The sequence below is a fragment of the Pseudophryne corroboree genome (assembly GCF_028390025.1).
Source record: "Pseudophryne corroboree isolate aPseCor3 chromosome 3 unlocalized genomic scaffold, aPseCor3.hap2 SUPER_3_unloc_52, whole genome shotgun sequence".
Taxonomy (NCBI): domain Eukaryota; kingdom Metazoa; phylum Chordata; class Amphibia; order Anura; family Myobatrachidae; genus Pseudophryne; species Pseudophryne corroboree.
In genome coordinates, this window is record NW_026967544.1 from 328,508 (window position 1) to 400,596 (window position 72,089).

Genomic DNA, 72,089 nt, shown 5'->3' on the forward strand with positions numbered 1-72,089 from the left:
ATGCGCCAGTTGATGCAATCGGATTGCTTAACGTGATGGAGTACACAGAGATGAGGATGAGGATGAGCCAGCTTTCTGTGGAAGAACAAAACACATTAACACACTCAAGCTCCCTCGGATGAGAGCCGCACTGTTTACTCTCAGTACCAGCATACTCACCTGAGGCAAATTGAGGACTCCGGGGATGCCGAGAGGATCAAAGAAGGAGCCAGAATATGCCACTTTGGAGCCTGTGGTGTGGAGTGATGCGCCAGTTGATGCAGTGGATTGCTTAACGTGATGGAGTACACAGAGACGAGGACGAGGATGAGGATGAGCCAGCTTTCTGTGGAAGAACAAAACACTTTAACACACTCAAGCTCCCTCGGATGAGAGCTGCACTGTTTACTCTCAGTACCAGCATACTCACCTGAGGCAAATTGAGGACTCCGGTGAGCCGTGAGGATCAAAGAAGGAGCCAGAATATGCTGCTATGGAGCCTGTGGTGTGGAGTGATGCGCCAGTTGATGCAATCGGATTGCTTAACGTGATGGAGTACACAGAGACGAGGATGAGGATGAGGATGAGCCAGCTTTCTGTGGAAGAACAAAACACATTAACACACTCAAGCTCCCTCGGATGAGAGCTGCACTGTTTACTCTCAGTACCAGCATACTCACCTGAGGCAAATTGAGGACTCCGGTGAGCCGTGAGGATCAAAGAAGGAGCCAGAATATGCTGCTATGGAGCCTGTGGTGTGGAGTGCCAGGAGTCAGAGGTGCAGTGATGGATGTGACAGATAGTTGTGTCATGTGATTGAGTACATAGAGACGAGGATGAGGATGTGCCAGCTTTAGAAAAAAAAAAGAAAGTAATAAATGTGGACAGATTTTTCAATTAACTTATAGAATTTTAAGTGTTGCACCTTATGTCATGAGGATGCTGTATGATTTGGGGGCCCTTAATTATTATGGTCATCATTTATGATGACCATTCAATAATGGCCCCCAAGTCATAAAGTAAACTGGGGCAGATGTATTAAACTTGGAGAAGTGATTATAGTGCATTAGCCAGTCAGCTCCTGTCATGTAAAACCTGTAATGATTGGATGGTGCATTCATATTTAATGCACTATCACTACTCCAGGCTGTTCCTGATGGTTCTGAACATTCGGACAGGTTACTATTCCCACTTATAGTTCGCGTGGATAGATATTCATGAAAAATGTGAAAAAAATAAAAAATGTGAAAAGCACAGGAAGAATATACAAACTCCACACAATAGGACCAATAGTCCAACAGAGTGCAGTGGGACGGTCATGCAATGGTAGCTTTTTTAAAATATATATTTATTCTATTTTGTCCCCTAAATCTCTTCAACATACAACTTAATGAACTTATAAAATATAAAACCACTTGTGACAGTCTACTCACACCTTAAATGTGGCTGCACAGATTTGTTATATAAAAAGCAAGGTATTTCAGCTAATAAGAAGACTATATATATATATATAATGTTATTTGCATATTCCCTCACACCCCGGTCTGTATGTACCCTCCCCTCACACCCCGGTCTGTATGTACCCTTCCCTCACACCCCGGTCTGTATGTAACCCCCCCCCCCTCACACAAGGTCTATGTATCCCCCAGACCCTGGTCTTTGGGGGATACATAGACCTTGTGTGAGGGTGGGGGGGGTTACATACAGACCGGGGTGTGAGGGGAGGGTACATACAGACCGGGGTGTGAGGGGAGGGTACATACAGACCGGGGTGTGAGGGAATATGCAAATAACATTATATATATATAGTCTTCTTATTAGCTGAAATACCTTGCTTTTTATATAACAAATCTGTGCAGCCACATTTAAGGTGTGAGTAGACTGTCACAAGTGGTTTTTATATTTTATAAGTTCAAGTTGTATGTTGAAGAGATTTAGGGCTCAAAATAGAATAAATATATATTTGAAAAAGCTACCATTGCATGACCCACTGCACTCTGTTGGACTATTGGTCCTATTGTGTGGAGTTTGTATATTCTTCCTGTGCTTTTCAAATTTTTCAAGATTAACTATCCACGCGAACTATAAGTTATAGTTCGCGTGGATAGTTAATCTTGAAAAATGTGAAAAAAATAAAAAATGTGAAAAGCACAGGAAGAATATACAAACTCCACACAATAGGACCAATAGTCCAACAGAGTGCAGTGGGTCATGCAATGGTAGCTTTTTCAAATATATATTTATTCTATTTTGAGCCCTAAATCTCTTCAACATACAACTTGAACTTATAAAATATAAAAACCACTTGTGACAGTCTACTCACACCTTAAATGTGGCTGCACAGATTTGTTATATAAAAAGCAAGGTATTTCAGCTATATAAGAAGACTATATATATATATATATATATATATATATATATATATATATATATATATATAATGTATTCTTATTTGCATATTATGTACCCCCCTCACACCCCGGTCTGTATGTACCCTTCCCTCACACCCCGGTCTGTATGTACCCTCCCCTCACACCCCGGTCTGTATGTACCCTTCCCTCACACCCCGGTCTGTATGTAACCCCCCCCCTCACACAAGGTCTATGTATCCCCCAAAGACCAGGGTCTGGGGGATACATAGACCTTGTGTGAGGGGGGGGGGGGGGGGTTACATACAGACCGGGGTGTGAGGGAAGGGTACATGCAGACCGGGGTGTGAGGGGAGGATACATACAGACCGGGGTGTGAGGGAAGGGTACATACAGACCAGGGTGTGAGGGAACACTGGTACAAGGCACAACACTTATCCACAGCTATATATTGTACAAAGCATCTCTCTGAGATGGGAGTACCACTGTTTTATTCTGAAAGAACTGCACTATAAAACACAGATAGTATTGCACTGCAAGTTACCGTTACATTTCTGCTCTATTTCAGTTCGTCATTGTATGGGTTAGAGGGGGCTTCTCCACGTGAAACAAAGAATGATCTATGTACTACCGTACTGAGTACTTACATCACAGAGGGGGAGCGCTGATCACCCAGCCCCACTTGCGGAGCGGTATTAAAGATGGCGGCCGGGTGATCCTCCCTGGCGTCTCCTTTTAAACATTCATCCACACAGGTGGGCTGGGTTTGCCTCGGCGGGAGAGGCAAACCCAGCCCTCCTGTCTCACCAGACCCTGAGCAGACCTATAGAGGACGCTGACAGCTAATGACAGGGCGGGACAAGGCGGACGGGGAGGGGCGGGCCGCGGAGGTCTCCGTCTCGACACATGCACGGAGTCTCAGTGATAATAAAAATGCAGTGCAGTGTGCTTAGTGTGTTTGGCGGCGTGGCGGGGTCCAGCGGGCAGCAAAGTGCGGGGCGGGAGGGCGCAAACAAACGGGCAGGGCGGGATTCAGGGGTCTAAAAAAGGGGCAGGGCGCAGCGCCCTGTGAAAGACACCTAGAGTGAACACTATAGATAGCAACTCCCGAGTTCTGGCAATACCCGGGTGACCTGCCGACTTCTTGGCATGGAATTCCAGGAACACTCGCTGTCTTAACCTAGGAGGCACAAACAAAAGACCTACCGGAAGGTCTGGAGGAGCCTGCTCCTATGCTGTAAGGACTAATGATAAGAGGTCCTGGGCAATGCCCACTTTAATACATGATGGGGACACAATGGGCAATGGCTCCTCGTGGTCTCCTGGATTGGAGCAAAACTCTGCGAGAGCGCATCAGCCTTGATGTTTTTTGACCCAGGGCGATATGTTATCAAAAAATTAAAGCGAACAAAAAACAAAGCCCATCGTGCCTGCCTGGCATTGAGACGCTTCGCTGACTCTAAATATGCCAGATTCTTATGGTCGGTGAGAATTGAGACCACAAACTTAGCCCCCTCAAGCCAGTGTCTCCACTCCTCGAGTGCATCCTTAATAGCCAACAATTCCCGGTTACCCACGTCATAATTCATCTCGGCAGGCGAAAATTTACGGGAAAAGTAAGCACAGGGATGAAGGCAATTATCAGACACTCCCATCTGAGAAAGCACTGCCCCAATACCCATCTCAGAGGCATCTACCTCCACCACAAAAGGACGCTCTGGATCTGGGTGTCGCAGCACCTTGGCCGATACAAATGCCCTTTTGAGACGGGCAAAAGCCGCTTTAGCCTCACAAGACCAGTGAGCAACATCCGCCCCTTTCTTAGTGAGTGCCACCAAGGGCGCCACTATAGACGAAAATCCAGCGATAAATCGTCTATAAAAATTTGCAAAGCCCAGGAAACGCTGAAGCGCCTTCAAACTAGTGGGCTGCACCCAATCCAGGACTGCCTGTACCTTGGAACCCTCCATTTGGAAACCTTCTGGGGAGATAATATATCCTAGAAATGCGATTTGCTGAACTTCAAATTCGCACTTCTCCAGCTTCGCCCCAAGCCGGTGGTCTCTAAGTTTCTGGAGGACTAAGCGTACATGCTTCCGATGTTCCTCCAGGGAATGGGAGAAGATTAGGATGTCATCTAAGTATACAACTAAGAATCTATCCAAATATTCCCTGAGCACATCATTCATGAAATCCTGGAAGACTGCCGGGGCATTACAGAGCCCAAAAGGCATCACCAAATATTCATAATGCCCTGAGTGGGTATTAAAGGCAGTCTTCCATTCATCCCCCTCTCTTATTCGGATTAGATTGTACGCACCGCGTAGGTCAATCTTAGAAAAAATGGTGGCAGTACGAAGCTGGTCAAACAAGACCGAAATGAGAGGCAGTGGGTATGAGTTTTTAATCGTGATACGGTTCAATTCCCTGAAGTTGATGCAGGGTCGCAACGAACCGTCCTTTTTACCCACGAAGAAGAACCCCGACCCAACTGGAGACTGTGAAGGTCTGATAAATCCCTTAGCCAAGTTCTCCTGAATGTACTCTGCCATAGCCTGAGTCTCAGGACGTGACAGGGAGTACAACCTGCTCTTGGGAAGCTTAGCATTTGGCAACAAATCAATGGCACAGTCATAGGGGCGATGGGGAGGTAGTACCTCTGCAACTTTTTTGGAGAACACGTCCGCAAAATCTGCATAACACCCTGGCAATCCTGGCAAACTTAGCTGCGAGAGCCTGACTGGGAGGCTCAAGCAACTCCTGAAACAATCAGTACCCCAACTAAGAATCTCCCCAGAGACCCAGTCAAATTGAGGATTGTGGGCCCTTAACCAGGGTAACCCCAACACCAATGGGGCAAAAGTACAGACAGTCACATAAAAGGACAATTTTTCAGAGTGTGTGGCTCCAATAAACAAAGACATCTGGCTAGTGCAAGAGGTAATTTTACCTTGGGATAATGGTTCCCCGTTTAACCCACAAATCTCAATTTCCGATGCCAAGGGTACTAAGGGAACAGAGTGTTTCAGGGCGAATTGGCGGTCCATAAAAACTCCGTCGGCCCCACTGTCCACAAAGGCCTCAGTCTTGACAGTTTGACCGAGGATCTTCAAGGTCACCGGAATGATAAAAGTCTTCTTGGGAAATTCTGACTTCTGGCCTGACAGGATATTTCCCATCACCCTCAGGCCCTGAAGTTTTCCGGCTTTTCTGGGCATGATACTACCACATGACCTTTATTCCCACAGTACAAACACAACCCCTGCTGTCTCCTCCGCGTCTTCTCACGCGAGGAGAGGCGGGTAGCCCCAATCTGCATAGGCTCCTCAGAAAATTCCTCAGAGTCTGAGGTTCCCTTGGGAAAGAAAGAAACCTCAGTCTCCCTTTCAAGCCTACACTCTCTCAGCCGTCTATCCACCCGGATGGATAACTGCATGAGCTGATCCAAGCTATCAGGCAAGGGATATTGTACCAGTTGGTCCTTTATCTGGTTAGAAAGACCTCTTCGGTACTGGTGTCTCCGGGCTGGGTCATTCCACTGGGTATCATGAGCCAACCTCCGAAACTCCGTACAGTAAACCTCAACTGGCCTTCGCCCTTGCTTAAGGATCGAAATTTGAGCCTCGGCTGAGGCCGTCTTGTCAGGGTCATCATACAACATGCCCAGTGCCGTAAAAAAAGCATCAACACTTTTAAGCGACGGACAGTCAGGCTGCAACCCATATGCCCAGACCTGTGGGTCTCCTTGTAGCAAGGAAATCACTATGCCCACCCGCTGAATCTCCGACCCAGAAGACTGAGGCCTAAGCCGGAAGTATAGCTTGCAGCTCTCCTTGAAACAAAAGAACTGCGAGCGATCTCCAGAAAAACGATCCAGGAGTTTTACTTTCGGCTCCTTAACCCCTGAAGGTGCTGCTGCTGCTGCGGGAGCTCCGCCAGCGGCCTGGGAGGTGTGCATTTTAATGGACAAATCATTAAATTGTCGAGTCAGGACCTGCACCTGATCGACCACCTGTTGCAACGTATTTAGAGGGGTATGCTCCATATTCCCACAAAATTTCAACAGGAGTATTAGGCTGCTGAATATGTTATGCACACCAGTGCCTGCAGGAATGTACTGGTGTCAGAACTGTTATGCACTCCAGTGCCTGCAGGAATGTACTGGTGTTTGAACTGTTATGCACACCAGTGCCTGCAGGAATGTACTGGTGTCTGAACGGATAGGTATGCAAAACAAATGAACTCACAGACAGACTGGGACATATGACATTACGTACACAGAAGGTGATAGGGTAACAAAATACACACAAAGTGAACAGAGAAGCCCAGAGGCTAAGGAACTGGGTGTCTCCCTAGTATTAGTAATGCTCAGATGGGAAAAGCAAGATCTTGTGTTTTAATACGTAGAGAACCCGAAATGCTGTTGCTAAGGGCAACAGCAAAACCCTAAAGGGTTACCAAGTTCACAGAGTAGTAAAAGAACCCCAGCAAGCTAAACGACTGACTCCAGTCTTACTGCTAGGTCTGGATTGGCAGAGTGCAGTACCAAATCCCCAGGCCTATTTGCAGTAAGCAACAACAAATACAAAGCTACACAGTACTGGCTAACTTTCAGGAACTGACTAACCAACAAAGATTCAGCAGCATCTGCTTAACCTGAGAAGAGGCCTTATAAAGCAGTGCTGTCCACGCCCCACTCAGACCTCACAGACTGTAAGCACAAAATCCAGCACCGGATCCCCTGCCGTGCAAAGAGCCTGTAACCACTGCACAGCAAAAGACCCGAACCGGAGTATCAGCTGCGCTCAGGTTACTCCGCTAGCACTTGTCTCCCGGTTGCCATGACGACGTGGCAGCACAGGGCAGGAAACCCTAACAAGAATAAAGAAAAGAGAAGAAAGAAGAGAAAGAAGAACAGAGAAAATGAAAGATGGTAATGTAGCTAGCCAAGTTTTACGGGTAAAGATATGCGTGAGGTTGGCAATCCACGGTTACACAGATTTATTGGCAACAAAATGACCAAATTGTGACATAAATGAAATTCAAGAATCATATAAGAAACTGTGGGGTATATTTACTAAGGTCCCGATTTTGACCGAGATGGTGTTTTTTCTTCAAAGTGTCATCTCGGGAATATACTAAACTCAAATCACGGCAGTGATGAGGGCATTCGTATTTTTATTATGGCTGTGTAGTAAAAATACGAATGAATACACCATCGGTCAAATACGCCTGTTATTTGGTAGAACTCGGTAATTTACTAAAATTTGTATTTCACAAACACTGCCGGCAATAGCCAAACACTGCTGTGAAAAAATACCAATCTTAAAAAAAAAAGCAGTTTTAAAACAGACCTGCTTTTTTTTACCGTGTTCTGATAGTCATGCACGGATCCGTGATATCCATGCATGGTTATCAGTGGGAATGGGTGGGAAATGATGGAAAATTAGAAAACAAAAATGCGTGGGGTCCCCACTCCTAAGCAAAACCAGCCTCGGGCTCTTTGAGCCAATTCTGGTTGAAAAAATATGAGGAAAAAAATGACTGGGGTTCCCCCATATTTAATCAACCAGACCGGGCTCTGCGCCTGGTCCTGGTGCAAAAAATACGGGTGATAAAAAGTGTTGGGGTCCCCCGTATTTTTTGAACCAGCACCGGGCTACACTAGCCAGGTACATAATGCCAGAGCCAGGGGACACTTTTATTGTGGTCCTGGCGTCCCTGGCATTACATCCCCAACTAGTCACCCCTGGCCGGGGTACCCTGGAGGAGTGGGAACCCCTTAAATCAAGGGTTCCACTCCCTCCAGCCACCCAAGGGCCAGGGGTGAAGCCCGAGGCTGTCCCCCCCATCCAAGTGCGGCGGATGGGGGGCTGATAGCCAAGTGTAAAAATTCAGAATATTGTTTTTAGTAGCAGTACTACAAGTCCCTGCAAGCCTCACCCGCAAGCTGGTACTTGGAAAACCACAAGAACCAGCATGTGGTGTAAAACCCGGGCCCGCTGGTACCTGTAGTACTACTACTAAAAAAATACCCAACAAAAAACAGGACACACACACCGTGACAGTAAAAGTTTATTACATACATGCACACCTCCATACATACATACTTACCTATGTTCAGATGTCGACTCGGCCCACGTCTCGTCGTCGATTCCAGGGTACCTGAAAATAAAATTATACTCACCTAAATCCAGTGTGTCATGTCCTTTTGTAATAATCCACGTACTTGGCAAAAAAACAAACCGCATACCCGATCCACGCACTGAAAGGGGTCCCATGTTTACACATGGGACCCCTTTCCCCGACTGCCAGGACCCCCCCTGACTCCTGTTAAAGAGGGTCCCTTCAGCCAATCAGGGAGCGCCACGTCGTGGCACTCTCCTGATTGGCTGTGTGCTCCTGTAGTGTCAGTGAGGCTGTGCAAGGCAGAGATACAATGTAGCGCCTATGCGCTCCATTGTATCCAGTGGTGGGAACTTTGCGGTCAGTGTTGAGGTTACTCATATTTTCCTCATATTTTTTCAACCAGGACCGGTTCAAAGAGCCCGAGGCTGGTTTTGCTAAGGAGGGGGCACCCCACGCATATTTTTTTCCTACTTTAAACTATTTTTAATTTTTTTAAAGATGCACAATGAAACCCTGTACGGATCTCACAGATCCGTCCGAGTTTCATTGTGTTAATGTCGGCAGTGTTTTACTATTCACTCCCGTAAAACACTGCCAAAAAATACAAATGACATCGACATCGGAAAACACGAAAATGTAAAATACGACAGCTTAGTAAATTAGTCGGAAAAAATTCAAAAAGTTGCAGTTTCACACACTCAATGTAATTTGTGTTTGAACTTTAACCTCATTCTGAAAATAACGAATTTTAGTAAATATACCCCTGTATGTTGAAAATCTGCACCATGGATGCACCTGGTTGATAAATGAGACAGCTCCTATAATTGGGAGGCGATATATTTACTGAAAACAGAGGCTTATCCTGCCGCAGAGACATTCTGGTATATCACTCAAAAAACTAATCGTCCGAGTGCAGAAGAAGAAAACACTTATTTCTTACAGCTGAATTGCTGTTTACCAGCAAGGGTTAAGTGATAATAATAAGATTATAGGTGGACCTTTGTCCTGGAGTATGTGATGATCAGCTGTTGTATTACATGTCTGTTATACCAGAGAGTGAATGGTAACCTGTGAGATACTAATCATACCCAAATAGAAACATTCACATTGTACGACTTCTCAGTATCTACTAATTACTCAAATGTTAAATCAGCAACTTCGGAAATTACACTTAAAAGTAATCATATAGAGTACAATCAAAAAAGTCCAAATGGGCGCTTACTGGACCGGGGAACCCCTGGAGTGGGTATGGGCTGCGCAGTCCCAATACCCAAGTGGACCAAATGGACCGTTTCACCTCAAGTGGGCGTGTTCTTTTTTCTTTTTCCTTTTTGCTATGCATTTTACTGACTCTGGGAACACCACCGACATTTGAAATCAACACACCATGTGTAAATTGGTAATATAGTCGGTTAGGGACTAATATCCATCAAAGGTTATAGTCTTATGTTTCAACCTGTTGCAGAACTACCCACTTTGTAGTCACTGTGACACCCCCAGATCCCCTCACCTCCCCAGTCATGTCCCTGTATTAATACTATAGATATAAGTGATGTAACTGTGACACTCCCAGATCCCCTCACCTACCCAGTCATGTCCCTGTATTATTACTATAGATATAAGTGATGTCACTATGATGCTTCCAGATCCCCTCACCTCCACAGTCATGTCCCTGTATTATTACTATAGATATTAGTGATGTCACTGTGACACTCCCAGATCCCCTCACCTCCCCAGTCATGTCCCTTTATTATTACTATAGATACAAGTGACATCACAGTGATACTCCCAGATCCCCTCACCTCCCCAGTCATGTCACTGTAATGATACGATCATACTGTAAATCTTGCATGCTAATGTTTCAACAATAAATGGATACAAAGTATTTAGAAGAAACAATAATGGTGAATTTTATCAGTTAAAGAAAACAATTTAGTATTATCTTTTATTTATATGGTGCCATATGGGATCTGCAGCGCCCCTTACACAGTACATAAACAAATGAGCAGAAAACACAGTGTGAGACAATATGGGACAAATACAAGGTTTATACAGAAAACCAGGGGTTAGGTGCCATCAAAGGGAGTATGGAGTATAAGATAGTGTAAGTAATATTGTTCACTCTAGGATTTGTGCAGGGCGCCGGACTGTGAGAGGCAGAAGTGTGTGCGCTGAAAAAGGGGTGTGCCCATGCAAAATAAAGGGTGTGGTCATTTCACGTAATAAAAGTGGGCGGTTCAGCCCACAGACGTTAAAAAGGGGCGTAAGCGGCTGGCGGCATCACTGTTTGGGGCATGCCCAGCACCTATGGAGGTGCTGGGCTTTCCCCAAGCTCTCTTACAGCGCGAATGGATGCCGCGCGCATGCGCATGGCATCTTTACAAACTGGGAGGGCAGGAAGCGGGTGGCTGTTCTAGCAGGGCGCCGCAGAAATTGCAGGGCGGATTTTGCCCTTAAAAAAAATCGGGCAGGGCGCTGCACCCTGCTAAAACAGCCTAGCGTGAACACTAAGTAAGAGAAGGCAAGGCACATGATGGAGAAGGCCCTACTCTTGCAAGCTTACAATCTAAAAGGTGAAGGGCTAACAGACCATGGTGACATAGAAGGGGTAGACTGTGAGCGTGGACAAGAGGGTTAGGAGGATAGTTGGCTGGGTTGGTGAAGAAGTGGGTCTTGAGAGCTCAATTGAAGTTTTGTAGAGAGTCGGATGGGGAGAGGTAGGGAATTCCAGAGATAGGGAGCAGCACGTGAGAAATCTTGTAGGTAGGAGTGGGAGGAGGTAATCAGTTGGCAGGAGAGGCGGCGTGCATTAGCAGAGCGAAGAGGGCGGGTGGTGGTGTAAAGAGAGATAAGGTCAGAGATGTAAATGGGAGAGGAGTGGGTGAGTGCTTTGTAAGTGAGTGTGAGAAGTTTGAATTGGATTCTGAAGGGGAAGGAGAGTGTCGAAGTCGAATATATTACAGCCATACACATCACGTACAAACTTCACACAGATGGCCTTCGTGCGGGTACTTGTTCCACTGTGCGTGCGCATACTCGCAAGTTGCGTATGATCACTCCCGCGATCGTGCGTGTTAGCGCGTGGTATGAGTATTTATGGTAGCATATGCATTTGCATGGAAAAGCCTCAAAGACATATTCTATATTTAAGTCACATAGCACAGAATTTACACATAGCCTACATGCACCCCACCAGCGAGTTTCATTTATGTAAAAGGTAAAACAACAGAGGGATTTGACTTTAGAGGATATGAGGGGACAGAATTAGGTTAGGAGGTGGTGTTTGGTATCCATCTGTAAGGTATATTAAGAGCAATATTCCGATAGCAGTTTGCAGAAGGTAGCATGCTCCTGCGCATAATTATGCGCAGGAACAGAATATTAATATCTTACTGTACACATGATATTCGGCGGGAACCCACTGGAGAACAACTGTAACTGCACCCGGACCAGGCATCGCCCACCTATTCAAACCGACCTATGACCCCTCCTGTACTGTAAATGACCATCCCAGTGACCTATAGGTGAAGAGATTACAGTTTCCATTGTATCATGTTTTGGACAAATGTATAAAAACCCAGCTGCATGGCCGGCCACACACATTCTCTGAAGGTCATCTATCTTGATTGATTGAGGACCGGGTGGAGCTGGCGAACAAACGTATGTACCATTGATTGTAGCCTCTTCTCTTATTGTGTTTGTATTATTGTTGTAACCCCCTGCTAGTAAATAACCGTTGGTGGGTCGGACCCCAACATATTTTAAATACAATTGGTGTCGTGTTCCTTTCCTGCTAAAGGTTTAAAGTGTATCTCAGCCACTCGGGCTGCTGCATTGTGCTCACAGCATGTAGGCTTGTGTACACAAAGTGTGTACTTATTACGCCCGTTCGGCATGAGTACGCATAGTGCATACACGGTGCTAGCTTGTGTACGTAAGGTGCGTAAACAGTACAGAGGTTAAGGATTATATTCAGCGGCCGCAGCGGCTGGAACTTTATTGAAATCAGGTGTTGCTTTTTCGTCCTGTAAGTTAATCAGCTTTAACAGGAGCCAGTGAAGGGCTTGTAGGAGAGGGGAGGTGGACGTAGTACATTTGGTGAGGAAGATGAGCCAGGCAGCAGCATTGAGGGTAGATTGGAGTGGAGATATGTATGTGTTAGGGCTGCCAGTCAGGAGGAGAGTACAGGAGAGGGAGGAGGGAAGGATTACACCAAGACAGCGCACTTGGCGGCTAGAGAAGATAGTAGTGCCATCAGTAGATAATGACATTGTGGGAGGTAAGGTTATGCGGGAGGGAGGGAAGATGATCAGCTCGGTCTTAGACATGTTAGGTGTAATAAAGCGCTGGGACATCCAAACAGAGACAGCAGAGAGACAGTTGAATATACGAGTGAGGAGAGCAAGAGAGAGGTCCGGAGACAGGAAAGATAGATTTCAGTGTCATCAGCATAGAGATGATATTAGAAATCAAAATAATGAATGAGCTTACCTAGTGAGGACGTATAGAGAGAAAAGAAGAGGTCCAAGAACAGAACCTTGGGGGACATCTACAGTTAGTGGAAGTGGGGGGAGGTGGAGTCATGAGAGGAGACAGAGAAGTAACGGCCAGACAGATAGGAAGAGAGAGCAGTATCACGCAGACCAATGGAGTGAAGGATTTGCAGTAGGAGAGAGTGGTCCACAGTGTCAAAAGCAGCAGAGAGATCAAGAAGAATAAGTAGAGAGTAGGATTTAGCAGCATGGAGGTCATTGCAGACCTTTGTAAGGGCAGTTCACTGAAGTGGGGAGGACGGAAGCCAGACTGGAATGGGTCAAGCAGTGAGTGTGAGGAAAGAAAGGAATATTATAACACAGGCCGCTCCCCCTGTAGAGTAGGATGCCACAGGCTGCTCCTCCCGTCTATTATGACAACACAGTCCACTCCCCCTGTATGCTATGACAGCACAGGAAGCTACCCCTGTATATTATGACAACACAGTCCACTTCCCCTGTATATTATGACAACACAGTCCACTCCCCCTGTATATTATGACAACACAGTCCACTCCCCCTGTATACTATGACAACACAGGATGCTACCCCTGTATATTATGACAACACAGTCCACTTCCCCTGTATATTATGACAACACAGGATGCTACCCCTGTATATTATGACAACACAGTCCACTCCCCCTGTATACTATGACAACACAGGATGCTCCCCCTGTATATTATGACAACACAGGCCACTCCCCCTGTATATTATGACAACACAGGATGCTACCCCTGTATACTATGACAGCACAGGTCGCTCTCCCTGTATATTATGACAACACAGGCCACTCCCCCTGTATATTATGACAACACAGGCCACTCCCCCTGTATATTATGACAACACAGGCCGCTCCTCCTGTTTATTATGACAACACAGGCCGCTACCCCTGTATATTATGACAGCACAGGATGCTACCCCTGTATATTATGACAACACAGGATGCTACCCCTGTATATTATGACAACACAGGATGCTACCCCTGTATATTATGACAACACAGGATGCTACCCCTGTATATTATGACAACACAGGATGCTACCCCTGTATATTATGACAACACAGGATGCTACCCCTGTATATTATGACAGCACAGGATGCTACCCCTGTATATTATGACAGCACAGGATGCTACCCCTGTATATTATGACAACACAGGATGCTACCCCTGTATATTATGACAACACAGGATGCTACCCCTGTATATTATGACAACACAGGATGCTACCCCTGTATATTATGACAACACAGGATGCTACCCCTGTATATTATGACAACACAGCCGGCTCCCCCTGTATATTATGACAACACAGGATGCTACCCCTGTATATTATGACAACACAGGATGCTACCCCTGTATATTATGACAACACAGGATGCTACCCCTGTATATTATGACAACACAGGATGCTACCCCTGTATATTATGACAACACAGCCGGCTCCCCCTGTATACTATGACAACACAGGATGCTACCCCTGTATATTATGAAAACACAGGCCGCTCCCTCTGTATATTATGACAGCACAGGATGCTACCCCTGTATATTATGAAAACACAGGCCACTCCCCCTGTATATTATGACAACACAGGATGCTACCCCTGTATATTATGACAACACAGGATGCTCCCCCTGTATATTATGACAACACAGGATGCTCCCCCTGTATATTATGACAACACAGGATGCTCCCCCTGTATATTATGACAACACAGGATGCTACCCCTGTATATTATGACAACACAGGATGCTATCCCTGTATATTATGACAACACAGGCCGCTCCTTCTGTATATTATGACAGCACAGGCTGCTCCCCTTGTATACTATGACAACACAGGATGCTACCCCTGTATATTATGATCGCACAGGATGCTACCCCTGTATACTATGACAGCACAGGATGCTATCCCTGTATATTATAACAACACAGGCCGCTCCCTCTGTATATTATGACAACACAGGCTGCTCCCCTTGTATACTATGACAACACAGGATGCTACCCCTGTATATTATGATCGCACAGGATGCTACCCCTGTATACTATGACAACACAGGATGCTATCCCTGTATATTATAACAACACAGGCCGCTCCCTCTGTATATTATGACAACACAGGATGCTACCCCTGTATATTATGACAACACAGGTCGCTCCCCCTGTATATTATGACAGCACAGGATGCTACCCCTGTATATTATGACAACATAGGCCGCTCCTCCTGTATACTATGATAGCACAGGTCGCTCTCCCTGTATACTATGACAACATAGGCCGCTCCCCCTGTATACTATGACAACACAGGATGCTACCCCTGTATATTATGACAACGCAGGCCGCTCCTTCTGTATAGAAAGACATTACATGCCGCTCACCCTATATAATAATACTAACACGACACCACAGGCAGCTCCCCATGTATAGAAGGGCAACACAGTTCGCTCCCCCTGTAGAGTAGGACAACACATAGCGCTCCCCTGTATAGTACAATGCCATTATATGTATAGAATAACGGTAACGGCGGGGTCTGCACCACCTGTATTACGGTAACGGCGGGGTCTGCGCCACCTGTATTACGGTAAGGGTGGGGTATGCTCCACCGGTATTACGGTAACGGCGGGCTCTGCGCCACCTGTATTACGGTAACGGCGGGCTCTGCGCCACCTGTATTACGGTAACGGCGGGCTCTGCGCCACCGGTATTACGGTAACGGCGGAGTCTGCGCCACCTGTATTACGGTAACGGCGGGGTCTGCGCCACTTCTATTACGGTAACGGCGGGGTCTGCGCCACCTGTATTACGGTAACGGCGGGGTCTGCGCCACCTGTATTACGGTAACAGCAGGGTCTGCGTCACCTGTATTATGGTAACGGCGGGGTCTGCACCACCTGTATTAGGGTAACGGCGGGGTCTGCGCCACCTGTATTACGGTAATAGGACACTAGAGTGTCAGCCACCTGTACAGGGATAATGCAGCACCAGAGGCTGCTCCAGCTGCACTATAACAAGGCACCAGAGGCTGCTCCCCCTGTAGTACAGAACCTGACACCAGAGCTGCTCAGCCTATAGAATAATAATAATAATATCATTACCTGCTGCCAGACACAGCAATGGCTGCTCTCTGCTCCTGCTGCCTTGTGGGAATGATAGCAGGAAGGCGGAGCTCAGACCAGGGGAAAATGGCCGCCGCCCCTGACGTCACTACTCGGCCAGGGAACCTATTGCTGCTGCCAGACTGGTCTACAAGAAAATGGCCGCCGGCCTCCTGCACTGATGACATGTCCAGTAATAATCGTTACAGAGGGCGGGGCTGTAGGCGGGGTGAAGGAGGGGAGGGGCCAGCCACCAGTAAGCGGCCTGTGCCAATCATACCCTACTTCCTGTCTGTGCGGTCCACCTTACTTCCGTACTGTGCGTTCCACATACAGGAAGTGAGTTTTCGTCGACTGTTGCAGCCTCCCAGTGTCCGTGGAGATCAGGTAATGGCGTCTTACTATACAGGGGGAGCAGCCTGTGGTGTCCTGATATTATTATTATACAGTGTGAGCAGCCTTTGGTGTCCTGTTATTATTACTATACAGGGGGAGCAGCCTGTGATGTCCTGTCATTATTATTACTATACAGGGGGAGCAGTCTGTGGTGTCCTGTTGTTATTATTATACAGAGGGAGTGGCCTGTGGTGTCCTGTTATTATTATTATTATTATTATTATACAGAGGGAGCAGCCTGTGGTGTCCTGTTGTTATTATTTTTATACAGGGGGAGCGGCATGTGGTGTCCTGTTGTTGTTATTAGTATACAGAAGGAGCGGCCTGTGGTGTCCTGTTGCTATTACTGTTATACAGGGGGAGCAGGTTTTTGTGTACGGTTATTGTACAGGGACAGCGGCTTGTGGTGTCCTGGTATTATTATTATACATTGGGAGTGGTGGTGATGTCCTACAATACAGGAGGAATGGCCTGAGGTGTCCTCCTTTTAAAGACATCTGTTATTATTTTTATACTGGGGTGCAGCCTTTAGTGTCGTTATTATTATTAATTTTATTATATGTAATTTTGGGGATTGAAAATATTGCTTAGTATGAAGCAAATGTATATCACACACTTGGGAGTGTACAGGGACATCACTTATATCTATAGTAATGTAACCCCTTTTTTACCTGGGGGTAAAGTGTATATGTGCAATGTGCCTCCACCCAAGCTATTCAGAGCCCAATACTCTAATCGCTTAGGAAATAAACTACCCCTGTAGTGGTCGCCTATAACATTAGTATGTGATGTAACCAGATAGGACTATGCACATTTACCTATCTTACCTTTCCTTTGTGATTTCAGGCTCTTCCACAGATACGGAGACAGTTCCACCCGTAAGTATACTAGTTTTAATATGTAAGACGTTATAGGCCACCTTATACAGTTATATCATATAATACTCAAACCATGAACCGTTCTAATAATATACCCCACCTATACATAATAATATATCCCACCTATACATAATAATATACCCCACCTATACATAATAATATACCCCACCTATACATCAGTGATCGCAAAAACGCGCTATGGCGCGTATTTTACCCAATAATTGATTGAGGGGACTCAAAAATAAAAACACCCAGGGTCCCGCAGGACGCGCTCTGACCAGCAGCGCTGTCAGTCAGATTCCGTCTCCACGGCAGCAGAGGGAGGAACTTGGAAGGGGAGGAGACCCTGTGAGAGTGTGTCTGTGTGTTCTCCCGCCCCGCCTCTCCTCACCGTCTGCTCCGCGCGCGCCGCACATGACAGGAATCATCCTGCTGTGTGTGTGGGCCGTAGCTAGGGCTGTGACCTCCGCGGGCGGGCTGAGGAAATCCACGGTGCCCCTCCAGCGACCTACAGGAGTCAGACAGCGGAGGAAGCAGGAAGATGCCAGCGGTAAGTGGAGGGACAAGAGGCGGCTGCGGGTGCTACAGCATGAGGGTCATATGGGCTGGAGAGGAGTAGGGGGAAGCTCCTGCAGGACCAGACCCGCCCCATTCATTCCCTCTAACCTGCCGCTCTGTATTGTAATCTAAACCCTGTCACCCGCTCCCCTCTTCCACGATACTCTGTTGAAACACCACAGGGCACAGGAGCAGGGTAATACTGGAGGAATACAAGAACTGCCCCCCCTCCCCTTTTCCCCAGTGTGTATAATAACTGCCCCTTCCTCCCTTCTTCTGTGTGTATAACTGCCTCCCCCCCACCCCCTTCCCCTGTGTGTGTAATAACTCCCCCCCCCCTTCCCCTGTGTGTGTAATAACTCCCCCCCCCTTCCCCTGTGTGTGTAATAACTCCCCCCCTTCCCCTGTGTGTGTAATAACTCCCCCCCTTCCCCTGTGTGTGTAATAACTTCCCCCTTCCCCTGTGTGTGTAATAACTTCCCCCCTTCCCCTGTGTGTATAACTGCCTCCCCCCCACCCCTGTTCCCCTGTGTGTGTAATAACTTCCCCCCTTCCCCTGTGTGTATAACTCCCCCCCACCCCCCTTCCCCTGTGTGTGTAATAACTTTCCCCCTTCCCCTGTGTGTATAACTGCTTCCCCCCCACCCCCCTTCCCCTGTGTGTATAACTGCTTCCCCCCCACCCCCCTTCCCCTGTGTGTGTAATAACTTCCCCCCTTCCCCTGTGTGTGTAATAACTTCCCCCCTTCCCCTGTGTGTGTAATAACTTCCCCCCTTCCCCTGTGTGTGTAATAACTTCCCCCCTTCCCCTGTGCTCTGCCTGGTGGAATGTGTATAATGCAGTGATTGCAAAATAAGTGCTATGGCGCGTTTTTACGTGCTACAAGCAGAGGGGGACTGTTTTTTTTTAAATGAGCGGGTCCTGTAAGACGTGCTGTCTCTAACTGACCAGTGCGTCTCTGCCAATACCGTTCTTCAGTGCCTCTCTCGCCATTAAATCGCCGCCGGCAGTTTCTCCCTGTCCAATCGCGCTGTCCGCAGCTTCTCCCTGTGCAATCGCGCTGCCCGCAGCTTCTCCCCATCCAATCGCGCTGCCGGCAATGTCTCCCCATTCAAGTGCGGCTGAGATGTGATGTCCCTCCTCCCTGTCCGCCAGCGTACTCGCCGTTCTGCTCCAAACTACAGTAAGAAGCAGCTGCAAGCAGGCGCCGGGGCGGACTGTGTTATGACACACAGTGGCTGCTCACTAGCCAGCGCAGCGCAATCATTGAGGAAGCCTGTGTCTCTCTGGCTGCATACTTATAATCAACTAACAGGGAGCGTATGTGTGTGGGAGGGAAGAGAGTGTCGGCAGCTAATGATGCAGATATGGAGGATGGGGCAGTGCCCATCATACACTCTGCCCATACCTCCTCAGTGTCCATTATAAACACACCAAATTCTTCCACTGTGGGCAACATACACCCTCCCAACACATACCCACAGAGTGACCATCACATGCACACCCACAGTGGCAATTATATACTGCTCTACCTGGCGCAATGTGTATAATGTGCTCTACCTGGCGTAATGTATATAACGTTCTCTACCTGTCGCAATGTGTGTAACGTTCTCTACCTGTTGCAATGTGTATAACATGCTCTGCCTGGCGCAATGTGTATAACGTGCTCTGCCTGGCGCAATGTGTATAACGTGCTCTGCCTGGCGCAATGTGTATAACGTGCTCTGCCTGGCGCAATGTGTATAACGTGCTCTGCCTGGCGCAATGTGTATAACGTGCTCTGCCTGGCACAATGTATATAGGTGGTTCTACCTGATGCAATGAGTATAATGTGCTCTACCTGGCTCAGTGTGTATATAGGTGCTTCTACCTGGTGCAATGTGTATATATAATGTGCTTTGCCTGGCGCAAAGTGTATAATGTACTCTACCTGGTGCAATGTGTATAATGTGCTCTGCCTGGCTCAGTGTGTATAGGCGGTTCTACCTGGTGCAATGTGTATAATGTGCTCTAACTGGTGCAATGTGTATTAATATGCTCTACCTGGCGCAGTGTGTATAGGTGGTTCTACATGGTGTAATGTGTATAAGCGGCGCTACTCTGTGGTGTAATGTGAATTGGTACTATTATGTGGCCAAGCCCCTTCCCCACAAAGCCAGACCCTTAAATTTTTTAAGCGCGCCTTCGGCGCGCACTGACCATACTTTCCAATATGGGAGGGGGACCACCAATTCACTCTCTGCCAAAGGGCACCAAAATGTCTAGGTACAGCTCTGGAGCAGTGTTCTGTATACTACACAGCCCAGCAGAGCTGTCACCCCCTTCTTCCCCTTGCAACACTTTTGTAGTGTCCAAATCAAGTTGTGGGGTTTCATATTTGAATAATTAATAAGATTAATAACCTTCATTCCGATGGGACCCAGAATAGGACAGGTAGGACCCCAATTTTTAAAAGTGAAGGGTCCCTGGGACCCACTTTTTTTTAGGCTCAGCGCGATCACTGATACATAATAACATACCCCACCTATACATAATAATATACCCCACCTATACATAATAATATACCCCACCTATACATAATAATATACCCCACCTATACATAAGGTAATGCATGCAATACAAAAAATATGATTCCACAAGAAAGTTGTGGGGCTGCGTTTGAAAAACCACCCGGGTTCTCTTACTATAATCGTGCACGGTTGGGGCCCTTTCATGTCTGTGTATAAGAAGTACTCTGGGTTATATGGGTATCCACTTGGAGCAATTGTCCTCATGATTGTTGAGCAATCCCTACTTCACGGCAATGAATAGCATGGTTTCCATGGAAGATCTAATTGTAGCGCTCCTAGACAACCTGAAACAGGAAGGTAGTACGTAGAGCTCTCCACCCTGGAATCCATGACACCCGTGGTCTACTCGTTACATATAGTGGGGTGATGATCTGTGTTACCTGTCCCAGTATAAGCATAGCCCCACTGTAGATCCGTGGGGGTGGCTCCAGAACATACAGAAGTCACTGTTATTGGCACCTGTCTCTGATAGGTAAGGGGTGCTTAGTCTCCCCAGTGTATCATTTCCAAGTTTAGGTGACCCTGCGCCCTCTCCGAGCTGCTTTCATCATTATACACCACCGCACTCTATGACTGCTATCCTGCTGGTCATTATCTAATGCAGTGGTTCTTAAACTCGGTCCTCATGACCCCACACAGTGCATGTTTTGCAGGTAACCCAGCAAGTGCACAGGTGTATTAATTACTCACACATTTTAAAAGGTCGACAGGTGGAGCTAATTATTTCACTTTTGATTCTGTGAGGAGACCTGCAAAACATGCACTGTGTGGGGTCCTGAGGACCGAGTTTGAGAACCTGTGCTCTAATGGATATGGAGTCTCTAGAGGTGATATTTGTACTTCTCAGATCCACCGATGTTGCTGGTCCCTGTGTTACTGTGCTGGGGACTGGTACTTTAATAGTTAAAGGATGATAGGGGAGTATGCAGATTAGCAGGATTTATATGGGGGCATCCTGCACTTACAATGATAGTGTGCCCGGTCTGGACCTCCCCCCGACTCCACCTCCACCAACAACCGGGCTCTTCCTGCAGGTTGTATGGGATGAGGGACACAGCTCTGCCTCGGGGATAAACTGTCTGCTACTGCTGGACTCCTGGTAGCTGCTGCCCGCACTGCTGTCTCCTTCCATGTACTAGCCTGCCCCGCCAGCGCTCCGCCTCCCAGCACTCTCCATGACAACCAGCCACCGGGACGTCCCTGCTCGGCGTCCACCAGCGGAAATTAACACAGCGCTTCTCACCTGCAGCAGAAGACATCCAATTCCTTTCCCCCACAGGGGCTCTCTCACTCGCAGGGAACCACCTTCCTGTAAGCTCCCTCGTCTCAGCCGCCAGCCTTTTTCTCTCCCCTTAGTCAGCCCACCAACAAAACCGCCACTACACGCGCCCAGCCACCTCTCTCAGCACACGGGACCTCTGGAAGCTTCTCCATGATCTCCCCCGCACGCTGCACGCTTACCAGAGTCCCCTCACCTTCAGCAGGCACAGAATAATAACATGCATAAACACTATACATTATTGGATCACTAGAAAGATCCAAGTTATTATCACATATATGGTATACATCAGTTGGCAGCATCTCTATTACATTATAGATTTACACATTCATTAATTGAGTTGCCCCCTCATAGTGTCCCAAGGCCTTCAAATCACTAGAGTACTACAGTAATAATACAGGGACATGACTGGGGAGGTGAGGGGATCTGGAAGTGTCACAATAACGTCACTTATATCTATAGTAATAATACAGGGACATGACTGGGGTCTGAGGAGACTTGGAAGTACAGTAGCACCGGGGGGTGTGTCTGGTTGATGACTGGAGAGGTGACTGCTGGGAATGGGACATTATACAGTAGCACCGGGGGGTGTGTCTGGGTGATGACTGGAGAGGTGACTGCTGGGAATGGGACATTATACAGTAACACCGGGGGATGTGTCTGGGTGATGACTGGAGAGGTGACTGCTGGGAATGGGGCATTATACAGTAACACCAGGGGACGTGTCTGGGTGATGACTGTATCACTGTGTGTGTCTGGTGTCTATAAGGTCTCAGGATGTCACTGTCTATGTCTCCATGCAGGAGGGGGGAGTATATAGAGGAGCACAGGTGTCTGTACAAGGACGTGATGATGGAGAGTCACCGGCCCCTCATATCACTGGGTAAGAGGAGACTGTAATGTATTGTACAGGGGAGAGCAGGTATGGGGGCCCCCTATATACACACATCATCTGATAATCACATATATACACTGTACTCAGTCACTGTGTGTCTCCTACAGATGGACCCAGTAACAGAGATACCCCAGAGAGATGTCCCCGTCCTCTGTATTCCCAGGATTGTACAGAGGAGAATCACAGGATCCCACAGGAGGATCAGGTAGGTGGGATTTAGGGTATCATCCGATACACCAAAGTGACCATCACTATATGATCTGTAGAGAAGCTGTGTGTCTTATACACTGATATTATACTGTTTCACCTCACTTTAATCGAATAGTATGCAAATGCCATTGTATTTTTTGGGTTAATTAGGTAGAACGTCTTTCTCGTATAAAGGCAGAATGTACAGAGGGAGAAGAAGAGACGTATGTGACTGGTATAAAGGCAGAAGATATAGAGGGAGAAGAAGAGACGTATGTGACTGATATAAAGGCAGAAGATCTAGAGGAAGAAAAAGAAACGTATGTTACTGATATAAAGGCAGAAGATATAGAGGGAGATGTAGAGACGTATGTGACTGATATAAAGACAGAAGATATAGAGGGAGAAGAAGAGACGTATGTGACTGATACAAAGGCAGAAGATATAGAGGGAGAAGAAGAGACGTATGTGAGGGGTGATCAGCAGTGTAAGGAGGAGGAGATCACTACAGATATCAGCACAGGTGAGTAATAAACACTTATTACAGAAGTCACATATTCTCATTGCTCAGTCACTACAGCAATCTCTTATTCTACACCCTCCTCCGCCATCAGCCCTGTTCTCAGTTGGGCATTTATAACACAAGGCTATCCATGACAAACATCACATGAAGAGAGTTATTACACACATCACTATAGTGTTATTAAAAGTAACAAGCAGAAGTTTATTTTTAGGGATCATATATAAGTAGTATTGTGTTGTTGTTTTTTTGGAGCGTCTAATTTGTATGGGATCAAAATTTCTCAGTTTAGCAACCTTTTATTAAATAACCTTCATTTTGTTAGATGATGCAGGTATTAAATAACTCCTTGTATATAGTAGACCTATTTGGCCATTTGTGGTCAGGTTTATATCTTTACATTTAGCGAGGTGTAGTCGTGGTGTAAAGGACAGAGTTTGATTCCTGATTAGTTAAAAAAAACAAATACCAAATACTGAGCAACATCACCAAACAGGTAATTTCTCTGACGTCCTAGTGGATGCTGGGGACTCCGTCAGGACCATGGGGATTAGCGGCTCCGCAGGAGACAGGGCACAAAATTTTAAAGTTTGACCACTAGGTGGTGTGCACTGGCTCCTCCCCCTATGACCCTCCTCCAAGCCTCAGTTAGGTTTTTGTGCCCGTCCGAGCAGGGTGCAATCTAGGTGGCTCTCCTAAAGAGCTGCTTAGAAAAAGTTTTATTAGGTTTTTTATTTTCAGTGAGTCCTGCTGGCAACAGGCTCACTGCAACGAGGGACTTAGGGGAGAAGAAGTGAACTCACCTGCGTGCAGGATGGATTGGCTTCTTAGGCTACTGGACACTAGCTCCAGAGGGACGATCACAGGTACAGCCTGGATGGGTCACCGGAGCCGCGCCGCCGACCCCCTTGCAGATGCCGAAAAGAGAAGAGGTCCAGAAACCGGCGGCTGAAGACTTCTCAGTCTTCATGAGGTAGCGCACAGCACTGCAGCTGTGCGCCATTGCTCTCGGCACACTTCACACCAACGGTCACTGAGGGTGCAGGGCGCTGGGGGGGGCGCCCTGGGCAGCAATGAGAGATACCTATTCTGGCTAAAATACATCACATATAGCCACTGGGGCTATATGGATGTATTTAACCCCTGCCAGGTTTTCAGAAAAACCGGGAGAAGAAGCCCGCCGAAAAGGGGGCGGGGCCTATTCTCCTCAGCACACAGCGCCATTTTCCTACACAGCTCCGCTGCTAGGAAGGCTCCCAGGCTCTCCCCTGCACTGCACTACAGAAACAGGGTAAAAACAGAGAGGGGGGGCACTTATTTGGCGATATTAACAATATTTGAGCTGCTATAAGGGGAACACACTTATTTAAGGTTGTCCCTATATATTTATAGCGCTTGGGTGTGTGCTGGCAAACTCTCCCTCTGTCTCCCCAAAGGGCTAGTGGGGTCCTGTCTTCTATCAGAGCATTCCCTGTGTGTCTGCTGTGTGTCGGTACGCGTGTGTCGACATGTATGAGGACGATGTTGGTGTGGAGGCGGAGCAATTGCCTGTAATGGTGATGTCACCCCCTAGGGAGTCGACACCAGAATGGATGGCTTTATTTATGGAATTACGTGATACTGTCAGCACGCTGCAAAGGTCGGTGGACGACATGAGACGGCCGGCAAACCAGTTAGTACCTGTCCAGGCGTCTCAAACACCGTCAGGGGCTGTAAAACGCCCTTTACCTCAGTCGGTCGACACAGACCCAGACACGGACACCGAATCCAGTGTCGACGGTGAAGAAACAAACGCATTTTCCAGTAGGGCCACACGTTATATGATCACGGCAATGAAGGAGGTTTTGCATATCTCTGATACTGCAAGTACCACAAAAAGGGGTATTATGTGGGGTGTGAAAAAACTACCGGTAGTTTTTCCTGAATCAGAGGAATTGAATGAAGTGTGTGATGAAGCGTGGGTTACCCCCGATAGAAAACTGCTAATTTCAAAGAAGTTATTGGCATTATACCCTTTCCCGCCAGAGGTTAGGGCGCGCTGGGAAACACCCCCTAGGGTAGATAAGGCGCTCACACGCTTATCAAAGCAAGTGGCGTTACCGTCGCCAGAGACGGCCGCCCTCAAGGATCCAGCTGATAGGAGGCTGGAGAATACACTAAAAAGTATATACACACATACGGGTGTTATACTGCGACCAGCAATCGCCTCAGCCTGGATGTGCAGTGCTGGGGTGGTCTGGTCGGAGTCACTGACTGAAAATATTGATACCCTGGATAGGGACAGTATTTTACTGACTATAGAGCATTTAAAGGATGCATTTCTATATATGCGAGATGCACAGAGAGATATTTGCACTCTGGCATCAAGAGTAAGTGCGATGTCCATATCTGCCAGAAGAAGTTTATGGACGCGACAGTGGTCAGGTGATGCGGATTCCAAACGGCATATGGAAGTATTGCCGTATAAGGGGGAGAAATTATTTGGGGTCGGTCTATCGGATCTGGTGGCCACGGCAACAGCCGGGAAATCCACCTTTTTACCTCAGGTCACCTCCCAGCAGAAAAAGACGCAGTCTTTTCAGCCGCAGTCCTTTCGTTCCTATAAGAACAAGCGAGCAAAAGGACATTCATATTTGCCCCGAGGCAAAGGAAAGGGTAAGAGACTGCAGCAAGCAGCTCCTTCCCAGGAGCAGAAGTCCTCCCCGGCTTCTGCAAAGGCCTCAGCATGACGCTGGGACCTTACAAGCGGACTCAGGGGCGGTGGGGGGTCGCCTCAAGAATTTCAGCGCACAGTGGGCTCACTCTCAGGTGGACCCCTGGATCCTGCAGGTAGTATCTCAGGGTTACAGGTTGGAATTCGAGAAGTCTCCCCCTCGCCGGTTCCTAAAGTCTGCTTTGCCAACGTCACCCTCCGACAGGGCGACGGTATTGGAAGCCATTCACAAGCTGTATTCTCAGCAGGTGATAGTCAAGGTACCCCTTCTACAACAGGGAAAGGGGTATTACTCCACGCTATTTGTGGTACCGAAGCCGGACGGCTCGGTAAGACCTATTCTAAATCTGAAATCTCTGAACCTGTACATACAAAAATTTAAGTTCAAGATGGAGTCACTCAGAGCAGTGATAGCGAATCTGGAAGAAGGGGACTTTATGGTGTCCTTGGACATCAAGGATGCTTACCTTCATGTCCCAATTTGCCCTTCACACCAAGGGTACCTCAGGTTCGTGGTACAAAACTGTCATTATCAGTTTCAGACGCTGCCGTTTGCATTGTCCACGGCACCCCGGGTCTTTACCAAGGTAATGGCCGAAATGATGATCCTTCTTCGAAGAAAAGGCGTATTAATTATCCCTTACTTGGACGATCTCCTGATAAGGGCAAGATCCAGAGAACAGCTGGAGGTCGGAGTAGCACTAACCCAAGTAGTGCTCCAACAGCACGGGTGGATTCTGAATTTTCCAAAATCCCAACTGATCCCGACGACACGTCTGCTGTTCCTAGGGATGATTCTGGACACTGTTCAGAAAAAGGTATTTCTTCCGGAGGAGAAAGCCAGGGAGTTATCCGAACTCGTCAGGAACCTCCTAAAACCAGGGAGAGTGTCTGTGCATCAATGCACAAGAGTCCTGGGAAAAATGGTGGCTTCTTACGAAGCGATTCCATTCGGCAGATTCCATGCACGAATTTTTCAGTGGGATCTGCTGGACAAATGGTCCGGATCGCATCTGCAGATGCATCAGCGGATAAAATTGTCGACAAGGACAAGGGTGTCTCTGCTATGGTGGTTGCAGAGTGCTCATCTGTTAGAGGGCCGCAGATTCGGCATACAGAACTGGGTCCTAGTGACCACGGATGCCAGCCTGAGAGGCTGGGGAGCGGTCACACAGGGAAGAAACTTCCAGGGCGTGTGGTCAAGCCTGGAAACGTCTCTTCACATAAATATACTGGAACTAAGAGCAATCTACAATGCTCTAAGCCTGGCAAAACCTCTGCTTCAGGGTCAGCCGGTGTTGATCCAGTCGGACAACATCACGGCAGTCGCCCACGTAAACAGACAGGGCGGCACAAAAAGCAGGAGGGCAATGGCAGAAGCTGCAAGGATTCTTCGCTGGGCAGAAAATCATGTGATAGCACTGTCAGCAGTGTTCATCCCGGGAGTGGACAACTGGGAAGCAGACTTCCTCAGCAGACACGATCTTCACCCGGGAGAGTGGGGACTTCATCCAGAAGTCTTCCACATGATTGTGGTCCATTGGGAAAGACCAATGGTGGACATGATGGCGTCCCGCCTCAACAAAAAACTGGACAGGTATTGCGCAAGGTCAAGAGACCCTCGGGCAATAGCTGTGGACGCTCTGGTAACACCATGGGTGTACCAGTCAGTGTATGTGTTCCCTCCTCTGCCTCTCATACCCAAGGTACTGAAAATTATACGGCAAAGGGGAGTAAGAACGATACTAGTGGCTCCGGACTGGCCAAGAAGGACTTGGTACCCGGAACTTCAGGAGATGCTCACGGAAGATCCGTGGCCTCTACCTCTAAGAAGGGATCTGCTTCAGCAGGGACCGTGTCTATTCCAAGACTTACCGCGGCTGCGTTTGACGGCATGGCGGTTGAACGCCGGATCCTAAGGGAAAAAGGCATTCCGGAAGAGGTCATCCCTACCCTGGTCAAAGCCAGGAAGGAGGTGACTGCACAACATTATCACCGCATTTGGAGAAAATATGTTGCGTGGTGTGAGGCCAGGAGGGCCCCGACGGAGGAATTTCAACTGGGTCGATTCCTACATTTCCTGCAAACAGGATTGTCTATGGGCCTCAAATTAGGGTCCATTAAGGTTCAAATTTCGGCCCTGTCGATTTTCTTCCAAAAAGAATTGGCTTCAGTTCCTGAAGTCCAGACTTTTGTAAAAGGAGTACTACATATACAGCCCCCGGTTGTGCCCCCAGTGGCACCGTGGGATCTCAATGTAGTTTTGGATTTTCTCAAATCCCATTGGTTTGAGCCACTCAAATCGGTGGATTTGAAATATCTTACATGGAAAGTAACCATGCTACTGGCCCTGGCTTCAGCCAGGAGAGTGTCGGAATTGGCGGCTTTATCGTATAAAAGCCCATATCTGATTTTCCATTCGGACAGGGCAGAATTGAGGACGCGTCCTCATTTTCTTCCTAAGGTGGTATCAGCGTTTCACCTGAACCAGCCTATTGTGGTGCCTGCGGCTACTAGCGATTTGGAGGATTCCAAGTTGCTGGACGTTGTCAGAGCATTGAAAATATATATTTCAAGGACGGCTGGAGTCAGAAAATCTGACTCGCTGTTTATACTGTATGCACCCAACAAGCTGGGTGCTCCTGCTTCTAAGCAGACGATTGCTCGTTGGATTTGTAGCACAATTCAACTGGCACATTCTGTGGCAGGCCTGCCACAGCCTAAATCTGTCAATGCCCACTCCACAAGGAAGGTGGGCTCATCTTGGGCGGCTGCCCGAGGGGTCTCGGCATTACAACTCTGCCGAGCAGCTACGTGGTCAGGGGAGAACACGTTTGTAAAATTCTACAAATTTGATACCCTGGCTAAGGAGGACCTGGAGTTCTCTCATTCGGTGCTGCAGAGTCATCCGCACTCTCCCGCCCGTTTGGGAGCTTTGGTATAATCCCCATGGTCCTGACGGAGTCCCCAGCATCCACTAGGACGTCAGAGAAAATAAGAATTTACTCACCGGTAATTCTATTTCTCGTAGTCCGTAGTGGATGCTGGGCGCCCATCCCAAGTGCGGATTGTCTGCAATACTTGTACATAGTTATTGTTACAAAAAAATCGGGTTGTTTATTGTTGTGAGCCATCTTTTCAGAGGCTCCTACGTTTATCATACTGTTAACTGGGTTCAGATCACAAGTTGTACGGTGTGATTGGTGTGGCTGGTATGAGTCTTACCCGGGATTCAAAATCCTTCCTTATTGTGTACGCTCGTCCGGGCACAGTATCCTAACTGAGGCTTGGAGGAGGGTCATAGGGGGAGGAGCCAGTGCACACCACCTAGTGGTCAAACTTTTAAATTTTGTGCCCTGTCTCCTGCGGAGCCGCTAATCCCCATGGTCCTGACGGAGTCCCCAGCATCCACTACGGACTACGAGAAATAGAATTACCGGTGAGTAAATTCTTATTTTCAACTTTAAACGTGTAATTTATTTTGTACTGTCTGGACATGGCTTCTAATAACAGATGCACAGACATAATTCTTAAAGCTATGTGTGCAAATGCTAGGAGCTTAGGAGACAAAATGCCAGAGCTAATTGTGATAATGACAAGGGATAACCTGGGTATTGTGGCAATTACAGAGTTATGGTGCAATGAGAATTATGAGTGGGAGATAGCTATACCAGGATACAATTTATTTAGGAAGAATATAATGGTCAGTATAGGAGGAAGGGTAGCAATGTATGTGGGAAAAAAGCATAACTGCTACATCAATTAATACAAAATATTGAAGACATATCTGAGGCCCTTTATGTCACCACAGACACCGGGGAGAAGGACATTATTCGCATTGGGGTGATCTGTAGACCACCTGGCCAGGAGCAGGATTTGGACAGGAATCTATTGTTGGACATCACTAAAATGGCTTTAAATGGAGAAGTCATAATCATGAGAGACTTTAACTGATGCAAATTTGGAGGGGCCGTTTGCAAGTTCAGCTACAAGAGGCAAATTTCTATATTCCTTACAGGGAGCATCTCTCAATGAACAGCAGATATTTCCCTTCTGCATAGAAGAGCGGTCGGGAAAGAAAGAAGTAAACCTCCTTTCTCTTTCATCCACTAGGGGACACTGGGGTCTTATACAGTAGGGGTGTGAAGCTTGCAACAGGAGGTGTGGCACAATCTTCATGGATCCAGGAGGCAGTTTGACAGACTTCCTCCCGCGGACCACACACAACGCTGCTACCTTCTGGCTCTAAGCCCTGGGACTCAGCAGCGCAGCTTCCCCGCCGCCCCCCTCCTTCCGCTGGCGCTGGGACAGAACAAACGGTCTAAATCACTCCCTGGCCGGCTATACACTCCCGCTTCATGTCATCTCCCCCGCCCGCCCCTCCTTCCTCTACAGACGGAGGGCTGAGGGAGACACAGAGCGGATGTAAGCGGCAGCCGCAGCTTCCCCTGCACTCGCCGAGACCCGGGCTATATCCCCCGCACGCTTCCTCCTGTCGTCGGCGCTAGTACGAGGGCGCGGAGGGCTGGAAAAGATGACGTGGGGGACGAGCAGCAGCGGCTTCTCATACGCTGTTGCCTTATAACTTAAGCCCTGGTAGGCTAGCAGTGCAGCTCCTCCTCCGCTCCCCTTTTATAGAGAGTAGAGGCTATTCCATTTGGGGGTTAGATGATGTTTGATGAGTTAGACAAGTGGATTTCGCAGGCAACTGCAGTGACATCTACCTTTCTACCTACTTCTTACTCGAGCACCACTTCACACGTTAAAGGAGGTTGTTCGGGACCAGTGTTTAAATTAATTCGATCACTGTCGTACCGAGCCAGAAGAGGTTTTGGAGCAACAGACTCATGGAACCAGAGGTAGAGGTCGTTCACAGTCGACACCAGAAAAGCAGGACAGACCTGCTGACAAACCCGTGGCATGATGGTTTCCCTGCTCATCTGGGGTCCCCCTTGGGGGGCGCAGAGTTGGAAGGTTTTCGGGACGCCTGGGTCATAACATCACCAGACGTCTGGGTCAACAAGATATTTCCCAGGTTTACAGGATAGAGTTACAAGAGCGTCCACACAGTCCGTTTATTTGCAGCGCGAGGGCCTAGGTGCCCGTTGCGAGCAGGAGCGTTACAGGAGGCAAATTCAAAGACTCCTGCATACAAAGGGTTAAGTCACCATTCCCGGATCCTCAATGAGGAATGGGATTTTATTCAAAACTTTTGGTAGTGCAAAATACCTTCATATCCCGATTTGGACCCCTCACCAAGCTTACTTAAGATTTGCACCGGTGTGGGATCACTACCGAATCAGGGCCCTGCCATTCGGTCTATCATCAGCCCCAAGAATCTTTATAAAGATCATAGCAATAGTGGTGACAGGATTGAGACAGAGGTCACGATCATACCTTATCTAGACGATCTACTTATCAAGGCCTCATCTCAGAAACAGCTGATAAAGGATGCTCAGACATCTCATCAATTTCTCATTCAACATGGGTGGATTGTGCACCTCCAGAAATCCAACCACATGCCAACTCAACGGATTCAATTCCTCGGTCTCATCTTGGACACGATACAATTAAGAATATTCCTACCAGAGAACTAGATCCAGGACCCACATAGGTTAGTGGCTCAGGTACTAAGGACACAGATGGTTTCTCTACACCTCTGTGTGCTACTTTTCGAGAAGTGGGTGGCGTCATTCGCAGCTCTCCGTTACGGAGGACTTCATTCCTGACCATTCCAGATGAAAATCATTGCTCAGGGAGCAGGTACGCACTGGCTTCTACATCGAAGAATCCAGCTTCCACCGCGCATACGAACCTTCTTGATTTGGTGGTCGTTGCACAAGAATATCGCAGCAGTCAAAAGATTCGGCATTTGGGCTTGGAGGATCCTGACAATGGACGCCAGTCTCAGAGGTTGGGGGGCCTTCCTACTGGTACAAATTCAGTTTGCAGATTCAAGATGGAATAAATCCAGTCCGTTATTGTGGGTTTAGAACATGGAGGGGTCATGGTATCCATGGACATAAAGGATGGACGTTACAGGAGAGCAGCCTATCCATAAACATTCTCGAACTGAGAGCAGTTTATAATGCGCTTCTCTTAGCTGCAGACTTAGTCATGGGTCAACACTTAAAGATATAGTCGGACAATGTCACGATGACGGCTTACATAAACCATCAAGGAGGAACAAAGAGCAAGATGGCATTAAAGGAAGCCACAAAGATCTTGTGGGCAGAAAGGCGAAACATCATCCTCTCGGCAGTGTTCATTCCAGGTGTGGAAAACTGGGAAGCAGATTATCTCAGCCGCCAGGACATGCATCCGGGAGAGTAGTGCCTACATCCACGGATTTTTGACATGGTGGTGAGGAGATGGGGTCTACCTCAAGTCAATCTAATGGTGTCTCGGCAAAACCATCAGCTGCCCAGATATGTGTCCAGGCAAAAGATCCAGCAGCAGAAGGAGTGGACGCATTAACAGGAGAGTTTACATTTTTCCACCTTTCCCACTCATACCCAGGGTTCTGAAATGGTTGAAACGAGAACGAGTGTGGTCAATTCTAATTGCACCAGATTGGCTCCGCAAGAGTTGGTACTCAGACCTGCGAGGGTTACTAGTGGAAGATCCTTGGCGGTTACCTCAGAGGGAGGACCTGCTATCTCAGGGACTGTTCCAACACCCAGACCTGCACAGGCTGTGTTTAACGGCGTGGCTATTGAAACCCGAATCTTAAGAAACCAAGGGATACCAAGAACGGCCATTCCTACGATGTTTGCCGCTAGGAAGCCGGTCACAGCCATGCACTACTACAGGATTTACAAGAGGTGCATGGACTGGTGTTAAGAACGTGGGTGGAATTCGATGAACTTCCACTTATCCAGACTTCTACTCTTCCTTCAGGCCGGTATAGATGTAGGACTGAGGCTGGGCTCTCTGAAGGTTCAAATTTTGTCTCTCTCCATCCTATTTCAACAAGTGGTTAGCATTCTTGCCAGAGGTTCAAACATTTTTACAGGGGGTTCTGAGGATACAACCCCCTTTTCGTCCTACCACTGCACTATGGGACTTAAATTTGGTGTTGGAATTTTTGAGATCTCCAACTTTTGAGCCGTTAGCAAGAACAGACCTGAAATATCTCTTTTGGAAAGTCACATTATTGCTTGCCTTGGTTTCGGCCAGGCGGGTTTCTGAGTTGGGAGCCTTATCGTGTAAGAGTTCTTTGAATGTTTCATGAGGATAGGGCAGAACTCCGTACGAGAGCAGGTTTCCTTCCTAAGGTTGATTTTGGGGTTTCACGTAAACCAGCCAATTGTGGTCCCATCTTTTCAGGGTCTCGCAGATGGGGAAGTGTCCTTGGATGTTGTCCGAGCTTTACGGGTATGCGTACAAGTTACGTCGTCCTTTAGAAAGTTGGACCATTGTTTGTTCTTAAGAAGGGTTGGCCAGCATCTAAGCAGCCTTTGTCTAGATGGATTCAACTTGTCATTTGGCAAGCTTATATTTCCTGTAGCAAACAGGTTCCGGTTCAGACGGGTGCTCATACCACCAGATCAGTGGGTGCGTCATGGGCGGCTGCCAGAGGTGTTTCCACTACTCAACTTTGCAGAGCGGTGATGTGGTCCTCAGCCCACACGTTCGCAAAATTTTACAAGGTTGATAACTTTGCGTCCGGAGACTCTAAGTTTGGACGTTTTAGTTTTGCAGGCCACCGACAGCACTCCCTCCCTGGGGGATAACTTTAGGACGTCCCCTACTGTGTAGGACTCCAGTGTCCTCTAGTGGATGAAAGAGAAAAGAGGATTTTGGTACTTACCGATAAATCCATTTCTCTGAATCCTCTAGGGGACACTGGACACCCACCTCGGTGCTGTCAACCTGCTGTGTTCAAGGTTCTTGTTCAAACAGATCGTGCAAACAACGTTAGTTTTTCTGTTAAGAGTTTCTTGGATGCTGTTTGATATGTTGTACGGGTCGGTTCCTCGCCATGTGCTATAGTATCATGTCATGTTCTCTTGGTCAAATTTTCCAAACTGAGGGATGAGGGATGTGAAGGGGAGGAGCTGTCTGTGCAGACAATGCTAATTTTTAGATTGTGCCACACCTCCGGTTGCAAGCTTAACACCCCTACTGTATAAGACTCCAGTGTCCCCTAGAGGGTTCAGAGAAATGGATTTATTCGTAAGTACCAAAATCCTCTTTTTTGGGAGCACTCTTGTTAACTTACTTACCTACCATACATAGACAGGAAAACTATGTATATAGGAAACTATAGGTCAGTAAGACAATACAGAAGGAAACTATAGGTCAGTAAAACAATTCAGAAGAAACTATAGGTCAGTAAGACATTACAGAAGGAAACTAGGTCAGTAAGACAATACAGAAGGAAACTATAGGTCAGTAAGACAATACAGTAAGCCACGATACGTCAGCAAGACAATACAGTAAGAAACTATAGGTCAGCCAGACAATACAGAAGGAAACTATAGGTCAGTAAGACAATACAGAAGGAAACTATAGGTCAGTAAGACTACAGTAAGCCGCGATACGTCAGTAAGACAATACAGTAAGAAACTATAGGTCACTAATACAATGCAGTAGGAAACTATAGGTCAGTAAGACAATACAGTATGAAACTAGGTCAGTAAGATAATACAGTCGAAAACTATAGGTCAGTAAGACAACACAGAAGGAAACTATGGGTCAGTAAGACAATACAGTAGGAAACTATAGGTCAGTAAGACAATACAGTAGGAAACTATAGGTCAGTAAAACAATACAGAAGAAACTATAGGTCAGTAAGACAATACAGAAGGAAACTATAGGTCAGTAAGACAATGCAGTAAGAAACTAGTGCCCTCATTCCGAGTTGTTCGCTCGCTAGCTGCTTTTAGCAGCATTGCACACGCTAGGCCGCCGCCCTCTGGGAGTGTATCTTAGCTTAGCAGAATTGCGAACAAAAGATTAGCAGTTCTGCTATTAAGTATTTCCTTACAGTTTCTGAGTAGCTCCAGACCTACTCCTAGATTGCGATCACCTCAGTCCGTTTAGTTGCTGGTTTGACGTCACAAACACACCCAGCGTCCGGTTAGCCACTCCCCCGTTTCTCCAGCCACTCAGGCATTTTAGCACACTCCCGGAAAACGCTCAGTTTCCGCCCCGGAAACACCCACTTCCTGTCAATCACTCACCGATCAGCAGAGCGACTGAAAAGCGTTGCTCGGACCTGTGAAAAATTGCATAGTTTCGTGTGAAAATACTTAGCGCGTGCGCCCTGCGGCTCATACGCATGGCAGATTCGCCCATTTTTAGCCTGATCGCTATTTTGCTAAAAACGGCAGCGAGCGAACAACTCGGAATGACCACCAACAGGTCAGTAAGACAATACAGTAGGAAACTATTATTTTATTAATTAGCAGTTTCTTATATGGCGCAGCATATTCCGTTGCGATTTACAATTAGAACAAAACTGGGTAAAAACAGACAGACATAGAAGTAGGACGGCCCTGCTCACAAGCTTACAATCTATGGGGAAATAGGCATTGATACACAAGGATAGATGCTACCTGTTGCATAATGGTCCACCAGATTGCTAGGTTCTTAATGGGTTGTATGATAGGATCACCCAGCGATGTTGGCCAAGTGTCAGGAGGGTGTGAGAGTAAAGAAAGACAAGATATGTGATGTTATGTATACTGTACAGAGAGGATTTAATTAGATAGGGAAGCACTGAAGGTTATGTGGGTAGGTCTGGAATTTGATAGGCTTGTTTGAAGAGGTGAATTTTCAGGGAACATTTAAAGGTTAAATATATGTATTATATATATGTATAGTTCGGAGCAGAGAAGGGAAAGGGGGGACATGATAGAAACTTTCAAATATATCAAGGGTTTTAACAAAGTCCAGTAGGGAAACATTCTCCAAATGAAGAGAAGCAATAGGACACGGGGACATGCACTGAGACTGGGGGGGACGAGGTTCAGGGGAAATTTGCAGAAAAATTACTTCACAGAAAGGGTAGTGGACAATTGGAATAGCCACTCATCGGAGGTGGTAGAGGCTAAGACAGTAGAGCTATTTAAACATGCATGGGATAGACATAAGGATATCCTTACAAAGAAATAAGGATCAAATAAGGTTAGAGATAAAAATAATGTAATAAAAAATGGGACAGACTGATGGGCCAAGTGGTTCTTATCTGCCGACAAATTCTATGTTTAAAGTCTTTGACCCCTTATCTCAGGGAGTTCAAGTTCAAGATGGAGTCTCTGAGAGCTGTCATCTCAGGCTGACGGAGGGGAATTCCTGGTGTCCCTGGACATCAAGGATGCGTACCTCAACATTCCCATTTAGTCGCCGCATCAGGCTTATCTCAGGTTTGCACTGTTAAATGATCACTATCAGTTTCAACCGAGGGTCTTCACCAAGGTGATGGCAGAGATGATGGTTCTCCTCAGCAAGCAGGGGGTGAACATAATTCCGTATCTGGACGATCTCCTGATCAAGGTTTCGTCCAGGGAGAAGTTATTAAGATCCATTGTTCTCACAACACTCTGCTCAAGGAGCACGGTTGGATACTGAACCTTCCAAAGTCTCATCTGGAGCCAACAAGGAGCCTGTCTTTCCTGGGAATGATCCTCAACACGGAGGTGCAGAGGGTGTTTCTACCGGTGGAGAAAGCATTGGTGATTCAAACAATGGTCCGGGGTGTCTTGAAGCCTTCCCGGGTATCGGTTCATCAGTGCATCCGCCTTCTGGGGAAGATAGTTGCCTCCTACGAGGCTCTGCAGCATGGAAGGTTTCATGCTCGATCCTTTCAGACGGATCTCTTGGACCAGTGGTCGGGATTTCACCTACATATGCACCAGAGGATACGTCTGTCACCATGAGCCAGTATTTTTTTCGTCTGGTGGCTACAACTACCACACCTTCTGGAAGGCCGAAGGTTCGGGGTTCAGGACTGGATTTTTCTAACCACGGATGCAAGTCTAAGAGATTAGGGAGCGGTCGCTCAGGGAGAAACCTTCCAAGGAAGGTGTTCGTATCAAGAATCTCTTCTCCCAATAAACATCCTGGAGCTAAGGGCCGTGTACAATGGCCTTCTTCAAGCAGCACACCACCTACAGGATCAAGCTGTTCAGGTGCAGTCGGACAACGTGACAACAGTGGCCTACATAAACCAACAAGGTGGAACTAAGAGCAGGGCTGCAATGTCGGAGGTGTCAAGAATCCTCCTCTGGGCAGAAAGGCACGCAGTGGCGATGTCTGCAATCTTCATTCTGGGAGTAGACAACTGGGAAGCAGACTTCCTCAGCAGACACTATCTCTATCCAGGAGAGAGGGGCCTCCACCTTGAGGTGTTCGATGAGGTAACCCGATTGGTGGCGGTACCTCACATAGACATGATGGCCTCCCATCTCAACAAGAAGCTGCAGAGGTACTGTTCCAGGTCGAGAGACCCGCAGGCATTGGCGTTGGACGCACTGGTAACACCGTGGGTGTTCATGTCAGTGTATGTGTTCCCTCCACTTCCTCTGATTCCAAGAGTTCTTCAACTTGTAAGAAGAACAAAGTTTCTGGCAATCCTCATTGCTCGGGACAGGCCAAGGAGGGGTTGGTATGCGTATCTGCTGGATCTTCTGCTGGAAGATCCATGGCCCTTACTTCTTCGGGAGGATCGGTCCCGCGAGCTCTGATTGGCTCACGGGCAGCGCTGACTTGAACGAAGACACCCGTACCCGCCGGAGACTGATGGGAAGGAGAGGCGCAGGCTGCACTCTCCTCCCTTCACATCAGCGGCGGTGCGGGGATCAGCAGAGGCAGGGAGGGAAGAGAAGCGGCGGCCCGTCGGTGTGGGTACGGCGTACCCACGGCTAAATTCTTAAGGGTACGCCATACCTGCCCGTACCCGCATACTTGCACCGCTGCTCATAACTCACTGGTAACAGGGTATAAGTATAGGGTATAAGTATAGGGGGATGTATTTTGGGATGATGTTAATGTATTACTTAATTCAGTAGAAGGTTATAAAAAATCTTCTAGTAGCGCTGGTATGTGGCTGGTTCATACTTCTGTATTGATCTGATTATTCTCTGAGGTAAATGTTGCAGACCGTCTGGGTATGAGGGTGAAAGTTCACATTATCAGTCTAAAGAGTATATCAGAGGATGTGGACTGTATGAATTCCTGTCCTATTAATCTGATAAATCAGTATACAAACTGTGTATCTGTGTATGTGTAACATTACAGTATATCATGTCTATAAGGAAAATATATATATATACGTCAGTCAATGCAGAATGTAATTCAGCTATTGCTTCATGTCAGTAAGACAGGACGGTGTCATGTCTCCTGGTCCCCATGATGAGGATTTACAGAAGTTAAGTTTATAATTTCTCAGTTGAATGATATATTTATACAATCTGAAAACTTCTTCAGACCCCTCATGTCCCTCGAAGCGTGCTTTTACACGTATAATGCAAGTCGTCAGATGTCGACACGGGGACGTGAGAGGGGATCTGTAGACAGAATGCTATCCTAGCAAAGTGTATTCAAACTATGATGCAAACTTCGGGGAAGAGTTAGAAATCGCTGTTACACTCCTGTACAGGAGATGAGAGATTATTTTACTATAAATATGAAGCTTGTGATAACATCCCCTATTTCTGATGCTATGTTTGAACACACCTGGAAAATCCCAGGCACATAAGTCCTGATTCTTAAGGGTATTTTCACGGCTTAGCCGTGTCCTGAAAAGGATAAGACATATTGGGAGATTTCTCCCGTGGTGCACACCGCTGTGTCCAGATTATCAGATTACTATTACCTGACCCGTCCCCGGTTCAGCATCACTGAAAGAACAGGCTGGCCGCATACTTGAGCCTACACTCCCATTTATATACTCGGCCAGTAAAACTGTCTTCAGGCCACCTATTGTGGGTGCATGGGTTTCCAGTACTATTGGAAAGTATGCAGGACCTCTGTTAGAATTTTATATATGTATATAAACGTTCAATTGGTAGGGATGCGACGTGGCAGCACAGAGCAGGAGATCCTAACAGTACCCCCCCTCTGACGAGGGGTCAAAGAACCCCTACCACCGGGTTTATCGGGGAACTGCGAGAAGAAAGAGCGTATCAGTCTGGGGGCATGAAGATCACAACTGCGCACCCACGACCGCTCCTCCGGGCCATACCCCTTCCAGTGCACCAAAAATGACAGCCGACCCCGAACCATCTTGGAGTCAAGAACCCTTTCAACAACAAACTCCCTCTGACCCCGTATCCGAAGAGGAGAAGGTCTTCCACTGGAAGAAGGATTACTAACCGCCAGTTTTAAAAGGGAACAATGAAATGTTTTATTGATACCCAATGAACGGGGCAGATCTAACTGAAATGCCACCGGATTGATAACCCTGGTGATCTTATAAGGGCCGATGAACCGGGGGCCTAACTTATGAGATGGCTGTCTCAACTTCAAATTCTTGGTGGACAACCAGACGAAGTCTCCTAATTTGAAGCTGCAGGGTCTTCTCCGCTTATCAAAACCCCTTTTGGTCACTAATGACACAGACACAGGGGCTTTCTTCACTTTCCTCCAAATACCCCTAAGGGTCCAAACCACAGAGGAACCACCAGGCGTGGAATCCAGGGGGTCAAAAGAATTTGCCTTAGGATGATGCCCATACACACAAAGGAAGGGAGAGATCCCTGTAGCAGAGTGAGCCGCGTTGTTATAGGCAAACTCCGCCATGGACAGATGAGCAACCCAGTCAGTATGACACTTGGAGACATAACACCTGAGGAACTGCTCCAAGGACTGGTTCACCCTCTCAGTCTGCCCATTAGACTGTGGATGGTAGCCTGACGACAAGCTCACAGAAATCTGGAGATCAGAACAAAATGCTCTCCAGAATTTGGCCACAAACTGGGATCCACGGTCAGAGACCACATCAAGTGGCAACCCATGGAGGCGCACAACATGCCGCATAAATAACTCAGACAGGTGTCTGCCCGATGGCAACCCAACCAGTGGAACGAAATGCGCCATCTTCGAAAACCTGTCAACGACAACCCAAATGGCTGTCATCCCCGAGGATTTGGGCAAGTCCACCACAAAATCCATGGAAATGTGGGTCCATGGCTTAGATGGAATAGAGAGTGGATGTAATGGGCCGACAGGAACCCCTCTAGGAGTTCTATTTCGGGCACAAACGTCACATGCCCGAACCCACTGAGCCACATCCCTAGCCACCGAGGGCCACCACACCGCCCTAGACAGCAACTCCCGAGTTCTGGCAATACCCGGATGCCCTGCCGACCTCTTGGCATGGAATTCCAGGAACACTCGCTGTCTTAACCTAGGAGGCACAAACAAGAGACCTACTGGAAGGTCTGGAGGAGCCTGCTCCTGTGCTCTAAGGACTAATGACAAGAGGTCCTGGGTAATGCCCACTTTAATACATGATGGGGACACAATGGGCAATGGCTCCTCGGTGGTCTCTCGGACTGGAGCAAAACTCTGCAAGAGCGCATCAGCCTTGATGTTTTTTGACCCAGGGCGATATGTTATCAAAAAATTAAAGCGAGCAAAAAACAAAGCCCATCGTGCCTGCCTGGCATTGAGCCGCTTCGCTGACTCTAAATATGCCAGATTCTTATGGTCGGTGAGAATTGAGACCACAAACTTAGCCCCCTCAAGCCAGTGTCTCCACTCCCCGAGTGCATCCTTTATGGCCAACAATTCCCGGTTACCCACGTCATAATTCATCTCGGCAGACGAAAATTTACGGGAAAAGTAAGCACAAGGATGAAGGCGATTATCAGACACCCCCATCTGAGAGAGCACTGCCCCAATACCTATCTCAGAGGCATCCACCTCCACCACAAAAGGACGCTCTGGATCTGGGTGTCGCAGCACCTTGGCCGAGACAAATGCCCTTTTGAGACGGGCAAAGGCCGCTTTGGCCTCACAAGACCAGTGAGCAACATCCGCCCCTTTCTTAGTGAGTGCCACCAAGGGGGCCACTATAGACGAAAATCCAGCAATAAATCATCTATAAAAATTCGCAAAGCCCAGAAAACGCTGAAGCGCCTTCAAACTAGTGGGCTGCACCCAATCCAGGACTGCCTGTACCTTAGAACCCTCCATTTGGAAACCTTCTGAGGAGATAATATATCCTAGAAATGCGATTTGCTGGACTTCAAATTCGCACTTCTCCAGCTTCGCCTCAAGCTGGTGGTCTCTGAGTTTCTGGAGGACTAAGCGTACATGCTTACGATGTTCCTCCAGGGAATGGGAGAAGATTAGGATGTCATCAAGATAAACAACTAAGAATCTATCCAAATATTCCCTGAGCACATCGTTCATGAATTCCTGGAAGACTGCCGGGGCATTAGAGAGCCCAAAAGGCATCACCAAATATTCATAATGCCCTGAGTGGGTATTAAAGGCAGTCTTCCATTCATCCCCCTCTCTTATTCAGATTAGATTGTACGCACCGCGTAGGTCAATCTTAGAAAAAATGGTGGCAGTACGAAGCTGGTCAAACAAAACCGAAATGAGAGGCAGTGGGTACGAGTTTTTAATCGTGATACGGTTCAATTCCCTGAAGTCGATGCAGGGTCGCAACGAACCGTCCTTTTTACCCACGAAGAAGAACCCCGACCCAACTGGGGACTGTGAGGGTCTGATAAATCCCTTAGCCAAGTTCTCCTGAATGTACTCTGCCATAGCCTGAGTCTCAGGACGTGACAGGGAGTACAACCTGCTCTTGGGAAGCTTAGCATCCGGCAACAAATCAATGGCACAGTCATAGGGGCGATGGGGAGGTAGTACCTCCGCAACTTTTTTGGAGAACACATCCGCAAAATCTGCATAACATCCTGGCAATCCTGGCAAACTTAGCTGCGAGAGCCTGACTGGAAGGCTCAAGCAACTCCTGAAACAATCACTACCCCAACTAAGAATCTCCGCAGAGACCCAGTCAAATTGAGGGTTATGGGCCCTTAACCAGGGTAACCCCAAAACCAATGGGGCAAAAGAACAGACAGTCACGTAGAAAGACAATTTTTCAGAGTGTGTGGCTCCAATAAACAAAGGAATTTGGCTGGTGCGGGAGGTAATTTTACCCTGGGACAATGGTTGCCCGTTTAACCCACAGATCTCAAGCTCTGATGCCAAAGGTACTGAGGGAACAGAGTGTTCCAGGGCGAATTGACGGTCCATGAAAACCCCATCGGCCCCACTGTCAACAAAGGCCTCAGTCTTGACAGTTTGGCCGAGGATCTCCAAAGTCACTGGAATGAGAAAAGGCTTTTTGGGAAATTCTGACTTCTGGCCTGACAGGATATTTCCCATCACCCTCAGGCCCTGAAGTTTTCCGGCTTTTCTGGGCATGATACTACAACATGACCTTTATTCCCACAGTACAAACACAAACCCTGCTGTCTCCTCCGCGTCTTCTCACGCAAGGAGAGGCGGGTAGCCCCAATCTGCATAGGCTCCTCGGAATATTCCTCAGAGTCTGAGGTTCCCTTGGGAAAAAAGGAAACTGCGGTCTCCCTTTCAAGCCTACGCTCTCTCAGCCGTCTATCCACCCGGATGGATAACTGCATGAGCTGATCTAAGCTATCAGGCGAGAGATATTGTACCAGTTGGTCCTTTATCTGGTCAGAAAGGCCCCTTCGGTACTGGTTTCTCAGGGCTGGGTCATTCCACTGGGTATCATGAGCCAACCTCCGAAACTCCGTACTATAAACCTCAGCTGGCCGTCGCCCTTGCTTAAGGACCGTAATCTGAGCCTCGGCTGAAGCCATCTTGTCAGGGTCATCATACAAAATGCCCAGTGCCATAAAAAAAGCATCAACACTTTTAAGCGACGGACAGTCAGGCTGCAACCCATATGCCCAGACCTGTGGGTCTCCTTGTAGCAAGGAAATCACTATGCCCTCCCGCTGAATCTCCGACCCAGAAGACTGGGGCCCAATCCTGAAATATAGCTTACAGCTCTCCTTGAAACAAAAGAACTGCGAGCGATCTCCAGAAAAACGATCCGGGAGATTTACTTTCGGCTCCTTGACCCCTGAACTTGCCGCCGCTGCTGCGGGAGCTCTGCTAGCGGCCTGCGGGGTGTTCATTTTAATGGACATCTCATTAAATTGTCGAGTCAGGACCTGCACCTGATCGACCACCTGTTGCAAAGTATTTTGAGGGGTATGCTCCATATTCCCACAAAATTTCAACAGGAGTAGGGCTGCTGAATATGTTACGCACACCAGTGCTGACAGGAGTATACCGGTGTATGAACAGAGAGGGATGCAAAGCAAACGAACTCACAGACAGACTTGGGAGTATAACATAACATACACAGAAGGTGAAGGAATAACTAATAAACACAAAGTGAACAAAGAAGCCCGAAGGCTCAGGAATTGGGTGTCTCCCTAGTGTCAGGAATGCTCAGATGGAATAGAGCGGACAATGAGGCGAGATGTAGTGATTTAACATGTGGAGCACCCGAAATGATGTTGCTAAGAGCAACAGAAGGAACCCTAAAGGGTTACCAACGGGTGTGGAAATAAACTCCTTGGTCAGAGATAGAAATATAGACACAAGGAGAGTATCCACAATCCTAACCCCCACTTGCAGGGCACAGGTTCAGCTTACTGCCACTAAACTGACACCTGGACGCCCTGCACAGTGAGGGAGGATTAAGCAAGCAGGTCTGAGAGTATAGCCACAAACCTGCTGGGTTCACAGAATAGCAAAAGAACCCCAGCAGTTTAAACAACTGACTCCAGTCTTACTGCTAGGTCCGGATTGGCAGAATGAAGTACCGAATCCCAAGGCCTATTTTCAGTAAGCAACAAGTAAATACAAAGTAACACAGTACTAGCTAACTCTCTGGAACTGACTAACAAACAAAGATTCAGCAGCACCTGCCTAGCCTGAGAGGATGGTTTATATAGCAGGTGCTGTCCACGCCCCACTCAGACCTCACAGACTGTGAGCACAAAACCAGCGCCGGATTCCCTGCCGTGCACAGAGCCTGTAACCACTGCACAGTAAAAACCCGGACCGGAGTATCAGCTGCGCTCAGGTTACTTCGCTAACACTTGCCTCCCGGTTGCCATGGCGACGTGGCAGCACAGAGCAGGAGATCCTAACACAGGGGCATTTAGTCAGTGGAGGTGTTCCCTCCAGTTACACTTAATGGAACATAAAATCTGGCGTCCCTCATTGCCCTGGGACGGCCAAGGAGAGCTTGTTTTCAGGCTCTCAGGTTACTTCCAAAGGTTCGAAGGCTTCCGCATCGTCAAAAGGACCTGCGTCTGCAGGGGCCAGTTCTTAATAAACACTTACCGCATATCAGTTTGATGATATGGAAGTTGTGCGCCTGATATTATCTCGGAATGGTATTCCGAGCAAAGTCATCCCTATGCTATTCAGGCAGGGGATGGAGTCATGTCAAGACTTTACCATGGTTATTGGAGGAAAGATGTCTTGGTGTACGTCCAAGAAACTTCCTTTAGTGGGGTTCCACTTAGGTCTTTTCCTTCTATTTCCACAGTCCCGTGTGGTTGTGGGCCTACGATTAGGCTTGCTTAAGGTCCAGTTTTCGGCCTTGTTTGTTTTTTCTTCCGGAAACCATTGGCTGCGTTTCCTGCGGTGCAGACGTTCTTGAAAGGGGTTCTACGTATACAGCCTCTTTTTTTTTGTGCCTCCTACGGAGCCATAGGATGTTGCTGTTATGTTACAAGTCCTGCTTTCGGATTCATTGAACCTTTATGAGAGGCAGAATTTCAGTTTCTTACATGAAAGCTGATCACTTTGTTAGCATTGGCATCCGCAAGGCGGGTGTTGAAATGTGGGGCCTTATCTCACAAGAGCCCTCTTTGTTTTTTCATGAGTTTTGAGTTGCGCTAAGGACGCGTCAACAATTCCTTCCATGGGTTGTGTCGGTTTCTCATATCAACCAACCTGTTGTGGTGTCAGTGGCTACTGACATTTCTACTTCAGTAAGTCCTTGGACGTGGTCCGGGCTTTGAAAGTATACGTGAAGAGGACTGCTCCTCTTATAAAGTCGGAAGCATTGTTTGTACTTCATGATCCCGATTAAAATTGGGTGTGCTGCTTCTTAGCAGACTATTTCTCGCTGGATCGAATGTACTATTCAGCATGTTTTCTGCGGCAGGTTTGCCGGAACCTAAATCGGTAAAGCATCACTCTACTCGTATAGTGGGCTCTTCCTGGACATCTGCCCGAGGTGTCTCGGCACTTCAAATTTGCTGAGCAGTTGCGTGGGCAGGATCAAACGCATTTGCTAAGTTCTACAAGTTTGATACTTTGGCCTCTGACGACCTCCAGTTGGGTCACTTAGTTTGCATCAGCACTTTCCCTCCCCTAGTGGGAGCTTTGGTATAGGCCCCATGGTCTTTGATGCATCCCCAACATCCTCTAGGACATAAGAGAAAATAGGATTTTAATATACCTACCGGTAAATCCTTTTCTCGTAGTCCGTAGAGTATGTTGGGCGGCCGCCCAGTGCTGATGTTTTCCTGCATGGTTGTTACATGTTCAGTAATGGCAGCATTTGTTGCCACTCTTTGGTCATGTATACTGACATGTTTTCATTGAGTTACATGTGGTTGCATGTTATAAATTCAGTGTGATTTGGTGAAATCTCACCACAAAATTTTGTAGTATCCTCTCTCGAGGTTGTCCATCTCCTCGGGCACAGTTCCTAAAATGAGGTCTGCAGGAGTGGCATAGAGGGAGGAGCCAACCCACACTATTCAAATTTTATAGTGCCCAAGGCTCCACAGGACCCGTCTATACCCCATGGTCTTTGATGCATCCCCAACATCCTCTACGGACTACGAAAAAAAGATTTACCGGTAGGTATATTAAAATCCTATTCTTAGTGCGCAAACAGGACAGCACTTTCTCTTCTTTGCTGTTTTATTATTGCAAAGCCCATGTCACCTCTAGTAATCCCACATGAGCGTCCATGTAACCTCTAGTAATCCCACATGAGCGTCCATGTCACCTCTAGTAATCCCACATGAGCGTCCGTGTCATCTCTACTAATCTCACATGAGCGTCCGTGTCACCTCTAGTAATCCCACATGAGCGCCCGTGTCACCTCTAGTAATCCCACATGAGCGTCCATGTCACCTCTAGTAATCCCACATGAGCGTCCATGTCACCTCTAGTAATCCCACATGAGCGCCCATGTCACCTCTAGTAATCCCACATGAGCGCCCATGTCACCTCTAGTAAACCTATGAGCGCCCATGTCACCTCTAGTAATCCCACATGAGCATCCATGTCACCTCTAATCATCCCACATGAGCGCTCATGTCACCTCTAGTAATCCCACATGAGCATCCATGTCACCTCTAATCATCCCACATGAGCGCCCATGTCACCTCTAGTAATCGCACATGACTGTCCATGTCACCTCTAGTAATCCTTCATGAGCGCCCATGTCACCTCTAGTAATCCCACATGAGCGCCCATGTCACCTCTAGTAATCCCACATGAGCGCCCATGTCACCTCTAGTAATCCCACATGAGCGCCCATGTCACCTCTAGTAATCCCACATGAGCACCCATGTCACCTCTAGTAATCCCACATGAGCGCCCATGTCACCTCTAGTAATCCCACATGAGCGTCCATGTCACCTCTAGTAATCCCACATGAGCACCCATGTCAGCTCTAGTAATCCCACATGTGCACCCATGTCACCTCTAGTAAACCCACATGAGCACCCATGTCACCTCTAGTAATCCCACATGAGCACCCATGTCACCTCTAGTAATCGCACATGACTGTCCATGTCACCTCTAGTAATCCCACATGAGCGTCCATGTCACCTCTAGTAGTCCCACATGAGCGTCCATGTCATAGAAACATAGAATTTGACGGCAGATAAGAACCACTTGGCCCATCTAGTCTGCCCCCCTTTTTTTTTTTTTTTTTTACATTATTTTTATCTCTAACCTTATTTGATCCTAATTTCTTTGTAAGGATATCCTTATGTCTAACCCATGCATGTTTAAATTGTTCTACTGTCTTAGCCTTTACCACCTCCGATTGGAGGCTATTCCACTTGTCCACTACCCTTTTTGTGAAGTAATTTTTCCGCAAATTTTAAAACCCTTGATATATTTGAAAGTTTCTATCATGTCCCCCCTTTCCCTTCTCTGCTCCAAACTATACATATTGAGATTTCTTAGTCTTCCTGGGTATGTTTTGTGATGTAGGCCATGCACCATTTTAGTTGCCCTTCTTTGTACAGTTTCTAATGTATTAATATCCTTTTGAAGATATGGCCTCCAGAATTGAACACTGTATTCTAGATGAGGCCGTACCAATGACCTAATACAGTGGCATTATTACTTCTTTCTTTCTGCTGCTGATTCCTCTCCCAATGCAGCCAAGCATCTGACTAGCCTTCCTCATTGCTTTGTTACATTGCTTACCTGCCTTTAAGTCATCTGAAATAGTGACTCCTAGATCCCTTTCCTCCTAAGTAGTTTCCAGTATAGTGCCATTAATACTATATTTAGCCTTTGGATTTTTGAGACCCAAGTGCATGATTTTGCATTTGTCACCTCTAGTAATCCCACATGAGCGTTCAGTGTTGATCAAGCTCCAGTCTAAGCATCCTAGCTTTTTTTGTTTTTTAATAAACATAAAAGCAATGATTTCAGGTAAAAAATGTCAGTTATAGAATTATATATTGTGTCCTGTAACACCCTGGGTCTTGTCTACTCATTATATATATTAATGTATTTTATTTCCAGCAGATGGACACACAAGCAGGAACATCTCAGAAGGACATCTAATGTTATCCCTGGATTCTGAAATAACCGATAACGACAGTAGACAGGATTCTCCAGGAGCTAACACCATTACCCCAATTATACATCCAGCTCTATCAGCTGATCCCTCTGATACTGGGAAATGTTCTCCTGATAACTCTGATATTGGTGCATCTGTTAAAGCTCTGACAGTAGATACAGTGTTTCCCTGTTCTATAGATGCCAAATGTTTTACACAGAACACAAAGCGTATTACCAATCAGCCAGCTAAGGCAGGTGAGAGTCCATTTCCATGTTCTGAGTGTAAGAAATGTTTTACATATAAATCACATCTTGTTACACATCAGAGGAGTCACACAGGTGAGAAGCCATATTCCTGTTCTGAGTGTAGGAAATGTTTTACATCTAAATCACATCTTGTTACACATCAGAGAAGTCACACAGGTGAGAAGCCATATTCCTGTTCTGAGTGTGGGAAATGTTTTGCACAGACATCAGTTCTTGTTCAACATGAGAGAACTCATACAGGTGAGAAGCCATATTCCTGTTCTGAGTGTAGGAAATGTTTTGCAACAAAATCATTTCTTGTTACACATCAGAGAAGTCACACAGGTGAGAAGCCATTTTCCTGTTCTGAGTGTGGGAAATGTTTTGCACGGAAATCACATCTTGTTAATCATCAGAGAAGTCACACAGGTGAGAAGCCGTATTCCTGTTCTGAGTGTGGGAAATGTTTTGCACTGAAATCACATCTTGTCACACATCAGAGAAGTCACACAGGTGAGAAGCCGTATTCCTGTTCTGAGTGTGGGAAATGTTTTGTACGGAAATCAGATCTTGTCACACATCAGAGAAGTCACACAGGTGAGAAGCCATATTCCTGTTTTGAGTGTAGGAAATGTTTCACACAGAAATCAGCTCTTGTTACACATCAGAGAAGTCACACAGGTGAGAAGCCGTATTCCTGTTCTGCGTGTAAGAAATGTTTTGCACGGAAATCACATCTTGTTCCACATCAGAGAAGTCACACAGGTGAGAAGCCATATTCCTGTTCTGAGTGTGGGAAATGTTTTGCACAGAAATCAAATCTTGTAACACATCAGAGAAGTCATACAGGTGAGAAGCCATTTTCATGCTGTGAGAGAAATAAATCCGCTCTTGTTGAACACATTAGATATTACCCAAGTACGGAACCATTTAAATCTTCTGGAGTATAATTATCACTGTCGTCCAATGTTCCTCAAGGTTGAATCCTATCTCCTAGGATTTATAAAATATACATGCTACCACTGGGTGATATAATCAGACATCATGGCCTGGTCTACCACTGCTTTGCAGATGACCTGCTTTTTGCTCCATGTACTGAGAACCTAATACCAATCCTAAATGGTCTAGCTGAGCGCCAGGGGTGGATGATGCCAGTTGGCTGTGACTCAGTCTTTGTGAAACATAATAGAAGCTCACCAACAAAGGACAAGACTACAGCTTTACCAACCATCTGGATTTATGCTTTTGTGTTCAGAATTACAAAATACTGAACATGTGCTGAATCTTTGTGTTGTCCTGGTATGTGGCTGACACAGACATCAGGTATCTGCCACATACTAATCCTCATTCTTCCATCTGTGGACCGTAGCCAGAATCAAGCTCTTGATTCCCTCAGAAGTTCATAGACTACTGCAATGCCATCTACCTGGGTCACCCAGCAAAAGAATTACAGAGCTTGCAGCTAGTACAGAATGCAGCAGCCAAGCTGTTACTTAACCCGTTCCTGCCGCATAACACCCATTCTCTACTCCCTTCACTGGCTGCCTGTAAGATGACAATTCTGTTTCATAATTGACTAACTGACCTTCCCAGCCCAACATTACATGTGTTATGCGCTGCGGTCCGAGTTCTCTTCGCGGCCCGGCGCCTAGCAACTAGGGACGCCGAGCGTGCTGAGCCGCCGGGTCCCTAGCAACGCTGGGACGCCGTGCGCGCTGAGCCGCCGGCTCCCTAGCAACGCTAGGACGCCGGGCGCGCTGAGCCGCCAGGACCCTAGCAACGGGGACGCCACGGGCGGACCGCGTTCCCCGTTGCAGGGTCAATCTGTTAATTAAACTCACATGTCTCCTGGTCGTGCAGCAAGGCAGCTGCACAACATTTATCTTAATCAGGCTCAGAAACCCTGATTGGAGGATTCAATGCTTATAGCCTCCTCAGTGTCTCACACAGACGCCGGTTATAGCTTCCTGCATGCTGCTCTGGTTTGCTGAACGTCTGTTCCAGTTCTGCTGTGTCCAGTCATTCCTGTCCTCTGAGTTCCTGAATCTTGGGGGGTAATTCCAAGTTGATCGCAGCAGGATTTTTGATAGCAGTTGGGTAAAACCATGTGCACCGCAGGGGGGCAGATATAACAGGTGCAGAAAGAGTTAGATTTGGGGGGGGTTATTTTATTTCTGTGTAGGGTAAATACTGACTGCTTTATTTTTACACTGCAAATTAGATTGCAGATTGAACACACCTCACCCAAATCTAACTCTCTCTGCACATGTTATATCTGCCTCCCCTGCAGTGCACATGGTTTTGCCCAATTGCTAACTAAAATCCTGCTGCGATGAACTTGGAATTACCCCCCTGGTGTTTGTCATCTCATCCCAAGGTGTCTTCTGGTCCTCATTAACCCGCAACAGTCGCTAGAGGATCTCGTGTGGTTTTCGTGAGTGGCGGCTCTGCCGCGTTCTGCGGCCTAGGCCGCTTTATTTTGTATTCTGTTTCGGAGCATTTGCGGAGGTTTCCGCTTCCACAGTCCTCTCCGTAACTCGGCGGTGCCGGGTAGGAGAGGGGACAAGTGGGTATTTTGGTTGTCCTTTTCCCTGGCGGTTTTTCGCACATACTTTAGTTTTAGGTTAGTTTGTAGCCCCTGGCTTTGTTGTTTAGTTAGAGGGCCCCTTGTTATCACCCTGTCTCGGATTTCTCTTTGTCTCCCATTAAGACCTGAGGGGGCATCGGAGTTGGGCAGACGTAATCCGCCCTTCAAACGCGGCTGCCATGGGCTCAAGCAACCATAGTCTCGCAAGAGATTTCTGACAGCACGGGCGAGACAACGGAGATAGGGTGCCAGGGGCTATTCCCGTTCCCACTCCCTTTCCCAGCATTACGTTCCAGTACTCAGGTTCTTGCTATAAGATCTCCCCAAACCAGAGTATTGGAATCATAACAGCATGGTCCAAGGTACTAGAAGCAGCTTCTGCCTCCTTACTGCCCTGCTTGCTTGCTTCTACAGAAAAAGGACTGTTACCAGCAGTACCAAGAATCTCCTGTCATTCATTTAAGGGTCAAACTTTTAGCTTTGCAGTCCTGACCATGGAACGTACTGCCTTGCACAGTCCAAGAGACCACCACTCTAGAGACCTTCACAAACAGACTGATGACTGTTACTCACGCTTTTCATTAATGTACCTCTATTTACTTCCTAAATAATACATCCCAAATGCTTAGGTCTTTTTTCTGCTGTTTATTTTGTATCTTGTGCTTTGTGTAAATGTGAATGTCTAATACCAGTTTCTACAATCTGTATTGCTGCACGACAATATGGCGGCCATTGGAACGTGTTTTCACTTCTTCTAGTTTGCCTAACTTGTTGCTGACACTCATCTTGATAAGGAGTGTCGAGTGTTTTCAGATACAAGATCCTATCTATATATACCCTGTATATTATAATGTGCATTAGAGTCACCCGGGTTCCATCTGCAGTGGATTGTTGTATGTTACATCTACATGGTGCAGATACTCCCCTGTATGATTTCATAATAAAAGCTTTTGTTTGCATCTAATTATTACATTAAAGCTTTTATTTTTTTTATCTGTTTTATATTCCCGTCTGAGTAATTACGCCATAATATCTAATCTCGGAGTGGACCCCAGAAGATGTAAAGAAACCTTTGTAAGTGTTCCATCATTCTGTTTTGTGTAAGCATACAGGTAAGTGATGGCAGGATGGTCACTGACCGTCACATTCAGGTGGTATAATGGAAGTGGGACTGTCTGGGTTTATTCTAGTCTACTGCAGAAATAAAAAAATCAGCCTTTATCCTGCTTAAAAAAATTACAAAGCCATAGATCGAGCTTGGCCGGACAAGACAGAAGCCACATTAATTGTGGCACATCATATAGGCTGAGGACCCATGCTTATGGTATATATGGCATAACTCCCTCTTCACCCACAAAAACCTTCCCTTCACCATTCACAATGTCCACCATTGCCCCTTCAGAAGGGACACAACTTTCCTTTGCTTTTTCCACCTCCTCCTGTACAGAGCCCAGGACCACCTCCATGACCATTTCATGTTTATCTGGAGGCCTGGTATCTGGCAGGTTCATGGCCTGAGATGACCACAGAACCACCAGGTAGTGGGCAAGAAGAATCCACAGCCTCCTGAGGAACTGGAGAGTCCAAGGATGCACCCCACATGAGGCAGAGAAGGGTAAACCACAGGGACTGGCTCACCAATTTCCTTCCTAAAAGTTGCTCTTTACCCAGTTTGGAACCTGTGGGATCCCACTCCAATTTCCCTTGAGAGTCCTTACTAATCCCTTCTGAGCCTACCAGTTCCTTCCTCTTCCAACCACTCCTCCTTTTTAAGCTTTTCGCCACCTGCTGTGTGAGTCCTATCCAACTACTCCATTCCTTGACTCATTGGTGTAGCAACCCCCTTCTCCCCACCCCCACCACATTTCTACACTGCAGTTAAGCTGTAAGACTTGCTGCTAGCAGTACTCAGCACACACACACTCACATCATGATTACACAGCTGTTCCAGATATACTGTCTCACTGACAACCAGGATGAGACACTCCCAGAAAGGCATGTATGTATGAGTACGGAGAGAGTGGGTGCAGTGGGGTTGCATGACTGACAACTGAGCCTGTCACGTCAGTGAGGTGACAAAATGCAAGATATAATTACCTAGCTAAATCAGGCGCTAATGCAATGTTACATGTATTAAATGAGCAGCACATATATTGATTATTAGATAGCAGCTCCTATGCGGCAACTGGATGCCTTAGACGATATAGATTGTTTAAGTTTCAATAGAGACATAAAAGAGCGCTGATGGTATATAAATAAAAATATTTCTAATATTTATTAGAGTTCAACACAATAAAAACAGTTATGCCAATAATAACCAGATAAAATGTAGCCACAATATTTCTGATTGTATATAAACTGTATTCAGATTCAGCTGTAATCACTCACATTAGATCGATTGTATTTAAATGCAGCTGAATCAGCTGATATGTGCAGTATTGCGGTCCATTAATTAACATATTAGAGTGTAGGAGTACTCCAATTTATGTATATACTAGAGGGATCCCACGGTATGAAAGTGGATAATTTAAGTAGTTCAGTATCCTCACTTATAGGTCAGTGTTCTCACCCAATGTTGGTAATCTCCGCTGGTTCCCGTCAATAGCAAAGTGCAGTGTGAGCTACAAGCAGCTGCGGATATCCCTCACAGATGGACCAGAGGGAGATGCCGCGAGCTCCGATGATCAGTCTGCAGACAGGGCGTCTCAGCACAGCGAAGGGCGGTAGCGTTCCGTCCCGTGTGACAGCAGTGAGGATCAATGAAATTGTTTATAGCTGGGTTAAACGAAGTGGATGAATCTCCTTCAATGGACCGGCAGTAGCTACAACCCTCAACGCATTTCTCCGCCACAGGCAAATGGCGGTTTCCTCAGGAGATATGAATACCCAATGAAGTAAATGGGTATTTAAACCGTTTGTATCCAATTGGCTTTTGAGTGGTGATATGCACACCTGAGTGAATGCTCGGTGTTGCTGTTAGGCGCCGGGGTCCGCTCGTCGGTGCGGCCCGGCGCCTAGCAACCAGGGACGCCGTGCGCGTACAGCCGCCGGCTCCCTGGCAACGCTAGACGCCGGGCGCACGGAGCCGCTCTGACCCTAGCAACGGGGACGCCACGTTCGGGCCGCGTTCCCCGTTGCTGGGTCTGTTCTAATTATTTTATGGTGTGCTGGCCGTGCAGCTTGCAAGCTGCACGGCATTCATTGTGATTACCCAGTCTGGCTCCTGATTGGGGAGCTCTCTGTTATAGCACCCTTTGGACTTCCCACAGACGCCGGTGATAGCTTCCTGTTTGCCTGTGTCAGTTGCAGAGAGTTCCAGTCTTGCTCAATCCGGTTGTTCCTGTCCTCAGTGGTCCTGTACTCGGAAAGTTGTCATCATTCCTGGAGTCTGACCGAGCACCTTTAACATCCTGTGGTGTTCGTGAGTCGCGGCGCAGCCGTGTGTTGCGGCTTGTCCGCTTACTGTTTATTATTTAGTATATTTGTGTTCTGGAGCTTTTGCGGAGGATTCCGCTCCCACAGATCCACTCTGGTATCCAGCGGTGCTGGATAGGAGTAACGGATCGGTGGATCCTTGGTTGTCCTTTTCCCTGGCGGCTAGTCCGCACATACCTTTGGTTTAAGTTAGTTAGCTTGTAACCCCTGGCCTGGTTGCTTAGTCAGAGGGCCCCTTGTTATCACCCTGTCTCGGATTTCCCTTTGTCTCCCATTAAGACCTGAGGGGGCATCGGGGTTGGGCAGACATAATCCGCCCTTCGAACGCGGCTGCCATGGGCTCAAGCAACCATAGTCTCGCAGGGGATTTCTGATAACACGGGCGAGACAACGGAGTTAGGGCGCCAGGGGTTACTAGGCTCTCCTGCTCCCACTACCAGCAGATCTTCCCTGTACTCAGACCTCTGCCATAAGATCTCCTCTGGTCTGGAGTTCGGGAATCATAACATTATCACCGGCCAGACAAAAAAAAAAAAAAATTAAAAGGAGTTAATTTTTTTTTCACTTATTCAGTTGGGAGATTTTGTCGGCCTCATGAATCCCACCGGTGTTGGGCCAAATCCTGGCCAACTTCTAGTTAGTCAGATTCAAGAACTTACTCAGATGGTTCAGGATCTGTCCCTCTGGGTGAGGTCACAGGAAGATCTGTTACGGACTTCCCCGAGGGTCATCCCTGAACCAAAAATGCATCTGCCTGACCGTTTTTCTGGGGATAGAAAACAGTTTTTTAATTTTAAAGAGTCTTGTAAACTTTATTTTCGTTTAAGACCAGTCTCCTCAGGTACGGAGGCTCAGCGGGTTGGAATTATTATTTCTCTGCTTCAGGGGGATCCTCAGACCTGGGCTTTTGGTTTAAAGACAGACGATCCGGCCTTATTGTCTGTAGACGCCTTTTTAAAATCTTTAGGGCTATTGTATGACGACCCTGATAGAGAGGCGTCCGCTGAGAGTCAGTTGCGTGCTCTCAGACAGGGTAGGAATCCCGCAGAGATTTATTGTACGGAGTTTCGCCGTTGGTCGAACGACTGTGGATGGAATGACCCAGCCTTACGCAGTCAGTTTCGCCTCGGCTTATCTGAATCTATAAAAGACAGTCTCCTTCAGTATCCCGCTCCTGAGACTCTCGATAAACTCATGGAGCTCTCTATTAAGATAGATCGTCGGCTCAGAGAGCGGAGGGCTGAAAAAGGAGCATCTGTCGGATCTACTCCTTGTGTTTTTTCCATTCCTGTGGACATGGAGGAGCCTATGCAGATAGGTCTCTCCAAATTGTCTCCTGAAGAAAGAACCAGGAGGCAAAATTCTGGTCTTTGTTTATACTGTGGAGGTAAGGGACATTTTGCCCGTAGTTGTCCGAACAAGTCGGGAAACTTCCCGACCAAGTGAGTTGTGAGGGGGTTCACTTTGGTCTGCAGCTTATCTCCTCAAATAATTCACTGTTAGTTCCTGCTAAAGTTTCCTTTGGCAGCCTCTGTTCCTCGGTCTCTGCTTTTGTGGACAGTGGAGCTGCAGGGAACTTTATGGATTTAACATGGGCCAAGGCCTTAGGTATTCCTCAGTTAACCTTGGGTAGGTGTGTCACCATGCATGGTTTAGATGGGAGTCCCTTGTCCAATGGGGTTATTTCTCTCTGTACACCTCCTGTTTTACTTTCGGTAGGAGCTCTGCATTCTGAAAAGATTGAGTTTTTCCTTACCCATTGTCCAGCAGTTCCTGTGGTTCTGGGTCACCCTTGGCTGGCCTTTCATAATCCCATCATTGATTGGCAGTCGGGGGAGATCTTTCAATGGGGTACCATCTGTAATAAAGAATGTATTATGCTTCCTATCCGAGTAGCTGCCGCCGTTCCCGCACCCATTCCTGTGGAATACCAGGATTTTGTTGATGTATTTTCCAAGGGCAATGCGGATATTCTGCCTCCCCATAGGCCTTATGATTGTGCCATTGAGCTAATTCCTGGTGCCACGTTGCCTAAAGGAAGGTTATAAGCATTGTCTGGTCCTGAAACTGTGGCCATGAATGAGTATGTGAAAGAAAGCCTTGGGAAAGGATTTATCAGGCCATCTAAATCCCCTTTAAGTGCAGGTTTCTTCTTCGTAGAGAAGAAGGATGGTTCACTTAGACCCTGCATTGACTTTAGAGCTTTGAATAAAATCTCAGTAAAGAATACTTACCCTCTGCCGCTGATCTCTGTCCTCTTTGATCAGCTACGTTCGGCTGTGATTTTTTCTAAGATTGACCTGAGAGGAGCATATAACCTCATCAGAATCAAGTCAGGGGATGAGTGGAAAACGGCATTCAGTACTCAGTCAGGCCACTATGAGTATCTGGTTATGCCATTTGGCCTGTCTAACGCTCCGGCAGTTTTCCAGGATCTCATTAACGATGTGCTCCGTGAGTTTCTTGGAAGGTTCGTTGTAGTCTACTTAGACGATATTTTGATTTATTCTGACTCTGTAGAACAACATGTTACCCAGGTGCGTCAGGTTCTAAAAAAATTACGTGAAAATCACCTATATGCCAAGCTTGAGAAGTGTGAATTTCATGTCACGGAGGTATCCTTTTTGGGGTACATTATTTCCCCTCGGGGATTCTGTATGGAACCAAAGAAGCTCCAAGCCATCCTTAGTTGGGCGCAACCCACCAACTTAAAAGCAATTCAGCGCTTTTTAGGGTTTGCGAACTACTATAGAAGATTTATTCACTCCTTCTCTGACCTAGTTGCTCCCATTGTGGCACTGACTAAGAAGGGAGCAGATCCTACCAATTGGTCACGTGAAGCTGAGTTATCTTTTCAGGCCTTGAAACAAGCCTTTGTCTCAGCCCCTGTCCTCAGACATCCCAACCCAGAATTGCCTTTCATTGTTGAGGTTGATGCCTCGGAGGTTGGAGTAGGGGCTATCCTATCTCAGAAGGATCCGGATTCCCTCGAATTACATCCTTGTGCCTTTATGTCCAGGAAATTCTCATCTGCAGAATCCAACTACGATGTTGGTAACCGGGAATTGCTGGCTATTAAATGGGCTTTCGAGGAGTGGAGGCATTGGCTTGAAGGAGCGACTCATACCATTTCAGTTTTGACTGATCACAAAAATCTTCAATACATTGAATCAGCTAAACGACTGAATGCCCGGCAGGCTCGTTGGGCTTTATTTTTTACTCGTTTCAAATTTATTATCACCTTCAGGCCAGGTTCCAAGAATACTAAGGCAGATGCCCTGTCACGCAGTTTTCTTCCAGTTCAAGACAACAGTCCTGTTACTCCCATACTTCCGTCTTCAGTCATTCGGGCAGGCCTCACACAGGATGTATTTACCCAGTTAAAGCTGCTTCAACATCAAGCTCCTGGAAATACTCCTGCTGGTCGTCTTTTTGTCCCTGAGTTTTTGAGAGCAACTGTTTTGACGGAGTTTCATGATAGCAAAGTTGCCGGGCATCCGGGAATCGCTAAGACTTTGGAATTAGTCTCCCGCTCTGTATGGTGGCCTGGTCTTTCCAAAGACATTAAAGAGTTTGTTTTTTCGTGTCAGGTCTGTGCACAGCATAAAGTTCCTCGTTCTTTGCCTATCGGTCAACTTATGCCCTTGAATGTTCCTCTTAGGCCATGGTCGCATATCTCCATGGATTTTGTGGTGGACCTCCCTCTGTCAGCCGGATGCCGAGTCATATGGGTGGTAGTGGACCGTTTTAGCAAAATGGCCCATTTCATTGCTCTTCCCCGATTGCCATCTGCCCAGGGGTTGGCAGTCTTGTTCCTCCGCCATGTTTTCAGACTCCATGGCTTACCCACTGATATTGTTTCTGATCGGGGTCCACAATTCATTGCACAATTTTGGAAGTCTTTTTGTGCTTCATTAAAGATGAAATTATCTTTAACGTCTGGCTATCATCCCCAATCCAATGGGCAGACTGAGCGAGTTAATCAATCTCTAAAACAATATTTGCGTTTGTACTCGGCCAAACTCCAAAATGACTGGTCTGAGTTTCTTCCATTGGCGGAGTTTGCTTATAATAATGCCTGTCATTCTTCCACCAATGTGTCTCCATTTTTTGCAGTTTTTGGTTTTCACCCCAGGGCTAATTCATTTTTTCAACATTCCTCTATCTCCTCACTGGCCCTGACCTCTCATCTTAGACTCATTTGGAGAAAAGTACACCTGGCTCTCAGAAAAGCGGCATTCCGGGAAAAAAGATTTTCTGACAGGCTCCGGCGGCCGTGCACTTTTAAAGTAGGAGATAGGGTGTGGTTGTCGACTCGCAACATTAAACTTCGACAAACCTCAGCCAGATTGGGTCCTAAATTTATTGGACCATTTCACATTATCAAAAAAGTCAATCCAGTTGCTTTCCGGTTACGTTTACCAAAAACTTTACGGATCGGAAATACCTTCCATTGCTCATTGCTGAAACCATATGTTTCGTCCAGTAGATTTCCTCGTAAAATATCTCAGGGGAGATCACCAATAAATGTACAGGGTCAGCAGGAGTTCCTGGTTGAGAAGGTTCTCGATTCCAAGTTTTCCCGGGGTCGGCTTTATTTTTTGGTACATTGGAGAGGTTATGGGCCAGAGGAAAGGTCTTGGGTCCTGGATGAGGATCTTCATGCCCCGAGGCTCAAAAGGACATTTTTTCGAGAATTTCCTCAGAAACCTGGCTTTAGGGGTTCCTTGACCCCTCCTCAAGGGGGGGGTACTGTTAGGCGCCGGGGTCCGCTCGTCGGTGCGGCCCGGCGCCTAGCAACCAGGGACGCCGTGCGCGTACAGCCGCCGGCTCCCTGGCAACGCTAGACGCCGGGCGCACGGAGCCGCTCTGACCCTAGCAACGGGGACGCCACGTTCGGGCCGCGTTCCCCGTTGCTGGGTCTGTTCTAATTATTTTATGGTGTGCTGGCCGTGCAGCTTGCAAGCTGCACGGCATTCATTGTGATTACCCAGTCTGGCTCCTGATTGGGGAGCTCTCTGTTATAGCACCCTTTGGACTTCCCACAGACGCCGGTGATAGCTTCCTGTTTGCCTGTGTCAGTTGCAGAGAGTTCCAGTCTTGCTCAATCCGGTTGTTCCTGTCCTCAGTGGTCCTGTACTCGGAAAGTTGTCATCATTCCTGGAGTCTGACCGAGCACCTTTAACATCCTGTGGTGTTCGTGAGTCGCGGCGCAGCCGTGTGTTGCGGCTTGTCCGCTTACTGTTTATTATTTAGTATATTTGTGTTCTGGAGCTTTTGCGGAGGATTCCGCTCCCACAGATCCACTCTGGTATCCAGCGGTGCTGGATAGGAGTAACGGATCGGTGGATCCTTGGTTGTCCTTTTCCCTGGCGGCTAGTCCGCACATACCTTTGGTTTAAGTTAGTTAGCTTGTAACCCCTGGCCTGGTTGCTTAGTCAGAGGGCCCCTTGTTATCACCCTGTCTCGGATTTCCCTTTGTCTCCCATTAAGACCTGAGGGGGCATCGGGGTTGGGCAGACATAATCCGCCCTTCGAACGCGGCTGCCATGGGCTCAAGCAACCATAGTCTCGCAGGGGATTTCTGATAACACGGGCGAGACAACGGAGTTAGGGCGCCAGGGGTTACTAGGCTCTCCTGCTCCCACTACCAGCAGATCTTCCCTGTACTCAGACCTCTGCCATAAGATCTCCTCTGGTCTGGAGTTCGGGAATCATAACAGTTGCTTAATTTGTATAGAGTATATCCACATGATGTAATTAATACAGGTGCTCTTTTGTTAAAAAAAAGGAACTACAGATAATATCAAGCTTAAACAATAAAATTTGTACTTATAGTAGATAGTGGTGGGAAAACAAAGAACACACTAATCCCCATATATATGTATACACAGATAGAATTTCTGTCATGACTGAGGTTTTGTGAACCCGGTGTTAGTGAAGTCTGTGCGGGCGACTGGAGGATTATATGAATACTACCACTGACCTGGTTTGGGAGTGTTGTGGACTCTGGGTTTCTTCCGGTGACTGGGAAGAGGAACCGCAGCAGAGATGGCCGAATCTAGGTTCTCCTCATGCAGGATTAGGTCGGCAGACAGGAGGCATGTGTGGACGCTGAAGGTCTCCTGAAAGACAGAACTGGAAAGGCACTGATGAATCGGTGAAGAATACCAGGTATAATTGTGCTAAAGGGCACGGGGTGCTTGGAGACACTGAGATGCTTGGGGACACTGAGGTGCTTGGGGACACTGAGGTGCTTGGGGACACTGAGGTGCTTGGAGACACTGAGGTGCTTGGAGACACTGAGGTGCTTGGAGACACTGAGGTACTTGGAGACACTGAGGTGCGTGGAGGCACTGGGATGCGTAGAGGCACTGGGATGCGTAGAGGCACTGGGATGCGTAGAGACACGGGTGCGTAGAGACACTGGGGTGCGTAGAGACACTGGGGTGCTGAGGCACGGAGATGCTGAGGCACGGAGGTACTGAGGCACGGAGGTGCTGAGTCACGGAGGTGCTGAGGCACTGAGACACGGAGATGCTGAGTCACGGATGTACTGAGGCACGGAGGTGCTGGAAGCACGGAGGTGCTGGAAGCACGGAGGAGCTGAGGCATGGAGGTGCTGGAAGCACGGAGGTGTTGGAAGCACGGAGGTGCTGAGGCACTGAGGTGCTGAGGCACGGAAGTACTGAGCTCTCGAGATCCCAACTACAACAGTAGTAAAACTGAAACACGACAGCTGTGGTTTTCAGTGGAGAACACGGAATTCAGTACTGTGCCTTTAAGACGAAACATTGCAGCTGTGCCTTTACATTGAGACTCAGGGAAATGGTGAAATCAAATGGCAACACACAAGTAAACCAAATGGTAACAAGGGAACAGAGTTTCCACAGGAACTTAGGTACAAAGGTTACCTTTAGGGAGCTCAGCATAAAGACTCACACAAGGCTGTATGTGACACGAGGAACTGGCCCAGTTTCCAACTCAGCCTCCTGATTTATACTTCCTGGTCCTTGGTGATTGGTGAGCAGGATTAGGTGATGCAGAGAGTCTCAGGCTGGCAGAGGATTGAACAACTCTGGGTCAGGTGAACAGTCACTGTCATGTGACTACTCTAGCCAAGGCTGTGATGTAGAATGAGGCCTAGCAGGCCGAGAGAACACTTAAGCCTGGACTTCTGCAAAACACAGGATGCTGGCTTTTAGACCTAAAGTTCAGATTACTGAATTCAGCCTCACACAGGAGATCACCACAGGTGGAGCTAATTAACTATTACCTCTCAGGCAGAGAACTCAGTGCTGACAAGCTGTTTAACTCCGTGAGTGAAAAGACACAGGATCCAGGACAGATGGCAGGGGTAAGTCACCAAATATAAAACCCCTACAGTCAGGATTGTGACAGTATCCCCCTCTTCAACGGTGGACTCCGGACACCCATCTTGAATCTTAGAGGAACTTGAGAAATTCATACAGAAGAATTTAGGACCTTCGTTGATGCAGATTCCAAAGGTTTAGGACTAAATTCTTTAACTACAGCGTTACTAAAAGTCTGTAAGTCATGGAACATAGGATCATTACTCTCAAAGAGCATGTTGGCCCACTCCAAAGCTCTTCCTCTGAATGCCAGGAACAGAGAGAAATTTTTCAACCAGAGCGGCATATTGCAATAAATCTCCATCAAAGTAAATAGGTGGAAAACCATCAGACGAAAGCTTAGAGGATGAAACTGAAGAAAGCTTTGGCTGGACGAGTAGGACTGGATTGGATCCGAGGATACTTGAATTGGCTGGAGCCAAAGGAGACTGACCAGGCTGGTCCTGGAGTATTGCTGGACCGGCTGGAACCGGGACGGACTGACCAGGCAGAGCCTGGAGTATTGCTGGACCGGCTGGAACCGTGACGGACTGACCAGGCAGGGCCTGGAGTATTGCTGGACCGGCTGGAACCGGGACGGACTGACCAGGCAGGGCCTGGAATATTGCTGGACCGGCTGGAACCGGGACGGACTGACCAGGCAGGGCCTGGAGTATTGCTGGACTGGCTGGAACCGGGACGGACTGACCAGGCAGGGCCTGGAGTATTGCTGGACCAGCTGGAACCGGGACGGACTGACCAGGCTGGGCCTGGAGTATTGCTGGACCGGCTGGAACCGGGACGGACTGACCAGGCTTGGCCTGGAGTATGGCTGGACCGGCTGGAACCGGGATGGACTGAGCCCTTTCTTCACGGGGCTGAACTAAGGCAGGAGCCCCCTCTTCATGGGGCTGGGCTGAGGCAAGAGCCCCCACTTCACGGGGCAGGGCTGAGGCAAGAGCCCCCTCTTCACGGGGCTGGGCAGCACTCTGTAGAATCTCTGGCTGGGCAGCACTCTGTAGAATCTCTGGCTGGGCAGCACTCTGTAGAATCTCTGGCTGGGCAGCACTCTGTAGAATCTCTGGCTGGGCAGCACTCTGTAGAATCTCTGGCTGGGCAGCACTCTGTAGAATCTCTGGCTGGGCAGCACTCTGTAGAATCTCTGGCTGGGCAGCACTCTGTAGAATCTCTGGCTGGGCAGCACTCTGTAGAATCTCTGGCTGGGCAGCACTCTGTAGAATCTCTGGCTGGGCAGCACTCTGTAGAATCACTGGCTGGGCAGCACTCTGAAGACTCTCTGGCTGGGCAGCACTCTGAAGACTCTCTGGCTGGGCAGCACTCTGAAGACTCTCTGGCTGGGCAGCACTCTGAAGACTCTCTGGCTGGGCAGCACTCTGAAGACTCTCTGGGGCTGGACGCTCTGAACCCCTCACTGGGGCTGGACGCTCTGAAGACGCCCCTCCTGGGGCTGGACGCTCTGAAGACGCCCCTCCTGGGGCTGGATGCTCTGAAGACGCCCCTCCTGGGGCTGGACGCTCTGAAGACGCCCCTCCTGGGGCTGGACACTCTGAAGACGCCCCTCCTGGGGCTGTGGACACGGACTCCTCTGTGACTGTAAATGGTTTGAACATTCTTCTCTGGACACCCAACTTGGGATAAGGTCTTTTAACCACCGGACCCCAGTCATAAATTTGAGTCTCTCTCAGAAGAGTAGCCTTCTTGATACCCCCGTCAGCAGCAGAAGGATCGGATACTGTGGATGACTTGTAGACATGAGCACTATGATACTGAGATTTGTCACTATTACCTGGCTTGCGAAGAATGCAGTCTTTAACAAAATGACCACAATTTCCACAGTAAAGACAGAGATGTAGCTCCTTACGCCGCTGACGTTCAGCTTCAGAGAGCTTGGGCCGTGGATAGCTCTGATGAAAAACTTTCCCTTGCGCAGAGGAAGAGACTCTATTAACTGGATGGGACAAAACAGGATCAACAACGTTGGTAGTATTCCTGGGGAGATCAGGCATCACAGAGAGAATACTAGGCAAAAGTTCTTGTAACTGTAGTAACATCTGGTAGAAAATCTGCAGTTGGTCAGGAGTCTTAGAGCAGAAGGTCAGAGAATCTCTGGAGAAAGAATTCCGCTGCAGACACTGTGCCAATTGATGCTGAGTCGACTCCAGACCTTCCAAGCGTCCTGCAATATTGCTTAGGAGGTCCTGCATCAGACAAACACTTTCGGCCGGGTCCATGTGGCCAGTTCCTACTGTCATGACTGAGGTTTTGTGAACCCGGTGCTAGCGAAGTCTGCGCGGGCGACTGGAGGACTACACGAATACCACCACTGACCTGGTTTGGAAGTGTTGTGGACTCGGGGTCTCTTCCGGTGACTGGGAAGAGGAACCGCGGCAGAGATGGCCGAATCCAGGTTCTCCTCATGCAGGATGAGGTCGGCAGACAGGAAGCACGTGTGGGCGCTGAAGGTCTCCTGAAAGACAGAACTGGAAAGGCGCTGATGAATCAGTGAAGAATAACAGGTACAACTGTGCTAAAGGGCACAGGGTGCTTGGGGACACTGAGATGCTTGGAGACACTGAGGTGCTTGGAGACACTGAGGTACTTGGAGACACTGAGGTACTTGGAGACACTGAGGTGCGTGGAGGCAGTGGGGTGCGTAGAGGCAGTGGGGTGCGTAGAGGCAGTGGGGTGCGTAGAGACACTGGGGTGCGTAGAGACACTGGGGTGCTGAGGCACGGAGGTGCTGGAAGCACGGAGATGCTGAGGCACGGAGGTACTGAGGCACGGAGGTGCTGTGGCACGGAGGTACTGAGGCACGGAGGTGCTGGAAGCACGGAGGTACTGAGGCACGGAGGTACTGAGGCATGGAGGTACTGAGGCACGGAGGTGCTGAGGCACGGAGGTACTGAGGCACGGAGGTACTGAGGCACGGATGTGCTGGAAGCACGGAGGTGCTGAGGCACGGAGATGCTGAGTCACGGAGGTACTGAGGCACGGAGGTGCTGGAAGCACGGAGGTACTGAGGCACGGAGGTGCTGAGGCACGGAGGTGTTGGAAGCACGGAGGTGCTGAGGCACTGAGGTGCTGAGGCACGGAGATGATGAGGCACGGAGGTACTAAGCTCTGGAGATCCCAACTACAACAGTAGTAAAACTGAAACACGACAGCTGTGGTTTTCAGTGGAGAACACGGAATTCAGTACTGTGCCTTTAAGACGAAACATTGCAGCTGTGCCTTTACATTGAGACTCAGGGAAATGGTGAAATCAAATGGCAACACACAAGTAAACCAAACGGTAACAAGGGTACAGAGTTTCCACAGGAACTTAGGTACAAAGGTTACCTTAAGGGAGCTCAGCATAAAGACTCACACAAGGCTGTATGTGACACGAGGAACTGGCCCCATTTCTAACTCAGCCTCCTGATTTATACTTCCTGGTCCTTGGTGATTGGTGAGCAGGATTAGGTGATGCAGAGAGTCTCAGGCTGGCAGAGGATTGAACAACTCTGGGTCAGGTGAACAGTCACTGTCATGTGACTACTCTAGCCAAGGCTGTGATGTAGAATGAGGCCTAGCAGGCCGAGAGAACACTTAAGCCTGGACTTCTGCAAAACACAGGATGCTGGCTTTTAGACCTAAAGTTCAGATTACTGAATTCAGCCTCACACAGGAGATCACCACAGGTGGAGCTAATTAACTATTACCTCTCAGGCAGAGAACTCAGTGCTGACAAGCTGTTTAACTCCGTGAGTGAAAAGACACAGGATCCAGGACAGATGGCAGGGGTAAGTCACCAAATATAAAACCTACAGTCAGGATTGTGACAGAGTGTATGTCATTAGTCATTACAGAGGAGGAGGTGTGAGAGTATGAAGCTTCTATAGCGTGTAAAACATTTCCTAAAGCTAAACGTGTGGCGTGTATGCCATTAGTCATTACAGAGGAGGTGTGAGAGTATGAAGCTTCTATAGCATGTAAAACATTTCCCAAAGCTAAACTTGTGGCGTGTATGCCATTAGTCATTACAGAGGAGGAGGTGTGAGAGTATGAAGCTTCTATAGCGTGTAAAACATATCCCAAAGCTAAACGTGTGGCGTGTATGTCATTAGTCATTACAGAGGAGGAGGTGTGAGAGTATGAAGCTTCTATAGCGTGTAAAACATTTCCCAAAGCTAAACGTGTGGTGTGTATTGTATTAGTCATTACAGAGGAGGAGGTGTGAGAGTATGAAGCTTTTATAGCGTGTAAAACATATCCCAAAGCTAAACGTGTGGAGTGTATGCCATTAGTCATTACAGAGGAGGAGGTGTGAGAGTATGAAGCTTTTATAGCGTGTAAAACATATCCCAAAGCTAAACATGTGGAGTGTATGCCATTAGTCATTACAGAGGAGGAGGTGTGAGAGTATGAAGCTTCTATAGTGTGTAAAACATTTCCCAAAGCAAAACGTGTGGAGTGTATGTCATTAGTCATTACAGAGGAGGTATGAGAGTATGAAGCTTTTATAGCGTGTAAAACATTTTCCAAAGCTAAACGTGTGGAGTGTATGCCATTAGTCATTACAGAGGAGGTGTGAGAGTATGAAGCTTTTATAGCGTGTAAAACTTTCCCAAAGCTAAACGTGTGGAGTGTATGCCATTAGTCATTACAGAGGAGGAGGTGTGAGAGTATGAAGCTTTTATAGCGTGTAAAACATTTCCCAAAGCTAACGTGTGGCGTGTATGCCATTAGTCATTACAGAGGAGGAGGTGTGAGAGTATGAAGCTTCTATAGCGTGTAAAACATTTCCCAAAGCTAAACGTGTGGAGTGTATTGCATTAGTCATTACAGAGGAGGAGGTGTGAGAGTATGAAGCTTTTATAGCGTGTAAAACATTTCCCAAAGCTAAACGTGTGGCGTGTATGCCATTAGTCATTACAGAGGAGGTATGAGAGTATGAAGCTTTTATAGCGTGTAAAACATTTCCCAAAGCTAAACATGTGGCGTGTATGCCATTAGTCATTACAGAGGAGGTGTGAGAGTATGAAGCTTTTATAGCGTGTAAAACATTTCCCAAAGCTAAACGTGTGGCGTGTATGCCATTAGTCATTACAGAGGAGGAGGTGTGAGAGTATGAAGCTTCTATAGCGTGTAAAACATTTCCCAAAGCTAAACGTGTGGAGTGTATTGCATTAGTCATTACAGAGGAGGAGGTGTGAGAGTATGAAGCTTTTATAGCGTATAAAACATTTCCCAAAGCTAAACGTGTGGCGTGTATGCCATTAGTCATTACAGAGGAGGTATGAGAGTATGAAGCTTTTATAGCGTGTAAAACATTTCCCAAAGCTAAACGTGTGGCGTGTATGCCATTAGTCATTACAGAGGAGGAGGTGTGAGAGTATGAAGCTTCTATAGTGTGTAAAACATTTCCCAAAGCTAAACGTGTGGAGTGTATGCCATTAGTCATTACAGAGGAGGAGGTGTGAGAGTATGAAGCTTTTATAGTGTGTAAAACATTTCCCAAAGCTAAACGTGTGGCGTGTATGCCATTAGTCATTACAGAGGAGGAGGTGTGAGAGTATGAAGCTTCTATAGCGTGTAAAACATTTCCCAATGCTAAACGTGTAGAGTGTATTGCATTAGTCATTACAGAGGAGAAGGTGTGAGAGTATGAAGCTTTTATAGCGTGTAAAACATTTCCCAAAGCTAAACGTGTGGAGTGTATGTCATTAGTCATTACAGAGAGGAGGTGTGAGAGTATGAAGCTTCTATAGTGTGTAAAACATTTCCCAAAGCTAAACGTGTGGCGTGTATGCCATTAGTCATTACAGAGGAGGAGGTGTGAGAGTATGAAGCTTCTATAGCGTGTAAAACATTTCCCAATGCTAAACGTGTAGAGTGTATTGCATTAGTCATTACAGAGGAGGAGGTGTGAGAGTATGAAGCTTTTATAGCGTGTAAAACATTTCCCAAAGCTAAACGTGTGGAGTGTATGTCATTAGTCATTACAGAGAGGAGGTGTGAGAGTATGAAGCTTCTATAGTGTGTAAAACATTTCCCAAAGCACAACGTGTGGCGTGTATGCCATTAGTCATTACAGAGAGGAGGTGTGAGAGTATGAAGCTTCTATAGTGTGTAAAACATTTCCCAAAGCTAAACGTGTGGCGTGTATGCCATTAGTCATTACAGAGGAGGAGATGTGAGAGTATGAAGCTTTTATAGCGTGTAAAACATATCCCAAAGCTAAACGTGTGGCGTGTATGCCATTAGTCATTACAGAGGAGGAGGTGTGAGAGTATGAAGCTTCTATAGCGTGTAAAACATTTCCCAAAGCTAAACGTGTGGAGTGTATGCCATTAGTCATTACAGAGGAGGAGGTGTGAGAGTATGAAGCTTTTATAGCGTGTAAAACATATCCCAAAGCTAAACGTGTGGCGTGTATGCCATTAGTCATTACAGAGGAGGAGGTGTGAGAGTATGAAGCTTCTATAGCGTGTAAAACATTTCCCAAAGCTAAACATGTGGCGTGTATGCCATTAGTCATTACAGAGGAGGTGTGAGAGTATGAAGCTTTTATAGCGTGTAAAACATTTCCCCAAAGCTAAACGTGTGGAGTGTATGCCATTAGTCGTTACAGAGGAGGTGTGAGAGTATGAAGCTTTTATAGCGTGTAAAACATTTCCCAAAGCTAAACGTGTGGAGTGTATTGCATTAGTCATTACAGAGGAGGAGGTGTGAGAGTATGAAGCTTTTATAGCGTGTAAAACATTTCCCAAATCTAAACGTGTGGCGTGTATGCCATTAGTCATTACAGAGGAGGAGGTGTGAGAGTATGAAGCTTTTATAGCGTGTAAAACATTTCCCAAAGCTAAACGTGTGGAGTGTATGCCATTAGTCATTACAGAGGAGGAGGTGTGAGAGTATGAAGCTTTTATAGCGTGTAAAACATATCCCAAAGCTAAACGTGTGGCGTGTATGCCATTAGTCATTACAGAGGAGGAGGTGTGAGAGTATGAAGCTTCTATAGCGTGTAAAACATTTCCCAAAGCTAAACGTGTGGAGTGTATGTCATTAGTCATTACATAGGAGGTGTGAGAGTATGAAGCTTCTATAGCGTGTAACACATTTCCCAAAGCTAAACGTGTGGCGTGTATGCCATTAGTCATTACAGAGGAGGAGGTGTGAGAGTATGAAGCTTTTATAGCGTGTAAAACATTTCCCAAAGCTAAACGTGTGGAGTGTATGCCATTAGTCATTACAGAGGAGGAGGTGTGAGAGTATGAAGCTTTTATAGCGTGTAAAACATATCCCAAATCTAAACGTGTGGCGTGTATGCCATTAGTCATTACAGAGGAGGAGGTGTGAGAGTATGAAGCTTCTATAGCGTGTAAAACATTTCCCAAAGCTAAACGTGTGGAGTGTATGTCATTAGTCATTACATAGGAGGTGTGAGAGTATGAAGCTTCTATAGCGTGTAACACATTTCCCAAAGCTAAACGTGTGGCGTGTATACTATTAGTCATTACAGAGGAGGAGGTGTGAGAGTATGAAGCTTTTATAGCGTGTAAAACATATCCCAAAGCTAAACGTGTGGAGTGTATGCCATTAGTCATTACAGAGGAGGAGGTGTGAGAGTATGAAGCTTCTATAGTGTGTAAAACATTTCCCAAATCAAAACGTGTGGAGTGTATGCCATTAGTCATTACAGAGGAGGTGTGAGAGTATGAAGCTTTTATAGCGTGTATAATATTTCCCAAAGCTAAACGTGTGGAGTGTATGCCATTAGTCATTACAGAGGAGGAGGTGTGAGAGTATGAAGCTTTTATAGCGTGTAAAACATTTCCCAAAGCTAAACGTGTGGCGTGTATGCCATTAGTCATTACAGAGGAGGAGGTGTGAGAGTATGAAGCTTCTATAGCGTGTAAAACATTTCCTAAAGCTAAACGTGTGGCTTGTATGCCATTAGTCATTACAGAGGAGGTGTGAGAGTATGAAGCTTTTATAGCGTGTAAAACATTTCCCAAAGCTAAACGTGTGGAGTGTATGCCATTAGTCATTACAGAGGAGGTGTGAGAGTATGAAGCTTCTATAGCATGTAAAACATTTCCCAAAGCTAAACTTGTGGCGTGTATGCCATTTGTCATTACAGAGGAGGAGGTGTGAGAGTATGAAGCTTCTATAGCGTGTAAAACATTTCCCAAAGCTAAACGTGTGGTGTGTATTGTATTAGTCATTACAGAGGAGGAGGTGTGAGAGTATGAAGCTTTTATAGCGTGTAAAACATATCCCAAAGCTAAACGTGTGGAGTGTATGCCATTAGTCATTACAGAGGAGGAGGTGTGAGAGTATGAAGCTTTTATAGCGTGTAAAACATATCCCAAAGCTAAACGTGTGGCGTGTATGCCATTAGTCATTACAGAGGAGGAGGTGTGAGAGTATGAAGCTTCTATAGTGTGTAAAACATTTCCCAAAGCAAAACGTGTGGAGTGTATGTCATTAGTCATTACAGAGAGAAGGTGTGAGAGTATGAAGCTTCTATAGTGTGTAAAACATTTCCCAAAGCTAAACGTGTGGCGTGTATGTCATTAGTCATTACAGAGGAGGAGGTGTGAGAGTATGAAGCTTTTATAGCGTGTAAAACATTTCCCAAAGCTAAACGTGTGGAGTGTATGCCATTAGTCATTACAGAGGAGGTGTGAGAGTATGAAGCATTTATAGCGTGTAAAACATTTCCCAAAGCTAAACGTGTGGAGTGTATGCCATTAGTCATTACAGAGGAGGAGGTGTGAGAGTATGAAGCTTTTATAGCGTGTAAAACATATCCCAAAGCTAAACGTGTGGCGTGTATGCCATTAGTCATTACAGAGGAGGAGGTGTGAGAGTATGAAGCTTCTATAGCGTGTAAAACATTTCCCAAAGCTAAACATGTGGCGTGTATGCCATTAGTCATTACAGAGGAGGTGTGAGAGTATGAAGCTTTTATAGCGTGTAAAACATTTCCCCAAAGCTAAACGTGTGGAGTGTATGCCATTAGTCATTACAGAGGAGGTGTGAGAGTATGAAGCTTTTATAGCGTGTAAAACATTTCCCAAAGCTAAACGTGTGGAGTGTATTGCATTAGTCATTACAGAGGAGGTTCTGAGAGTATGAAGCTTTTATAGCGTGTAAAACATTTCCCAAAGCCAAACGTGTGGCGTGTATGCCATTAGTCATTACAGAGGAGGTATGAGAGTATGAAGCTTTTATAGCGTGTAAAACATTTCCCAAAGCTAAACGTGTGGCGTGTATGTCATAAGTCATTACAGAGAGGAGGTGTGAGAGTATGAAGCTTCTATAGTGTGTAAAACATTTCCCAAAGCTAAACGTGTGGAGTGTATGCCATTAGTCATTACAGAGGAGGAGGTGTGCGAGTATGAAGCTTTTATAGCGTGTAAAACATTTCCCAAAGCTAAACGTGTGGAGTGTATGCCATTAGTCATTACAGAGAGGAGGTGTGAGAGTATGAAGCTTCTATAGTGTGTAAAACATTTCCCAAAGCTAAACGTGTGGCGTGTATGTCATTAGTCATTACAGAGGAGGAGGTGTGAGAGTATGAAGCTTTTATAGCGTGTAAAACATTTCCCAAAGCTAAACGTGTGGAGTGTATGCCATTAGTCATTACAGAGGAGGAGGTGTGAGAGTATGAAGCTTTTATAGCGTGTAAAACATTTCCCAAAGCTAAACGTGTGGCGTGTATGCCATTAGTCATTACAGAGGAGGAGGTGTGAGAGTATGAAGCTTTTATAGCGTGTAAAACATTTCCCAAAGCTAAACGTGTGGAGTGTATGCCATTAGTCATTACAGAGGAGGAGGTGTGAGAGTATGAAGCTTTTATAGCGTGTAAAACATATCCCAAAGCTAAACGTGTGGCGTGTATGCCATTAGTCATTACAGAGGAGGAGGTGTGAGAGTATGAAGCTTTTATAGCGTGTAAAACATATCCCAAAGCTAAACGTGTGGCGTGTATGCCATTAGTCATTACAGAGGAGGAGGTGTGAGAGTATGAAGCTTCTATAGTGTGTAAAACATTTCCCAAAGCTAAACATGTGGCGTGTATGCCATTAGTCATTACAGAGGAGGTGTGAGAGTATGAAGCTTTTATAGCGTGTAAAACATTTCCCCAAAGCTAAACGTGTGGAGTGTATGCCATTAGTCATTACAGAGGAGGTGTGAGAGTATGAAGCTTTTATAGCGTGTAAAACATTTCCCAAAGCTAAACGTGTGGAGTGTATTGCATTAGTCATTACAGAGGAGTGTCTGAGAGTATGAAGCTTTTATAGCGTGTAAAACATTTCCCAAAGCCAAACGTGTGGCGTGTATGCCATTAGTCATTACAGAGGAGGTATGAGAGTATGAAGCTTTTATAGCGTGTAAAACATTTCCCAAAGCTAAACGTGTGGCGTGTATGTCATAAGTCATTACAGAGAGGAGGTGTGAGAGTATGAAGCTTCTATAGTGTGTAAAACATTTCCCAAAGCTAAACG

At 47.1% G+C, this 72,089-nt stretch overlaps 1 protein-coding gene across 2 annotated transcripts; it reads left to right on the plus strand.

The window, feature by feature from the left end:
* The first annotated feature begins 16,415 nt into the window (after positions 1-16,415).
* LOC134984419 (zinc finger protein OZF-like) lies at positions 16,416-51,775 on the plus strand. Of its 2 annotated transcripts, none has more exons than XM_063950003.1 (6): positions 16,416-16,492; positions 17,348-17,379; positions 22,590-22,669; positions 22,789-22,886; positions 23,042-23,393; positions 47,911-51,775. In XM_063950003.1, exons 3-6 carry the CDS (start codon positions 22,636-22,638, stop codon positions 49,143-49,145), a joined length of 1,719 nt encoding a protein of 572 aa, XP_063806073.1. In that variant the 5' UTR covers positions 16,416-16,492; positions 17,348-17,379; positions 22,590-22,635; the 3' UTR covers positions 49,146-51,775. The 2 variants fall into 2 exon arrangements, with proteins under 2 accessions (XP_063806073.1, XP_063806074.1); XM_063950004.1 differs by having other exon boundaries at positions 47,914-51,775.
* Positions 51,776-72,089: the final 20,314 nt, after the last annotated feature.

Excerpts from the sequence above, each read along its gene's own strand:
- LOC134984419 (XM_063950003.1), top strand. The coding sequence starts at position 22,636 with ATGATGGAGAGTCACCGGCCCCTCATATCACTGG. Across the intron at positions 22,887-23,041 it reads GGATCCCACAGGAGGATCAG|GTAGAACGTCTTTCTCGTAT; the intron begins GTAGGTGGGATT and ends TGGGTTAATTAG. Across the intron at positions 23,394-47,910 it reads CACTACAGATATCAGCACAG|CAGATGGACACACAAGCAGG; the intron begins GTGAGTAATAAA and ends TTTTATTTCCAG.